Source organism: Dipodomys spectabilis, unplaced genomic scaffold (assembly GCF_019054845.1).
Source record: "Dipodomys spectabilis isolate Male_0828 unplaced genomic scaffold, ASM1905484v1 ptg000611l, whole genome shotgun sequence".
NCBI lineage: Eukaryota > Metazoa > Chordata > Mammalia > Rodentia > Heteromyidae > Dipodomys > Dipodomys spectabilis.
In genome coordinates this window covers 1501602-1572086 of record NW_024871288.1, presented here as the reverse complement: position 1 = coordinate 1572086, position 70485 = coordinate 1501602, and the positions used below count along the sequence as shown (strand labels likewise).

The 70485-nt window shown below is 50.6% G+C and overlaps 1 protein-coding gene across 1 annotated transcript; it reads left to right on the top strand.

The window, feature by feature from the left end:
- Positions 1-33126: 33126 nt before the first annotated feature.
- Tgfbi (transforming growth factor beta induced) lies at positions 33127-64973 on the top strand. Its single transcript, XM_042671321.1, has 17 exons — positions 33127-33337; positions 39447-39545; positions 47142-47206; positions 48837-48997; positions 49142-49306; positions 49820-49966; positions 51771-51912; positions 54754-54966; positions 55656-55793; positions 56355-56500; positions 57461-57597; positions 58371-58501; positions 60929-61053; positions 62228-62330; positions 63238-63317; positions 63747-63771; positions 64268-64973. Exons 1-17 carry the CDS (start codon positions 33201-33203, stop codon positions 64306-64308), a joined length of 2055 nt encoding a protein of 684 aa, XP_042527255.1. The 5' UTR covers positions 33127-33200; the 3' UTR covers positions 64309-64973.
- The last annotated feature ends 5512 nt before the right edge of the window (positions 64974-70485 follow it).

The following is a 70485-nucleotide window of genomic DNA, read 5'->3' as shown; positions in this document are numbered from 1 at the left end:
CGCAACTTCCTTTTAAGCTCACAGTGGCCACAGTTTGTTTTTTGTTTGCTTGTTTTTGTTTTTTTTAGCAAGGGTCTTACTGATACGGAATTTTCCACTGTGGCTCATAGGTGTGGGCACAACCCACACCTCCTCGGATTCTTGTCTCAAAAATTCGACAAGTGAAGTCCAGGACCACAGGAGGGTGAGCATAAAGAACTTTATTCGGAAAGAAGTGTCTTGTTTAACATCCCTGCTGCCTCTGCTTTGTCAGTCCTCTGGCCTTCCCGCAGAGGTTTCTGTCTCAGAGGCTCTGCGGCTAGGGGGTTCTTATATTCTGAGCTCTCCTCTGATTGCTTGCCTTCATGGTCATTTGGTGTTTTGGAAAGGAACACTTGATTGGTCAGGTCCCGCAATATTCTGATTGGTGGTTAGTTCCTAATGCCATCTCTTCTGCACACGCTCTCCCTAGTGTCAGGGGAAGGTTGCTGTAACTAGAAAGGGGTACGGAGGAGCCGAGCCATGATGTTTTGAATTCATATCTCTTGAGTATCTGGTTTGGGATGGCTAGCTCAGGAGGCTGCCCCCGGGGGGGCCCTGGGTGCTAACTAACTTAACTCTCTCATTACCAGGCTGGAATCAAGGTTTCCCCTGGGGCCATGTTATCGCGTGAAGTTGAGTCTTCTCCCGGCCCTCACTCTGATAGTTTCCCAAGTTGCTGGGCCATACAGTAGCCTAGTGCCGTAGCCCCCCTCCACAGGGAAGTTCACAGTAGGGTAATGCCCAGCACGAAGAGGGCTCAGCAAAATCTCCTTTGCCTTACAAAAAAAAATGGTAATGGGGTCATAGAGGGCTCTCCTCACACACTGACCAGCACCACATACACTCAACAGAAGGGCATTGGACAGGTTACAGAATCTCTGGGCCTTCTTAGAATTCTACCCACCACACGTGGTTTTTCCCTTCAATGCCGTGTCTCCATCTGGAAAGAGAAGGGGGCTCAGGACCAGCTGCTTTTGGAGATTTATCTCTACATTTCTGCCCTGAGTCTCTGCTCTCCTTCCCGCGGTATGATTATGGAGTCCAGGTAGAAGCATTACGATCAAGCACCTCAGCTCAAAATGTGCCTTGAGGGTTGTGATGGGCAGAAAGGACCGAGAGTCGTGGAGGGGAGGGATGCTTGTAATGGTTGGTGGTGCTGGTTAGGCCACTCATGCGTGTTCAGTTTCTTCTCCTGAGCAGCACACTGTACCGCTGCACCGCCCTGTTGTCTCTGCAGTTCAGCCTGTTCATTGGTCTTACTTTGGCCAGTGAAATGTGAGCGGGTACGATATTTACTATTCTGAGCCAATGTATTTTTGTCTTACTCTCTGGTCCTCCGCCACCATAATTAAGATAACTCTGAGACACAGGCTGCTCTCAGTCTCGATCCCTCAGTGAGTCTGGCAAAAAGGAAAAGTTCCAGGCAGCCCACCGTGGATGGTGTGGCATACGTGGGAAGTCAGTTTTCCTTGTGTGGATTCCCCGAGGCTGGGGATGTTTGATACGGAAGCTTGGCTTCCCTTGTCCTGGCCGATACAGAGCAAAATAAGGCTCACCTCTTTTTTCTCTGAGAACTCTCCTCTGGGTTAGGTCCTTGGTCTAGTAGCTTCTGGGAGACAGAGAGAGATGAGACCTAGTCTTGGTGAGAAGAAGTAACTGCACTGCTGCTGGATAGCCACGTGCTACTTGTCAAGTATTACCTCCTCCTGCTCCCTGAGAGAAATGCTCATAAGCTTGTTGTTTGTTTGTTTGTTTGAGATCAAAACAGTGTAATTAGCACATTCAAGGGAATCTGTCAGCTCAGCACATCCTCACCTGACTTGGACATGTCATCGCTTTCTGGAAAATCTCATTACTATTCTTTTCTTCTATAACTTTTTTTTTTTTTGGCATTCATGTAGGCATTTTAATGAGCCTTGGTCTCCCCAGTTTCCATGATAATGATGGCTTTCTCTTGGGGGTCTTTTCTGTCAGCACATCCAAAAGGCTGCTGAACCTTTTGAGTGTCTGTGCCTTCTTTGATGTCAGTTCGCCGTACCCTTTATAGGTCACCTGCTTCCTGGTCACTCTCCTTTTCTCCAGGAATCATCAGCCTTCCTTTGCAGCTGTACCTCTGCCCTGGGCTCGCTTCTCCTCCTCTCCCTCGTCTTAGGGCTCCAAGTGACACTTCTCTACTGGGGCCGCTGGCGAGCCATTCTTTGGTGACTTAGGAGATCATTGCCCGGCTACGCAATTTCTGGTGGGTTGAACTGTCTCACAATCAGATAACCACATACAAATCTTCGCTCATGGAGGTGGTGAGTGACTGCCGGTGGAACCCCAGCAAAGACCACCTTCTCCCCAAGTAGAGACTGCGGCCCGCCTTGGGGCTTGGAGAAGAAAAGCCACTCAAAGGTCCTCCACGATGTTAAAGTATGCAGAGGAGAGGAAGAGAATCTGGTCTTCTTTGTGAGCCTTTCCTGCACAGTGAGCATTGTGAGACTCTCCTGTGATCCTCCCATTTCCTGCGCTAGCCCCAGCCTGGTGCCCACCCGCCTGATGAGGACGCTGGGGCTCCGAGGGTTTAGGTGGTTTAACACAGAAAGGAAGTGGAGAGCTGGGATAGCATCTAGGCGAGACGGCTCCAAGGCCCATAATCTCATGCATTGCACTGGCAACTCCTATTTGCCAATATTTGCAATATTTCCCCACCCCTTGTGTGAGGAGACCCCCTTATCCCCCCCCCACTCCTGCACATGCACAGGCCTATACGCACGCGTGTGCATGCATACACACACACACACACACACACACACACACACACACACACACACACACACACACACCCCTGCAGAGGGACTTCCTTATACTGTGAAGGCCGTGGGATTCCTCCACACACTGCTTTTGCATTTGGACGCTTTCCCCCCACGGCCTGCGGTCCAGCCCACAGCTTCCGGCAAGGGCTCGCTGGAAGGCAGAGGTAGCCCGAGGTGAGCTCGGGTTTATAGCTCCTGCTGCAGGCATCCTGCTGGGGCTGGACCGCCTCGCCTTTCAGAACAGGGGGTGGGGGCTGACTTCTTCCCTCAACTCCCCGGACACCCTGAAAACCATGGCCCACCGCAGTCCCTCCTCCGTGGCTTTCCGCTGCTGTCCGCGTAATGAAAAGCAGATTGCCTCCGGGGGCCCCGGGCGGCTCCAAGGTGTGCGGAGCAGGAGCGGTTCTCACCATCTGGTTCTCATTGACCTCAGCGGGATGTGTTGCTCAGACAATGGGGCAGTGTGCAGCTGCCTGTGCAGGCGTACCGTGACCCTGAAGCCTGCTGCTGGCAGCAGCCTGGGGAGTGGCCCTTCCTCCTCCTCTTCCTCCTCCTCCAGGCAGGCCAGCCCAGGGGCTGGGGCGCTTGTGTTTCCTAGAGCGTGGGGGTGGCTCCCCCACTCGCGGTCATCTCTTCTTCCTTCTCTTCCTAGAAAGATGGATTTCAGCTGGTTTTTCCAAGACTCTCGGGAACCTCCTCACAGCCGGGATAGTTTGTGTTTCGTGTGCATGTCTTCATATGATTAGTGCAAGGAATATTCCCTGTAGAAAGTAAAAGGGTAAAGGGACAAGGCCTGCTACCAAGAGCTTCACCATGTGTTCTCTGTGCATTTTCAGCCTTTTTTTTTTTTTTTTAATGAGTCTTGAACTCGGGCCTGGGCGCTGTCCCTCAGCTCTTCAGCTCAAGGCGAGCGCTCTACCACTTGAGCCACAGCACCACTTCTGGTTTTCTGATGGTTCATTGGAAATAAGTCTCACGGACTTTCCTGCCCAGGCTGGCTTTGAACCACAATCCTCAGATCTCAGCCTCCTGAGTAGCTGGGATGACAGGCGTGAGCCACCGGCACCAGCTTTAGCCTTATTTTTAAAACGCAGTTCAGGGGCTGGGAAGGTGGCTCAGTGGTAGAGCGCTTGCTTCGCATGCATGAGACCCTGGGTTCGATTCCTCAGCCCCACATACACAGAAAAAGGCCGGAAGTGGTGCTGTGGCTCAAGTGGTAGAGCTCTAGCCTTGAGGTAAAGAGCCAAGGGACAGCACCTAGGCTCAGAGTTCAAGACCCACGGCCGACCAACAATAAATAAAATGTAGTTGTAACCCAGTGTGCATTCCTGTTTTAGAGAGGGTAGTGTCCTTTGTGTGGGTGACATAACCCCTCAACAGAAATGCTTGTAGCTACATTGTTTTAAAACAGGAGTTTTAAGCCCCAGACTCAAACTCCCAAGAGTTTCACATCTCAGGACCAGCTCTCTACCTGGTAAAGAGACGTAGTGAAAGGCAGAAAAATGGAGATTTGTTACACCCTTTAGGCAGAGGTGAAATGAATACTGTAGCCCCATCTTCAGCTACCTTCCTGGTACAGATCTGAACAGAAAACTAGGGAGAGCAGTATACCTAATTATTAAGCATTCCTCAGGCAAAGTATAGCCTGGTTGATCATTAGCCCAGTCCTTATTTGGGAAAGGTTTCCAGAGAAGTTGTTTTTCCTGTCATCACTGGTCAGGACAAACAAGTCATAGTGGCCTGAGGGGTGGTCTGTCCTGAGCAGGCCAGGTTGTTCTTTAAGGGTAGTCTGGAATCCTTCACATGAAGAACTTCTTGATCCATAATATCCTTCCTGGATTTCAAGGTGACTGCAGAGAGGAATGGCTTTAGAGCAAAGACTTTTTACAACATGGCAGCAGGGATGTCAAGCTTTTCTCCTGCTTCTAGTTAATGCATGGGCCTAGTTTTTAAAGCACATTTCAGTTTTTCACCAGTGAAGACACTGTAGTTCAGGGGACGGGGAGCAAATCTACCCAAGATTCTCCAGACAGGGCGGGGACAGGATAGGGTGCAGACTAGGCAACCTCTGTCTCAGTGCTCACCCACAGCATCCCCTGTGCATGGAGCACTGCTAGCTTATGTCCAGGTTTTTATCACCGAGTAGATCAGGGCTGTGTTCCCATTTACCCAGCAGTCCTGAACATGATTCTGACAGCATCGTCCACCTGTTTAAATTTACCTGATCCTATTCAGCAAGGGAGCATTACAAGTTATCCATTATACTCCTGAGATGACCAACTCAATCCTCAAGGCAAAGCCTACAACATGCCTGGAGAAGCATTTCTGAACTAGTTGGTATCCATACCCCCAAAGACTTAGAAAAGGGGAGGCAGAATGCCTTGAAGAAGAGTTGTGCTCCTTGTAACTCTGGGTATGGTAATGAATTCGAAAGGTTTTATTCCTCACCCCCCCCCCCCCCGTGTGTGTGCGTGCGTGTGCGTGTGTGTGTGTGTGTGTGTGTGTGTGTGTGTGTGCTGGACCTAGGGCTTGAATTCAGGGCCTGGACACTGTCTCTGAGCTTTCGTGCTCAAGGCTAGTGCTCTACCACTTGACTACCTGTAGAAGTAGAGATAGAGTTTAAAGACTTTCCCGCCCAGGCTGGCTTTGAACCAATATCCTCAGATTCTCAGGCTCCTGAGTAGCTAGGATTACAGATGGGATCCAGTAATGACCAGCTATAATTTCTTTGTAAAGTGTATTAATTACAAAGCACATAGAGACCCAAATCAAATGTTATGATTTACATGCTCCTAAAAATACAACGGCACCTAGTACACATTCCCACTTTCAAGGTCAGGAATAGGACAATAACAAAGAAGGATCAGGCCAAAACAAGATCAAAACCCGATGTGACAAACACTGAATCTGAGAGCTCCATGTCCAGCATCTGGGGCACACTGTGGTGTTATGATATCAGCTCTAAAGGGCTTGAGCAGCCCACCCTATGGCCTGTTGCTGTAGCCTACATGGCCTCTCTCCTGGGCTGGCTCCACTCATTGCCTCTGGCTTTTCGTTAACCTGGCCTTCCAGACCTTCCTTTGAAATCTGGATGGAAGCCTTCATTACCCTATAGCTTTTGCATTCTGTATGCCTGTAGACCCAGCATCATTTGGATGACAGGGTCTACTGCCAGCTCGAGCAGGCCCACTTGTAGTGTCTGGGTATCTGGACGTGGTAAAGTGAATCGCAGGACAAACTCTTCCTAGATTGTCTTTTGCCAACTGTTGAGTCCCAGAGGGGCTTTTGTCTCAACGGACATGTTTCAAATAAGTTTACTCTTCCATATCCTTGAGCCGGCAACTTGTGGGGTTGGGCCAGTTCCTGAGATGTCTTGGAGTCATCTTTCCCAAGAAGAAAGAGTTGGATTCTTTTTACTTTCTTCAGAAAACATGCTCCCTTAAGTCACCACTTTGTACTGACCTTTCTGATCGAGCTGCAAGATTTCCAAATCTCCCTGCTCTGTTTTCTCGCTCCTAGTTCACGCTGCAGTTAACCCCTGTCCAAATGCAGCCAGCAGTATCCATGCCCACAGCTTGAATGCTGGCCTGCTTTGACATTTTCTCTTCCAGATTAATTAGTCGGTTTGTCACCTTTGAGTCAGCTTCCTCCAAAGCCGCAGGGTACAGACAAAATGTAGACTGTTCTCCTAACAGGAATAGCCTCTAGCTGGATTCCCAGTGCAGATCTTGTTCCCATCCAAAACCTGGTGAGTCTGATCTCTTCTCCATTCCTGATGGTGTGCTGGTCTTTGAAACAAACACCAGAATTGCTCATTAAGCATACAGCATCCTAGGGCTTCTCCAGCCTGCACCTCTAAGCCTTTTCAAATTCCTCGTATAAGCCCATTCTAATGGCTTGAATACTACCTGGTCAGGTTTAGTCACAACAATTGACTAAACCCTCCTGCTCTGGTCCTAAGATGCTATATTCATTTTATCATGGCTGTGACCAAATACCTGACAGAAACAACTTCAGTGTGTGTGTGTGAGAGAGAGAGAGAGAGAGAGAGAAAGAGAGAAAGACAGAGACAAAGAGACAGAGACAGAGAAAGAGAGAGTTTCTGAGGGTTCAGTCCATGGTTGCTTGGCCCAGACACTTGGCCAAAGCATCACGGAAGCAGAAGCATGGGGCAGGGGAACTTTTTACCTCATAACAGACAGGAAGTGACTGGGACCCAGGTGTAACCTTCAAAAGCACCCACTGTGGGACCAAAAGTTTCCACCGTCTCCCAAAACCATGTCACCAGCTGGGAATCGAGTGTTTAACACACAAAGCTGTAGGGGACATTTTATATTCAAACCAGAACAAAGTTTTTTTTTCCTTAATTTTTTATTATCATAAACGTGATGAACAGAGGGATTGCAGTTACATAAGTCAGGTAAAGAGTGTATTTCTCCCAGACACCAGTAGCTTACACCTGTCATCCTAGCTACTCAGGAGGCTGAGATCTGAGGATCAAGGTTGAAAGCCAGCCCAGGCAGGTAAGTCTAGTGAGACTCTTATCTCCAATTAACCACTCAGAAAACCAGAAGTAGCGCTGTGGCTTAAGTGGTAGAGTGCTCGCCTTGAGCTGAAGAGCTCATGGACAGCAGGCCCAGAATTTAAAAAACCAAAAAAAAAAGTATATTTCTTTTTAGACAATGTTTTAAACAGTATCACCTTTTCCCTCACTCTCTCTTCCCAGTTTTTCCCTCCAATCCCCACCCACAAGTTGTATAGTTCATTTTCAACCTAATGTCTGGTGAATAATACCACGGCTGCGTTTTCCCGAGACAAAATAGTTGGATTCTTTTTACTTTCTTCAAAAAACATGCTTCCTTAAATCACACTTTGTCTCTCCATTTCTGTGTCCCCCCCTTACCCTCCCAAAGGCAGATAAATGAATAAACAAGATGAAAAGAAAACAAAACCAGCAACAAAGAAAGAACCTGTTCATAACAAAGTTTATCTGTGGTAGGGTCAGCCATATGCGTTGCTAAGGATAGCAGCCCCAAGCCTGTCCAAGTAACTTTCCTAGACAACCTCCTTTACTTAAGATACAATTCCACATGCATACTAGATACAATATTCTGTAAATATGTCTTCTTTAAAAATGTGCTGGTATCTGCGCTTGAACTCAGCTTGAACCTTGCTCTCTTGCTTATTAGCTTTTTCCACTCAAGGCTGGTGCTCTACCATTTGAGCCACACCTCCACTTTCAGCTTTTTGTTGGATAATTGGAGATAAAGTCTCGTGGATTTTTCGGCCTGGGCAGACCCCAGTGGTTGGTTTCACGCCTCTTGAATAGCTAGGGCTACAGGCACAAGCCCCGCCTGGCTTCTAGAATGATTTCTTCTATTATTGCTTTTGTTTCCATTGTGTGAGTTTCTCTCTGGTTTGGGATATGCTACATCTTGAGGACCCATCATCCCTCTCTTCTTTGCCATGTCCGTCACGTTGCTTTCCTCCTCTGCTTCTCTTCGTGTCTTATGTTTGTCTGCATTACCCATCTACTTTTCTGTAGTGCCAGCTTGGCTGCTTGTTGAACTACTGGAACTTTTTAGTTTCCCTAGGATTCTGTGTTTTTAATTGCAAACCCAGGCAGGTCCATGATTATTTTCTTCTTGTCTCCTTAATGTCACTCATCCTCAAGCTCTACCAGGACTCATGAATTTCCAGTAGAGAGATTATAGGGATTTATGTGTATTACTGCCTTTGGCATCTTGAGTGTCTGTCAGGGCGCTATTGAATTAAATGATTTGAGTAGCGGCGTGTGGCTGTGACTTCTATCAGTGGTATCCGTGGGTTTCTGCTGAAACTGAAATCCATCTTCTTACATCTCATCATGTAGTTCTCTGACATGCTAAAGAAATAGAATCTCTAGAAAGAACAGTGCTCTGTCAGGCCTACCCATAGGGCCTGCCATCTGTAGTCTGAGGCTGCAGTACCACCCTTATTCTGACTGCTGTGGGATGCCCAGCTCCTCCACAGACGCCTCCCTCCCCCCAGAATATGGAGCCCCGTGGAGCTTGAACGCACCCTTGGGGTTCCCACTCCCCAGGCTTTGACTGGCTCCCGCCTGTCTTCTTGGTATTAAGAGCAAACTCCCTGTGGCATAACATATGGGTAGTTCCGGATCTCTCCGCCCAGTGTGTTGCAGTTAGTTGAATATGGTTTGTGACTCACAGAACTACCTTTGGGCATTCTTTGACGTGTTAGGAATCTTTTTCTTTTAATCCTTCTAAAATTGTGATGATAAAGGTGATGTACAGAAGAGTCACAGGTACGTATGTCAGGTAAAGAGTACATTAATTTTTGGACAGTGTCATCCCTCTGCGCCTCCCCCCCTCCTCTCTCTCTCCCCCTCCCTCTCTCAGTTTTTCTCTCCCCTCACCCACAAGTTGTATAGTTCGTTTTTGGTTCACCCTTTGTCCCTCCATTTCTGTGCCTTAGGAAGTTTTAGGAGACACCAGTAGCAGCTTGGTGGGGGGTGTGGAGGGGCACTTAAACAAGCATTGTTTTATTTGTTTTTTGGGGTTTTTTTGTTGTTGTTGGTCGTGGGGCTTGAACTCTGGGCCTGGGCGCTGTCCCCGCGCTCTTCAGCTCAAGGCGAGCGCTCTACCACTTGAGCTACAGCGCCACTTTCGGTTTTCTAGTGGTTTATTGGAGATAGGAGTCTCACAGTATTTCCTGCCCGGGCTGGCTTTGAACCGTGATCCTCAGATCTCAGCCTTCTGAGTAGCTAGGATGACAGGCATGAGCCACCGGCACCTGGCCCAAGCATTGTTTTAAAAACTCTAGTCCCAAGAAACCTTCTGATGAAGGCATGCTGGGATCACAACTTTAAAAGCACTGCAAGGAATCCAGGGAGAGTCTCCCTGGGGAGCAAGGACCGAGGCATGAAACAAAACAGCACCACATGCACACCCACCGGACCGAGGTGGGCTGTCCTTCCCGGTCCTGGCTCTCGTGAGGACCTCCTGCCTCAGATCGCAAGGCAGGGTTCCCTCTGGAGCGCTCTGGCTTTGTTTACAAACCAGGGGATTGGTCTACAAAGTTTCCAGTGGGCCTCTCACTCCCACATGTATCATCGCTCTTGAATGCTGTGATTCAGTGGGGTACTGCAGAAAATAGGGATCGGCTGACCCTGGTCCGACCTATGGGTTCTGGCACAGATGGAATACAGCCTCCCAGGCCCAGCCTCAGCGCCAGGCTGAGCAGTCTGCTGTGCCCAAGTCCTACTTCTCTGGCTTGGCTCTTAATCTGTGACCTCCCCTTCGAACACGGCGGCCTGTGCACACGGTGGGCTGAGTTTCTAGTTTGGGTCCGATTATCTTCCTAGGGAGTTATCTAAGGCAATAGAAAACAGATTTTAAGTTTCCTGTGAAAAGAAATGTGTTCTTTATCCTACAGCTGATTCACGGCTGAGCCAGAGGCGGTTGGACATTGCCTCATTCTGGCAAAGAGACATGCTCCTTCTGGTAGGCCAAGTTTAGACAAAGACTCCAAAGGCACAAGTGAGTAACTTCTGACACATCGGGGCATACAAAGACTCTCCTGGCTTCCAAGATGGGAGAGGGGGGCGGCAGGGAGGTGGGGGGACCTGGCCCTGGAACCTTTCGTTCCCTCCAGGTGGATTATTTTTCTTGTATTCTGAATTCCAGACCTATTGCTTGGCAGGCAGAAATGAGTCAGTGCCCCTGGAAAGATCAGGGGGTTGGGGGAAGGCCCCCTGCTGTCTGATGGGGCTGGACTTAGGTATGTGCGCTTTGCGTGCGCTTTGCGTGCGCTTTGCGGGGAAATGGGATAAAGACTTGGGCGCTCAAAGTGCTCCTGATCTCTGTCCTCCCCAGCCTCCCACAGACAGGAAGAGGTCCGCCCTACTCTATTTTGGGATATCTCCTAAACCCCTACCAGGACAAAAGAGCTAGTTAGATCATTGAGCAGATTAGAAAACAAGGCCCAAACCAGACATCCAGGTTCATGCCAGATCCACTCCGTAGGTGTAGATAACCGAATTGGCCGCTGACAGTACACTGAATGGACAGCACCAAGCTCTCCCACACACTGGGTGTATTCCAGCTCCCCATCCTCTCAAGACAAATTGGTCATGGTCCCTGTCGCCCGTAGAGCCATTCTTTTGAGAAACACAGAACGGGGAAGATGATACTTTGAGAATTAGTATCAGTGACGTTGCAAGAGGGGAAACGATGCATGTTCCAGAAGGATCTTTCTCTGTGGCATCCTCTAGCTTCATCTCCTGAGTCTCTTGTGCCCGTCACGTGATCCGGGCCTGCTTTCTTCTCTGTCTTCTGTACCCGTGTGTCCGATGATCAAAACAGTTCCGACCTTGCCTCGTGCTTGCCTGTGAGTCTGTCTTTGCCTCGGTCTGAGTGCCAGGAAATCAAGATGCCTATGGTTATTACCAGAAAACCAGATGATCTTGTAAGCCAGAAGAATAAATTTGCTAAAGGTCTAAGAGGATGACACCTGAGAAGGCGGCCATTTTGTCAGCAAAAAACAGCCCCGTGTTCTTGTTTTCTGTAAATGGTAAATATTTATTGAGCATCTACTATGTACTGGGCATTCTCCTGTATGCTAGGGATAAAAAAACAAGACAGAAGGTTCTTACCCATGTGGAGTTTACATGGGTTGGGGAGACGTCCCGTAAAGAAGCAGCAAATCAAATCGGAGCAGCTGTTAAGGCAATTAAAATAGTAGGACAAGAGATCTGAATGACAAAAAGTCAAGATGAGAAAGAACATTCCAGAGAGAGAAGAGTAGTGCAAAGGCCCCAAGGTAGAACTAAACTTGATATGTTCAAGAAGCCAGGTGGCCGTGGCTCACGCCTGTCATCCTAGCTACTCAGGAGGCTGCTGAGATCTGAGGATCGCAGTTCAATGACAGCCTGGGCAGGAGAGTCCATGAGACTCTTCTCTCCAATGAACCACCAGAAAACCAGAAGTGGCACTGTGGCTCAAGTGGTAGAGCGCTCGCCTTGAGCTGAAGAGCTGAGGGACAGCGCCCAGGCCCAGAGTTCAGGCCCCACAACTGACCAAAAAAAGAAAAGAAAAGAAAACAGGAAGAAGTCTAGAATGGCTAGAGGGCCCACGGAGGGCCTGGGTAAGAGGATGGCATGGAATTGAAGCTCAGGCGGGGGCGAGATCCCATAGGTCACTCTAAACGCATTGGGAAGCCACTGAGGTAGGAAGGCGTGGCCACGACCCTGCACATCCATCCGTGCGCTTGTTTCCCAGGGAGGGAAGGGACCTTCGCTCCTGGCTTGCTCTGATCCCTCTAGCACAGGTTCAGGCTGTCCTTGGCCATGGGGCTGGAGGGGGGGGAGGGCATCAGGCACAGAATGGCCCCTTTGAGCCAAGAAGTCACAAATTCAGTCTTGATGCCTTTGAAACAACTCTGCCCTTGGCCCAGACTTTACCATGGAGAGTGACCGAGCTGCAACACACTGTAGCTAACGTCAGAAGGAGGATTTGTTGGCCTTGCACAAACTGACCATTGCCGGGGTAGACCTAACCCCGCACCCCCACCCCGGGACTGTGCGTCAACGGGACTGTGTGTCACATGATCTCCGTCGCTCGACTGCGCTCTTTGTATTGATTTTATTCTCATGTATACTAGGAGGCCTTCCCATATGTCCCCAGTTTCAGGAAGACGGCCTGGTGCAGAGACCTCTCCCGGGGACAATGCATCTCCCATCAGATCTCCTGAACAAGGCCTTCAGAACGCTGCTGTTGTGCAGGTTCAGGGTGTTTTGAATGGGCTCCAGGCTACACCAATCCCCAGGCTCCAGCTGTACGTGAAAAGCCAGGTACCATCCTCTCCTGATTGGGTCCTGATGGCGGTGTACACTGCTGTATGCATTTAGTTCTGGGCCGCGGGCTTCTCCCAAGGTTCCAGGTTCCTGTTTCGTAAGGCCATTCGAAGTGATGTTCTCTCTTGCTTATGATTAATGTGTTGGCTTCCTTCCCTCCTGGAGGGTGGTGATCTATTCCAGATGAGCTCTGGCCTCTGTCCATCTTTCTCACGTTGACAGGGTCCATGAGTATCAGCATTTCTACCTTCTCACCTCATTCATCTCCTCAAAGTGAGGACTGAACACAGGCAAGTGCTCTAGCGCAGAGCTACATTCTGAGCTCCCAATCAAGTATTTCCTTTTTTTGTTTTTGGTTGTGGGGCTTGAACTCTGGGCCTGGGTGCTGTCCCTCAGATCTTCAGCTCAAGGCAAGCGCTCTACACTTTAGTCACAGCGCCACTTCCAGTTTTCTGGTGGTTCATTGGAGATAGGAGTCTCATGGACTTTGCTGCCCAGGCTGGCTTCGAACTGCGATCCTCAGATCTCAGCCTCCTGAGTCACTAAGATGACAGTCGTGAGCCACTGGCGCCCAGCCCAATCAAGTATTTCTAACCCTACATTTTCATTTAGCTCTCCTCCATCCATGAGTGGAATATGGGACCCTTAAACAGGACTGAGTGGTCCATTTTCAGAGAGGTACTATTTGAAGAAATAGTCCCTTCACCCAAACACATTTCAAAATCACTCAAACCTTTTGTTTTAACTCCTTGGAAATTACAAAGGGGTGTCTAAGGACAGGGTCCACAGCAGTTCTATACATGTACCTACCTGATCATTCACTGCTGCCAGCATGATTTTTGTCACAATTCTTACCTTTTCCAGAATCCTTCCCTAAACCTACAGCCGCATGGCTTGTCTTCTTCATTTCGGCTCCTCCTCCAATAACTTATTGTCTGTATCTGTGCGGTAGCTACTAGAAAGGAGAATAATAAACATTTGAAAGGTGACTTTTTTTGTCAGGAGCTGAACTCAGAGCCTGGGCATTATCCCTGAGCAATTTGTGTGCAAGGCTAGCATGCTATCACTTTGAGCCATGGCGCTACTTCCACTTTTCTGGTGGTTAATTGGAGGTAGGAGTTGCATGGATTTTCTTGCCTGGCCTGGTTTTGAACCACAATCCTCAGATCTCAGCCTCCTGAGTAGCTGGGATTATAGATGTGAGCCACCAGTGCCCGTCAAAAGGTGACTTCTTAACCTCCAGATATTTAGACTGAGGCAAAGACAGACACATACACAAAGAGGAAACAATATGGGAACTGTTTTTTTTTTTTTTTTCTTTTTGCTTATGTGGTGCTGAGGAATCGAACCCAGGGCCTCATGCATGCAAGACAAGCGCTCTACCACTGAGCCACCTTCCCAGCCCCCCACTTTTTTTTTTTTAAACTTTTACTGCTTATGTGGTGCTGAGGAATCGAACCCAGGGCCTCATGCATGCAAGGCAAGCGCTCTACCACTGAGCCACCTTCCCAGCCCCTATGGGAACTGTTTTGATCAGCTTAATGTTTCTTTAAAAAAAAAAAAAAAATACTGTAGAATGTCTAATAGCTTTTACTATTGAAGCGACCGTGGTTTTTTTTAAAAAAATGTACTGAGTTTGATCACACATACATTGAAGACAATTTCACCTGTTTCTTGTTTATTTTTGTTATATGGCTACTAGAAAATGTAACATGAAAGGGCTGGACGTGTAGCTCAGTGGTAGAGCACACACCTAGCATGTGTGAGGGTCTGGGCCCCATCTCTGGCCTCACAGAAACAAAACAAAACAGTAATAACAAAAAAGAAGAGAGAATTTTGAATTCCATGTGTAGTTCACATTCTATTTTTAGGGACCAGGGTTGTGTGAGCTCAACAAAAAGACTCCTTAGAAGTTCCCGTCTTTTCCTCCCTCATGTGTTATTATTTCTTCTGTGCTCCATTCCAAAATATAGAAGCTCCCATCAGCGGTCTTGGAGAAATAAAACTCCTCAAATAGGCAGGACAATGGACAGGGGCCAGAGGCCTGGTGTATTTCATTAGTGAGAGAGCTCTGTCACTTCCCGTACTGCTTAATTGACAGACGTAAGACAATTACCTCCTCTTATTTAATACTGACAAGCAGTGTTTTCCTATTTTGTTTTCTTCACTTGGATAAGTGTCTAGCTGCCAACCCATCGTCACCAGCAACTTAAGATTTTATCACTTTTTCTCCCCTCCAAGAAGTCTGTCTTGAACCACAAAAGAGCCTGCCCAGACTCACGCTTCCCAGAAATTCTCTGGGTGTTGGAATACACAGCCCCAAGCACTTGATGGAACCTGGCAATCAGAGATCGAAAGTAGGTGGGAATATAATCAGAGGATTTGTTCTAAACTTTGAATGATTCTTATCTTATAATCTTTTAAATCTGGTGTGTGTTTGTGAGAGAGAGAGAGAGAGAGATTGGAAAGCAGTGCCCATTGACAGCTAACAGGAGACCTATTCCAATGTCTGAGTGTTCACATATGTGAAAAAAAATAATGTGGGCAGGATGCGTGCATTTGAAAGAAATCAGGGCTAATAAATGAAAGAGGAGCTTATACTCGGTAATTATCCTCCCTGGGTTAATAAGGGAGAAATTTATTCCGGCTGGGTACAGTCAGAGACTTAAAAGCTAACTGCTTATTGTTATCAGCCTGTGGTTTTGAAAATCAGAAATGAACTTGAAAAGTGGTTTCCTTGACTAAGAAAATTAGACAGAGGGGGAATATTTACTCAGCTGTACACTATTTCCTTCCTTCCTTCCTTCCCTCCTTCCTTCCTTCCCTTCCTTCCCTCCTTCCTTTCTTCCTTCCTTCCTTCCCTCCTTCCTTCCTTCCTCCTTCTCCCCTTCCTCTTTTCCTCTCTCCTTCTTTCTCTCTTTTCTTTTCTCTTTCTTTCTCTCTCTGTTTTTAGATGTACTCATACTTGAGTTTGAACACAAAGCTTGCTTTTTTCTAAGGTCTGTACCTAGACCCTCAGTCCTCCTATTTTATACTTCCTATTGTAGCTGGGATGACACTGTGCCCAGCTATTGGTTGAGAAGGGGGTCTCATGAACATTTTACTCTGGCTGGCCTCAAACTGCCTTCCTCCCAATCTTAGCCTCCCAAGTAGTACAAAAGGTGTGAACCTCTGCATCGCATTCCTGTCCATGTGCTTTTCTTTGCACATGTGCAACACACACACACACACACACACACACACACACACGCACAATTCCAGGATCTATTTGTTAGTATTTGTGATAGTTTTATGTAGTTAATAGTTCAGACAGTTGCTTGTTCATATTTATTGAAGAAGAGGAAGTTGAGGGTTGTGTAATTAAACAGAATCTCAAAAATTACACTGAAAAAAAAATTACGCTGATATTTGGTAAGTCATTTCCTCTTCTTACCGTAAGCGTCTAATTCAAACTGCAGCTCTCATCAGAAATTTTGAATTCAGCAGATGCATGCTTAAGTTCTTGACTTTAGGGATCGTGTTCTGAAATATTTTCTTTCAGACAAGGGCCACTTCAGGATTGAGATGTTTCACGATGGCTTGTCTCCTAAGAGATGAATGTACAATCATGTCCTAACAAGTTTCTCAGGGCTTCGCCCAGAAAGCTCTCTCTTTATTTTTCTCCTCTAAGCTGAAGTTCCTATTTAAGAGTATAGCCTGAGTCAAAATGTAGAGAGGAACCATGAGGATGCCTAGCTCTGGCCCTGGCCCCGAGGCCAGTTGTACACAGCACAAAACAATCCAGAGCTAGCCACAGCCTTTGCGGGCTTCCCAGCCCCCACCCTGAGGTGCTCAACCTCAGCCAGGTGAACACATGCCTGCACGTCTTTTGAAGATGTCCTGGGGACATCTCCCAGCAACCTCTGCAGCTCACTCCCAGAGTGATGCTCAAGTCCGGGGCCCTGTGGAGTGCTGGCTAACTACCACACACCTCAGTCAGACACAGAGAAACAGGCCCACTTGTGCCTCTCTTACATACCTGCTTTCTTAGCTTACGTGTGCGGAAAGCAGTGCTTTCAAGTATTTCTCTTGAGACTGATGGCTTGGAACCAAGATGATAATACTGGGGTGCGGAGGGGAATTATCTGGCTCTTGAATGCATCCTGCCATATACCTACAACTCTGATCTGTGAGAAGAATTAAGTGCCATGCATATGGCCAGGCACAGTGCTTCACGCCTGTAATCCCTGCACTTGGAAGGAGGATCTCAATTTCAAAACCAAACCTGAGCTACAAGGCAAGTTCAAGACCAGTCAGGGCTATTTTGAGAGACTCTCACACAAACAAAAGACTTGACTGTGACCTAATTCCTGGTATTTAACAGGACCCTGTCCAAAACTCAGGCTGGGCAGAGCCATATTAGGACCGGGTACTTGGCATGGGCAAGAGGTAAAAGGAAGGAGTGGGGGCCTGGATTCCAGCACCGGAGCAGACGTGACCTCAAGGAGGTCCCCCGTCCCTGCCGGCTGCTTCTTGACATTCAGTGTCTACACTGCTGCCTGCAGTTTGCAACAGCGAATGACTAGATGATTTCTGTAGCGTGAAAGGAAAATAGAGGCAGAGGCCCAGCCCAGACTAAAAAGAATATTTATCCGGGACTCGAGTTGAAGCCAGGATCAGGCTGCCAGAGTGAGGAGTGAGCAGTGATTGGAGAATGTATCCTTTGATGTTTGTTGGTCACTCTGCCTGCTGTGCTAATGAGCCCATCTTGTCTCACTGAAGAGTCAGGCTATTATTTAGAAGGGAGGGGACCCCCCCCCTTGCATTTGAAGTTCTGCATTGACATTGCTCCCAATGACAGAACACATTTGGCTTTTAGAAAGGCCATGTTTAGGTTGCAAGGATCAATGCAATTTGTCTCAATGCTGGGTTTGCCCATTCTCCCTCAGAGCTGCCTACAAGATAACGTCTCTGGAGACGAGAAAACCTTGGACATCTGGGATCCGAGCCGGCTGCGAGGGCTTACCTTGATTGCTGACACCACTGCTGCCCTTCAAAGACAAATCGAACTTTCAGTTAGAGGACACCTACCTCCGGGACTACAGGAAGTTCTTTCCAGCATGGCGAAGGCTACAGGATAAAATCAGGAAATAGTGAAGGTGCTGTCTAAGCCAAAAGTATCCAGTGGGACCGACTCAGTTGTCCCTCCTAGAATTAGAATGTAAGAGAAGTGGTTGTCTAGAAGGCCTCTGGTAGCTGACTGAACAATGCTACTGTGCTGTTCTTACCGGGGTTGAGTTTGCCTTGGCCAGTGTTGACATTGAGACTTGGCTTTGCAGTAAGATCACAAAGGCATTGTGCCCGCTTATCCAGCTGGTACTGACCCGGCCTAGTGCTAAGCACTTTACAGGTGCTAGCTTATTTAATGCTAAGTCTTATTATATTATGATGCCCTACTTACACACAATACCCACACGTACAAGATTGAGCAATTTACCCAACACAGGTAAAGCAGAGAGGTGAAATACAATAGCAGAGAATTTTTTTATACATTGCATAACTAAATATACATTTCCAAATTTATGACCAAAAAGAAAAAAGAAATATTACCTAAATCCACACTCAATCCAATACCCTGGTATCTTTTGCATTTATTTAAATATACAATTTTTTAAAAAAAAATTATATGTAAAATTTTAAATGTACTGGAGGGCCGATTGTTTGAGGAGATTTGTGAACATATTTGAAGATGACTGATTTTGAGCCAAATAGCCTTGGCTGAGACTCTCGGCTCAGTCTCTACAGGGTATTGGCCAAATCCCACCCTTTTTTTTTCTTTTTTTTTGAGGCTCAGCCCCTCGTCTGTAAAAATGAGGACAAACATCTCTTCTTAGCAGGCTTGTTGAAAAAAAGAGATTAGACAGCCCAAGAAATGACTGAGCCTACAGCCCACTCTGGGTGAATGGTAAGCATTATTAGCAGGTTGGTATCCTGGCCTGTGGTAAGGAGCTCCTTGAAAGTGAGTGCTTATCCCCCTTAGTAATAGTTCCCATGGAAACCCATGGGAGGTGGGGGGGAGGGGGAGAGGGGACAAGGAGCCGGGCACATGATGCAGCCAGGTACCACGGCTCTGCGACCTTCTCCTTTCAAACCTCCTCAGAGAAATCTCTAAGAGCAGCTCTTCCTCCAGGAAGCCTCCCCCTGCCAACACAGATTCACAGTGACCTTTGTCTTTTACCATTTGACTGGCTTCTGCTGCGTATGCCATAAATAAGGGGTTCATGAATGGGTCCGGCAATCCCTGTGCTCTAGCAGTCTAGTAGAGAGGATGGCCATGCCACTGATGAGCACTGTGATGGGGAACGAACTGGGCTGCCTAGAGAAGGGGCTTCTACCAAGCGAAGAACACGTGGAAGAGCCTGGAGGAAGCTGTCTGAACAAAAACCTCACAGGCCAATGGAAGCTAGAAAGCAGGCGGGAGCGTTCCAAAGATCTGGAAGTGAGGCTCGAATTTATGCTGGGTCCCGAGACCTGGTAAGATTTTGTAAGCTTGGCCACGGATACGTATGTTGTCAAACTTGATTTCTTGTCCTTCCTAGACAATGATGTGTTTCTGGACAACAAAAAACTCCTCTATCTCTTGTGTTTACCGCTATAGTTGCTTGACTGTGTAATACCAACGGCCAACATGTAAACGACTCACTAGTTGTTGAACTTACTAGAAAAGGAGTCTTTTCAGGGACTTGAGTTCATGTCACGTGCTCCCCGGACCAGGGCAGGTGTGTGTGGAACACAGTGTGGCCGACATGGTCTAGCAGAAGCCCACCACCCTAGGATATGAACCTCCAGAAAGTAATGTCTTCAAATAACTTTTTGTTCACTGTTACAAAAAAACCAGTTATATAGGACCCTTTCCCCTGCAAAGGAGGTGCACACCCAGTAACTCTGGGGCTGAGGCTCTGAGTCTGTGGATGGGAAATGGTAATGGTGCGACTTGTCTCAGCCTGCATCCCTTCTCCCAGACTCGGGGAAGAGCAGGCTCAGCAGCAGGAATGAGCGAGCAGGACTGTTGGTTCAGACTCTGGCTTGGCTGTGGGCAGGGCAGATCTAGTCACCAGTGGGAAGACTCAGCTTTTCTTGATGCTCCTTTTTGGCAATATACACTCTCCTTGTCTACTGAATTCACACCCTTTGGGGGGGTTCTGGTCAAGTCTACAAAATGAACTCCTGCAAATGACTCAGGGAAACCAAACTGTGTTCACCGACAAGTCAAACCCACTGGGACTGGATATTCCTTTTAAGTCCTACTTGTGGGGTACTCCTGAAAACCAAAGTCAATGGCGTTCTAGGAAGCAGTTGAAAACTCCCTCACTCTTATACCAGCTGAATGCCACAGTTGGTTCCAAGGCGCTCAGTGATGCATGCCGCCCCTATCTGTCAGACAACTTAATCTGTTTCCAGTTTCAAATTTTCAAGAGTTGCTTTGCCCCTGTGGACAACGCAAGCAGGTCGGCCAGTGAAAACATGGAGCAGAAAGAGACTTGTCCAAAGCCAGGGAAGAAAAAAAACAGGGCCCAGCTGGCCTGGGCCTCAAGACCTTAGGCCACATGCAGGCCAGCAGGGTACACTGCCCAGGGTCTGGACTCAAGGGCAAAGTCGATCACACGGAGAGGCTAGCCTCTTTGAATTGTTACTTTCTAAGAGCCTCTCCTTTCTCTACTGAAAGCATGTCTGATTGCCCCTCTCAGTTGTCTATTGATCAGGATGCCTTTCCTGAAAAATGCCTTGAAGAACTGACCCTCCATTCCAGAGAGGAACGGAGAGACAAACCCAGAGAGGAAGCAAGTGTTCATCAAGGGCAGGGACAAGAGCCAATGACATCACGTGTGCCATTTTCCCCTGTGCTGGGATGTGTGCACCCCAAATCCAACTCCCATCTGATTTATTGTCTCCAAACTGACTTCCAGAGGCAAAGAGCTTCCCACAACTGGGTTTATGGGAGGAGGTGTCTTGTTCTCATCTATTCGGTAGCCTATGCCAGGTAAACATGAGCAAGGGCCTGTGTTCCCAGACAAGTGAGCCCCCTGAAAAGAAAACGCAAACAAGCTGTACTTGGGGGAGATGGGGGGGATCAGTAGTCACCTGCTGTTAGCTGGGGAGCGGGGATGTGGGGGGCGGGGGCGGACGGTTGGGGAGGAGGACTTCCATTAGTTATTGTCCTGGAGTTAATATCACGCCAAGCTCCCACATCTGGAAACAGTTATGCAGAAAGAAGAGGCATGAAAACCCGAGTCTCATGACCCTGAAGTCTTCTTTCTGCTGCCTCTATTTATTAATTCCCTGGCTCCAAGTGATCAACTCAGGTCTCCCCCCCGCCCCCCGCCTCCCTCCCGCCCCTGAGTACATAATATGGGGGACTAGTGTAAAACGTAGGCCAGAACAGTTGCGCCGTGAGGAAAAACGCGCCAAGGTCTTATTTCTGGGGAAGGGGGTGGGGTGGGCTTGGGTGGGTTTGGTATCTAAATAAACATGTGTTTGAAGTCGCCTGTTGGGTTGGACTTTAATCATCAAGCCAAGACTTTGTGAGTCCTGCCTTGAGATCTGGGTCTCTCCCCAACTTGGCAGGCTTAGCCGACTCCATCTCAAGGGCTGGATAGAATTTATACTTACTGGATTTGGTCATCCAGGGTCTGGTATTTGCACATCATACAGACACACACACTTGTCTTTTTCTTCTTTTTCAACCATCAGCAACTGGGAGGTTCCTAAGGAGCCTGGGCTTCCTATAGCGTTCAGCATCAAGGTCCCACTGGTTGCTGGTTGCTTGAAGATGTAAATAGGATGTAAATCGGATGTGCTATGGGCCTGCTCCAGGGAGTTTTGGTTTCAGAGTCTGAAAAATGGGTCTGTTTTGGAGAAGGACCACATCTTCGGACATTTCATAGATAAAGGGATAAAAGGATAATGTTTAATAAGAAAAAAAAAAAACAGGATGGCATTTTTCTTGGCCAGTCAGAATGCCCAGAAAGGCAACTCTTAGAGCTTCCCGCGTGTTGTCTAGGGAATCATAAAGTGCTAGCAAGAACCAGGAAGGCAGGCCAGCGATCCGTCTCTAGTGCTCACGCAGTCTCGGGTCTCTGCTTGACAAGTTGCAGTCTACCTTGCTGACTTGGCTTCCTTCTGAACCAGATGATGAATCACCTCTTCTGGGAAGAATCTGGGTCTCTTCTGGCTCCCCCCCTCCCCCCCCCCACCCCCCCCCACCCCCCCACCCCCCCCCCCCCCCCCCCCCCCGTCTACACTGCTGTGGTTGGTTACTTCCCTTTGGAGATCCTTCTGCATATAGCTGGGCATTAGGCACTGGTTTATCGTATGTGTGCGCCTGGCTCCCTGCGGACCAAGGGCCTCCTGCCAGACCATGACTCACTCCTGTCTGGAAGCCGTGTGCAGCCCACTGCCGGCTCGTGACGTGAGCCCCGGCAAGTGTCGTGAAGGGGTTGTCTGCGTACTGTAGTATTTTTATAATGGTTGAGTAATGGGACAGACGCGGCCTCCGATTTGACCGTTACTTCAGAAAGGTGCAAACTAGCATGCATATACTCTTCCTGTGGAGGTTCACTTTCATTCTTTTGTCGTCCTGGGATATATATATATATATATATATATATTTTTTTTTTTTATTTTGTATACTACACATTAATGAATATAACCACGCCGTTAGTTTGACTAATTCTCAGGCTGATAAATGAGAGCGGATAATTAAGGTACTACAGAAAAGGGTTCTTTATTTTTTCGCCTTGTGGGGTTGTGCCAAGCATTCCCCCCCACACATGCACACATACTTTCCACTCTTATTTTATACATTTCTGTGGCACTTTAAAGAAACCGTGACTGCTTAGTATATATGAGTCCATCCCCGATGTGAAATACATTAGGAGAGAAAACCATCTGCTTTGCCAACCCGAGAGTCAGACAGAGGTCACTACTTCATGTGCAGCAGGCTAGAGAGGGGTCTAGACAGCCCAGTCTGCAAGCTTGCTGGCTCCTGCTTCTGTATATTCAAAGAATCCCACATGAGCTGAGGCTGTAACTTAGCACCTGGGGCCTGGAAGGGGGGAGAGAGGGTTAACAGTGGTGGTGGTGGTGATGACGATGATGATGATGATGATGATGATGATGATGAATGAGATGGAGCTGGTGATGTTCATTCTGGGCAGTTGCAGACCACAGGGAGCCCCGTATCAGTCCTGCAAACCCCTTTTCTGTGTTCACCCAGACTCCCAGAAAAACCCAAGGAAGAAAACTTGCCATAGACTCAAAAAAGGAAATCTCCTTTTAAGTTAAGAGTGTAGAGGCTCCCCCCCCCCCAGGAAGGTCCCCGAAACAGAATGGTTTAGTAGGGAGATGAAAATCATGGCTGTAAGAGCATCAGTAGCCCTTGATGGCTAGCTCATTCCCTCACCCAGCCCAGAAAGCCTGGCTACCTGAGGTGTCCCAATCTACACACACACACAAGCACCCTCCACATGAGCTGGCGTTGGTGGCGCGTAAGATTGTTGAGGGTTGCTGGTTCATGCAAGAGGATCCACTCAAATGACCTCTACCTTTGTGGAGAATCAAAACGGTGCTCTAACAACTCAGGCTCCCCTGCAGGTGGCTCTGCAGAAGGGAGCAAGTAGTAGGCATGCCATGTGCAAAGTTGGAGGGTTTTCAAAATGTGTGCGACTGCCCTATGCGGAGAGAGGGCGTGGCAGGTCCCAGGATTGGGTAAGACCAGTACAGGGGTCCCAGTCTGCTCCCTTTAAATGCTTTGTCACCACGCTAGCTAGTTCCTTTTGCCTCTGCAGCGTTTCCTACAGTAAAGAGAAGAACACTCGACCCTGAAGATTATTCAAGGATGGGGAGTGTTTAGACTCGCTCTTGGTGCTGGCAAGCTATAGTTCGTCATGAATAAATGGCTTGGGTGCCGTTTGTGTACACACCTGCACAGATCTACTTTCCTCTTCCGACTGCTTCCGTACCTCGTTCTCCAACTCCCCAGTCTCTCCTCAGCACACTCGGGTCCAGAGGAACCTTTAACTGCCTTCTCCTTCACAATGCTTTTGTTCTGCATTGTGGGGCCCTAGGTGGTTTGGGTTTGTGCAGAGAACAGCGTTCCCCCTATTTCTATCCTGGTGAGATGTCAGGAGTTCTGTGGATGGAAGGTTAAGAAAGAAAATGCTGGAGAAGGAAGGGAAAGGGGCTTGGTACAGGTAGCTGATGCTAACAAACCTGCCCTTGGGCCCTGTCTTCTCGGCTGGGTTCAGAAAGGGGAGTGGAGGGTACAGAGCAGTCTGAAGTGGGCATCCAAAGGCACTCTATGAGATTTAATTGTATCCTTTTGTTCTTTGGGGGGGGGTGGCGGGAAGCAGTTTGGATCCAGATAATGTGTTGATCCAAAGACGTTAAGACATGCAGGTAAAATGTTGTGACCTTTGTCTCTTGAGCTTTCCAGCCTGCCCCAGTTGACTTCTCTAGCAGATTCAAAGATCCAGGGCATCCTCCAGTGCTGTGGATGGTGTCAGAATAGGAGGGCATTTCTGGGAATTTTTGGACTCAAGTTGTCAGAAAAGTGGCTTTAGAACCAGCCATCAACCAACTGCTTCCAGCCTGTCTTCCAGGTACTGGTCTCTGAATTTGGCACCGCACTGCCTAGGAAATGAAGAGCTTTGTTCAACCTGGGCCGGCTGTTGGAACCAGGCTGTGATGTTGGAAGCACCAGCTTGGAGGATTTCACTGTTCATTCACAGTGGCCTTGGACACCCACCCCCCCAGGCCGCCATGAAGCTCAGGGAGAAGCCAGATTCATTCATGCCTTTTGAGTCTCTGCCACACCTAACAGTTTTGTCCCAGGCCTGTGGGACAGTGGTTACTTAAAGCGTCGTCCACCAAGATCCCCATCCAATCTGGACCTCTCTATAAGGAAGGGTCTACGTCCCACTAGAAACTGGAGTCAGGGAAGGCCTTTGCAAACCCAGCTGGGCAGGCCCATCCGCAGATCTGTAAATGTGAACTGGGCTCCATGCTGACCAAATCAGAAACTGTACCAGAACCACAGGAGCAAATACACAAGCTAAGGATGAACAAGACATACCATCAACTCCGAAAAGGAAAGAGAGAGGCCACCTCAATGGGAAAGCCACACAGAAAGGTCAGTGGAGGAAACGGCAGCTCTGACAGGTGCAGGAAGTTGCTTCTACAACATGCTAAATGTCTTGCTAATGCAGCCGGTGGGGGGGGGGTGGGGGGGGGGAAGCATCTCACAGGACACAGAGGCCAGGAGGATCATGGGGAAGCAGAAGTAAGACATGGTGCCTTGGAGGGAAGAGTTGAAGCAAGGAGATCAGGTCTGGCCCCCGCTATATTGGCCACATGGTGGATGGTAGGGTCTGCCATCTTGTCTTCATGCTGGGGGAGGAAATGCCCTGCCTATCACCTGCCTCCCAGGTGATGGGTGTGCCGGGATCCCTGGGGACAAGGGCAGGCCCTTGGCTGATAGGTTACTGAATCTGTCAGTCCAGTGCCTGGAACGGGGAATTTCCTGTGGACCTGCCCCCTACTCAGATCCTATTTAGGCCCGAATTAGCCCAGACATCATTACACCACGTGTGTCTCTGTGATCATGTCCTGAGTCCTGTCTCTTGACTCGTCTCCAGTCATCATGGTGTCCCAATTCATCTCTCCACTGGAACTGAATTGGTTTATGGGTATTGTTTTGGTTCTTTCTTTCTTCTCCGGCCTGTCTCCTAATGGGGTTATGTGTATTTGGGGAGCTGCAGGGTGACCTGCAGACTGCTAATGTTGTAATAAAGTCTCTACTATTCCATCTTCCAAAATGTGGCTGCTGGGATAATTCACCTTACAACAAGGAGCCAAGCCAGCAGGAACACACCCGGACACGCAGGTGACAGGGACCACAAAGAAGGATTTTGGGGGTGTCTTCGGAGTCAGGTGCAGTAGAAGAGAGGCAATATATCAGAAGTGCTTTTGATGTACGGATGATAAGAAGGATTTTGGGGGTGTCTTCGGAGTCAGGTGCAGTAGAAGAGAGGCAATATATCAGAAGTGCTTTTGATGTACGGATGATAGGTAGATAATCTTTTTTTTTTTCTTTTTAAGAGAGAGTGGGGCTGAAGGAACAAGATATTTATTAAAACAAATAATCAGAGAGCCAAGCTTTTTGCTCTTAAATAGTAGAAGCCATCCGAGTGTCCCAGGAGAGCAGTGCGTCGGTAGATGTGTTTTAGGATGATATGACAGACAAATGCCTCAGATTGGAAGAAAAACTTGGGAGGAGTAATTTGGGAAGAACATCTGTAAAATTTTTGGTGGTGGCGGCGGTGGTGGTCCAGGAGCGTGAACTCAAGGCCCAGGCACTGTCCCTGAGCTCTTCTTGCTCAAGGTTAACGATCTGTCACTTTGAGCCACAGCTCCACTTGAGTGGTTCATTGGAGATGACACCCTCACGGGGACTTTCCTGTCCAGGCTAGCTTCGAACCACCACGATTCTCAGCTCTCCGCCTCTCGAGTAGCTAGGATTACACGTGTGAGCCACATCAGAAAGAGTCGAAAGAAGCAAAACTGAAACTCACAGTCTCCAGCCTTGAGTGGTACCATTGACAAGAATGAAGACGCAGAGAAGAGGAGCCAGGGTGATTTGCAAACTCCCATATGTCTTGGCACTGGGTGGTATCAACTTCGATGAGGCTGTTGGCTGCCTCATAAGAAAACTCCAAGGGAAAAACAGCATGAGGAAGCGTGGCTCCACAAACCAACAATTGTCTGTGGGCATTGCTCCACCAAAATATTTGAGGTCAGGCAATTAAAGCATCCCCCTCCCCCACCCACCCAAAGAGCCTCTGGAATCTTCTAAGATATGTTAGCAGAGCCCAGTCAATGCAACTCTTTTATGAAGAGTCAGTTTCCCTGGAAAACAAATTTGGCTTCTAACCAGCAAGTAACATTTGGCAAAGCTTTCATTCTAAATAAAAAAAAAAAAAGCCAGCCAGGCTCTGACAGCTGCTCTGTTTCCATCAATCGGGAGGCCTGAAGTTAAGTTGGTTCTGTCACAACCTATAATCCGTGCTAGTCCACCTCCCTCGGCAGCCTTTGAGAGGGGAGAAGAATGGAAGATAAATCAGACAGAATCCAGTTCTCAGACTCACTTTGCTGTGTGTCAAACACAGGGACAGGGAGACCAGGGGAAAAAGTCACTTGCCAGTCCCATCTTGATATTTATCCACACAGAAGCAGGCCTTCGCATGAGCTGAGAGCTCCGTAGGAGTGTTCAGGTGTATTTCTTTTTCCTTTTCCTTCTCTCTTCCTTTCCTTTTTTCTTTCTGTCTGTCTTTTTCTTTTTGTGTTGGTACTGGGACTTGAACTCAGGGCTTATTCACCGTCTTTAGCTTTTTTTCTCTCCAGGCTGGCATTCTACCACTTGAGCCACAGCTCCACTTCTGGCTCTTTAGGTGGTTAGATAAGAGGCTTATAGACTTTCCTGCCCAGGCTGGCTTTGAACCTGGCAATCCTCTGATCTCAGCTTCCTGAGTCGCTGGGATCTCTGCCATCAGTGCCTGGCTCATTGTATTTCTTTTGGTCAATGTAGATATACGGAGAATGTTACTCCCATGATCCTACAAGACTGGACTGCTCAAACTTCGATGTGAGTCCACATGATGGATGGAGGGAACTTTGTAAAAAATGCACAATCAGGAGCAGAGGCTTTGGTCTGCCTAAGATTCCGCACTTCTAGCAAATTCGGGGGTGATGTAAACACTGCTGGTTTCAGACATTTTGAGTGGGAAGGTTGTGAAAGATAATTGAAAAAGACCAAATCTTCCAAGACAGCACTATAATCATCCCTTAATTTTAGTAACCTGGGATGTTTCTGTCTTGAAATAATTGCTCCATGTGGAATACTTGTCTAAGTGCTGGGTGTTAACCAAGAAATGGAATCCCTCTAAATTTGATTCATATACTCTTTTAATTTGGAGAGCTCATGCCAACACTCACATTCTTTCTCCCTATAAAGTCCTGAATTTTTAATACTGTCTAGGTAGTGGTATAAAGCAGATTGGAAAGGCTAAGTGTCCTTTGGAAATGGTGTGTGTGTGTGTGTGTGTGTGTGTGTGTGTGTGCGCGCGCGCGCGCGCGTGCTGGTATCAAGGGTTGAACTCAGGACCTTGAGCTCTTCTCGTTCAACTTTCTTGCTCACAGCTAGCACTCTACCACGTGAGCCACCACGCCATTGGGTAGCATTTTGCTGGTTCATTGGAGATGGAATCGTGCAGCTTTTTTTCTGCCTTGGCTGGCTTTGAACATTGATCCTCCAGGTTCTTGGCCTTCTGAGCAGCTAGGATTAGAGGCCAGGCGTGAGCCACAGCTGTCCATCATGGAATGATTTTGAGGGTCATCTAATTCTTCTGTTGCCCACATAGTTATCCAAGGAGGGAGTCCGGGGAGGTTGATTTTCATACAAATGCCACCAGCACTCCCAGAAATAGCTTTTCTTAGGTTCCCTAGGGGGGAATCTTTTCGGAACCACTAATTCATCTTGATGTTTAAGGACTATTGCTATGCACTACCAGGTTATTTTCAAAAACTAAACATTTTTGGTGGTTACAGGGTCAAACTCAGGGCCCTGGGCTTGAAGGCATCCTAGACACACACACACACACACACACACACACACACACACACGGCCTTTATGTTGCTGTTCCTTTTCAAATCGTTTTTTTTCCCTTTTAATCAAAGCTGGCTTGTTCTTCCCTATCCCCTTCCCCTCTTCTCCCCTCTCCCCCCCCCCTCCCCCCCAGCCATGGCTCGTCCTCAAACCTCCACCTCCCACATCGCTGGTTTATAAGCAGAGGCCACCACACCTGGCCTACAAACTAAACTGTTGCTGGTGACCTGGTAAATGCCACGGGATGGGAAAGTACTCATTTTTGCAAAGTACCTGAAGAAAAAAAAAAAGTCTAGTAATTATTGCTCCAAACCAGCCTCATTTTCTCCTGCTTAGATTTTCTAAAGTGGAAAGAAAAATTTAGGGGAAAAAAAATGGCTCCCCAAGGAAGGGCCTGATTTATGCCTGCCCCGGTGTTCCTGGGGCACCTGGGCCGACGGGCCCTGCTCCCCTTTCTCCTCTATCACCACATCTCCAAAAGCAGCTGCCCGGTGGGACAAAATGTTTATATTCACGGCTTCTGCATTTATGCTTCCTGAGAGGGAGTGGATGAGGCCGCCTGAGGTGGATTTTTAATATCTAAACAGTAACTGAAGTAGTACTGTAATCTCTTCAGTGAGCTCATGGAAAAACTTGAGTCATCAAAGGTTAGTTTCATAGACACGGGGAACAGGATCCGGTGAGATCACGTGACTTAGCCCAGCACTCCAACATCTAGGACTGAGCCTGTATTTGAATGCTTTTCAGTATCCAAACTGAAGTCCAAAGGAAGTGTTTGTAGCCTGGCACCGGTGGCTCACAACTGTCATCCTAGCTACGCAGGAGGCTGAGATCTGAGGATCGTGGTTCAAAGCCAGCCCCGGCAAGAATAGTCTGTCTGTGAGACTCATCTCTCCAAGGAACCACCAGAAAGCCAAAAGTGGTGCTGTGGTTCAAAGTGATAGAGCGCTAGCCTGGAGCTGAAGAGCTGAGGGGCAGTGCCCAGGCCCAGAGTTCAAGCCCCATGACCAACAACAACAGCATTTTTGCTTTCAGTCAATTCAGTGAACATAACCCTGTATCTTCACTGACTTGGACTACATAGACCAACTATTGGAGAATGGTGGGAATAATAGGAACTCACAAAGATTGGCCGTTTTGCTGGAATTAAATCGTGTAATCAACTCTAGCGCCCCGTGAGGTGGGGTTTGTCATTATCTTCGAGGCCCAATTCACTTTCTCTATGGCCATGCAACTAGAAGGGAGCAGAGCTGGCCTTAGAACGCAGGTCCCCTGTCTCTACACCAATCCCATTGTTCATTGGTAGACTCTGGCCCTGGGATCCAGGTTCTCAAGTCGAAGCCTTGGAACCAAGTTGCTGAAAGTGACTTGCTCCCTTTGGAGGGTATACTCTTCAGGACCCCCGTAACTCTTCAGAGGGTTCCTTTTAACAGCAGTTCCTACTTGATTTCAACTCATGGGGCAGCAGTGCTTTAGACCTTCCACCATCCACCTCAGTGCATATGAGTTGCTCTTCCCTCAGACGTATTTTGGAGAGAAATCCTCTTATTCCAGACCGAAATATATTCGCTAGTCCTCACCAGAGAGCAGTGTGAACCCCACCTAGACAGAGACCGGGCACAGAGAATCTCCCTCCCTTGTGACAGCAGGTCCTAGCCCTGGAACTGGCCCCCAGGTGTAGCTACAGGAGTAAATGATCCATCTCAGCCATCTGGAGCTATGGGGGTAAGTAGGAAAGGAGACAACAGAAAGGGTCTTTGGCGTAAAAGATGATAGCCTTGGGTGGAAAATAAAGAAATGTTCTAGGAAACTTTCTCTAGTCTTACCATCTCCCATTTCTTGAGTGCCAATAAGACCACAGAAATCGCTCAACAAACCTCATCCCTCCTGGCGGTGACAGTGGCTCTCTGGAATTCTCTCTAGTGGCTTCTGGGTGTCTCTAGATCCTTCTGTCCCTTCAGTGGTCCCTTTCTGCCTGTCTCGTACCTCTTTACCTTCTCCAGGTGGATTTTCTTCTGAGATAGTGCGTGTATATGTTCTGTGTGTTTGGGCTGGAACTCGGGGCCTGGGCACTGTCTCTTAGCTTTTGTGCTCAAGACCGGCGCTCTACTACGTGAGCTACTCCCACTATTTTTTTTGTTTTGTTTTTTGCAGGTTAATTGGAGATAAGAGTCTCATGGACTTCCCTGCCCAGGCCGGCTTTGAACTGTGATCTTAGAACTCAGTCTCCTAAGTCGCTAGGATGACAGATGTCATCCTACACTGGCAGGTACGCAGCCCTGTCGTCTTGTTCTTACTCTCTCTTGAGTTCCACCACCGCTAGTAGTGGGGTTGCAGGCTGCACCTCCAGTCCTCACACCTTTCCTGCGGTGCAGACCACCGGTGAATTCGGCTCCCTGCTGTCCACTTGGAAACGCAGCTGGATGGTTTGCCATGGGAACACAGCTGGAGTCCTGACTCACTTCATCTCCCAGCTCCTGCCTGCTCCTCTCTACTCACTCCAGAGGGCCTCTAGAGTTTTCTGCCCCTCCAGCCTAAATCAAAGCTCCCCATCCTCTTGGGGCTCCTTGCCCCTCCGGCCCATTGTCCCCCCACACCCCCTCTTTGGCTTTTAGGGCTCCTTCCCACCTCCTCTCCCTCAGATCTAGCCTCCCTCTCCGAGCCTCTCTCGACCTTGTTTCTGATACAGTGAACACCATTCCGTTTGTCTCAAAGGTAGCGTTGCTCTCTGTCAACAGCTTCCTCCTCCACGCTCACCTTCCCACCCCCTCTCCTGTCCAGGCTGCCCTCTGCCCCAGCCTCTCCTCCGTCATGTCATCGCCGGCTTCTTGCTTCGCAAGCTCACACCTGGATTTCCTTCCTCGTTCCTTACTCTCCTCCTACATACAGCAACCAAGTTCTCCCGAGTCTCTTCTCTCCTCGATCTCCACCTCCATCCATCTTCCCCTCTCCTACCATAGTTCAAGCCCCCGCATGCTCCTCTCCTGGCCTCCTCATCTTCCCACCTCCCATTGGCTCACCTTATTTTACGCGGTCCTTCAAAGCCTGCTCATGACACTGATCATGTCACCTGCTTGCTTTCTCATCACCTGGAGCACTCAGCTTGGGTCTGGGCCCCACGAAGCCCCCATGCCCTCCTCCTTACTCTTTTTTTTTTGGTCAGTTGTGGGGCTTGAACTCTGGGCCTGGGCGCTGTCCCTCAGCTCTTCAGCTCAAGGCGAGTGCTCTACCACTTGAGCCACAGCGCCACTTCAGTTTTCTGAGTGGTTTATTGGAGATGAGTCTCATGGACTTTCCTGCCTGGGCTGGCTTTAAACCACGATTCTCAGATCTCAGCCTCCTGAGTAGCTAAGATGACAGTGTGAGCCACCAGCACCCGGCCCTTCTTCCCTCCTTCTCTCTCCATCCCTTCATCCAGATGGGCCACTGGAGTTTCCTACAGGCATCTTCTCTCTACTCACCTGGCTACATCCTTTCCGTCTTTCACATGGAATGGCAGGTATGGCCTGTCTAGGCCTGGTGCTTCCTCCGATTCCCCAAGCCCCAGCCACCCCTCTGGGGACATGGTTGGTTTGGCCCATGGACTACGGCACCAAGCCAAGACTGGCAGTGCCAAGTAGCTGGTGGGTGACTAATAGGTGCTGAGGTGAGACTTCACCGTGTGACGGTTCCCTGGCTTGCTCCGCGCTCTCCAGGGTGGCCTTGCTTCTACCTTTCCAGAGTCTTCCTGGCACCTCTTTGGCAGGTGGGGCTGCAGAGATGTTTGTGAGCACCAAGGTGAAGTCTCCACCCTTCTCCCACAGCAGCCTAGCAGCCTCGGGCCAAACAGATCCTGTCCTACATTTGGGGTGGGGGGGACAGGGAAGAGGGGGCAGGAGGAGGTGGGGCTTCTGTCCACCAGATAAGCTCTTCATCTATGCTTCTGTTAGCATGACCCACCGGTGGTGCGTGGAACAACCCAGAACCCCCAGCCTTCAGCTGTGGGAAGGCACTACACACTGGACGGTGAGTGTGTGTGTCGGGGGGGGGGGGGGGGGAGGGGGGGACAGCGGGTGAGGGGAGGGAGGATGGAAAGGGAGGGGAGGGAGCCAGGTGGGAAGAGTTTGATCAGTGATCTTGGCTGGGGAGGGAGGGAAAACATGAAGGGGAGAGGGAGGGAGGGAGGACATGAAGGGGAGAGGGAGGGAGGACATGAAGGGGGAAGGGAGGGAGGGAGGACATGAGGGGAGGGAGGGAGGGAGGGAGGACATGGAGGGGGGAGGGAGGGAGGGCATGGAGGGGGGAGGGAGGGAGGGAGGACATGGAGGGGGGAGGGAGGGAGGACATGGAGGGGGAGAGGGAGGGAGGGCATGGAGGGGGGAGGGAGGGAGGGCATGGAGGAGGGAGGGAGGGAGGGCATGGAGGAGGGAGGGAGGGAGGGCATGGAGGGGGGAGGGAGGGAGGGAGGGCATGGAGGGGGAGGGAGGGAGGGAGGGCATGGAGGAGGGAGGGAGGGAGGGCATGGAGGGGGGAGGGAGGGAGGGAGGGCATGGAGGGGGGAGGGAGGGAGGGAGGGCATGGAGGGGAGGAGGGAGGGAGGGCATGGAGGGGGGAGGGAGGGAGGGAGGGCATGGAGGGGGAGGGATCCAGGCGGGAGTTCGGTCTGGGCCGGGCTGGGCGGAGCCAGGCCCGCCCTCCCCGCCCTCCCTCCCGCCCCTCGCCGCGTACTTAACCCCGGCGCGGGCCGTCCCCGCCGCGTCGCCCGCAGCTCCGCGCTCCGTCCGGCCCCTGGCTGGCTTGCTCGCGGGCGCGTCCGTCCGTCCGTCTGTCCGTCCGCCCGTCGGTCCTCTCCATGGCGCTCCTCCGGGTGCAGCTGCTAGCCGGCGCCCTGGCGCTGGCCCTGGGCCCCGCCGCCACCCCGGCCGGTCCCCCCAAGTCGCCTTACCAGCTGGTCCTGCAGCACAGCCGGCTGCGGGGCCGCCAGCACGGGTAAGCCGGGGGCGGGGGGGGGGGGGCGCTGGGGGGGACAGGGGAGTGCTGGAGGGACAGGGGGGCGCTGGGGGACAGGGGGGTGCTGGGGGGCAGGGGGGTGCTGGGGGGCGGGGGTGCTGGGGGGCGGGGGGCGCTGGGGGGCAGGGGGCGCTGGGGGGCGGGAGGGGTGCTGGGGGGCGGGGGGTGCTGGGGGGCGGGGGCGCTGGAGGGACAGGGGGGTGCTGGGGGACGGGGGCGCTGGAGGGACAGGGGGGTGCTGGGGGACGGGGGGGGGTGCTGGGGGGCAGGGGGCGCTGGGGGACAGGGGGGTGCTGGGGGACAGGGGGGTGCTGGGGGACAGGGGGGTGCTGGGGGTCAGGGGGTGCTGGGGGGCGGGAGGGGTGCTGGGGGGCGGGGGGGCGCTGGGGGACGGGGGGGCGCTGGGGGACGGGGGGGGCGCTGGGGGACAGGGGGGTGCTGGGGGACAGGGGGGTGCTGGGGGACAGGGGGGCGCTGGGGGACAGGGGGTGCTGGGGGGCAGGAGGGGTGCTGGGGGCGGGGGGTGCTGGGGGGCGGGGGGCGCTGGAGGGACAGGGGGGTGCTGGGGGCGGGGGGATGCTGGGGGGCAGGAGGGCACTGGAGGGACAGGGGGGTGCTGGGGGGCAGGAGGGGTGCTGGGGGACAGGGGGGTGCTGGGGGACAGGGGGTGCTGGGGGCTGGGGGGTGCTGGGGGGCAGGGGCTGCTGGGGGCTGGGGATGCTGGGGAGCAGGGGGTGCTGGGGGCGGGGGTTGCTGGGGGACAGGGGGGTTGCTGGGGGACAGGGTGGCGCTGGGGGGCAGGGGGTGCTGGGGGGCGGGGGGGTGCTGGGGGGCAGGGGGTGCTGGAGGGCAGGGGGTGCTGGGGGGCAGGAGGTGCTGGGGGCAGGGGGTGTGCTGGGGGGCAGGGAGTGCTGGGGGGCAGGGGGGTGCTGAGGGGCACCCACACCCGGCCACACCTGCTAACAGCATCCCCCATGCACCTGGGCATGCCCTGCACGCACCCAGGGTACAGCCTGGTCCCCTCTCCCCCTGGGGAGGGGGAGGGAGAATGCATAGGCCTTGTACAGATGAGAGAAACTGAGTCCCCAGAGGACACAGGACTCTCCCACCCTCCCGTGGTAGGCCCTGGATGCCAGGCTTGGAGCGTGTTTCCAAGCACAGCTAGTTTGGGGTGAGGCGGGTCTCTAAGTTGCCCTGGGCTTCCATAGTGGGGACAGACCAGAGCCCAGAGGTGGATACTCACTGTTCCTCCAGGCAAAGGATCCATCTGTCTGTCCGTCTGTCTACCCCTCCCAGCCAGGCTGTGCTGCAGCCTCCAGCTTGGCCAGCCTCTCGGTAGAGCTGCAAGTGGTAGCGTCTGGTAGGGTTTCCTCCCAGCACGGTGGGACCCTGTCAGAGGCCTGGCATTCACCATCCACGCAGAGTGCCCACCCCCAAGGCTGGGCAGGTGTGTCCTGAGGCCCAAACACAGTGTTGAGGGTCACAGAGCTGATGTCCCACACCAGGGCATGGGAACAGGCTCTCCTTTTTTTTAGGGGGCCCGGGGGAGCTGTTTATTACCTTGCTTTTCTACTGCTGGTGACTTTTCAGTCTCCTTTGGCCTTGTAGGTGTTCAGGGCATTGCCTGAGCTGCTGGGTGCCAGGCTGGCTACCCTGCAGAATGAAATCAAGTCAGGCCATGCTGCTGCCACCCGCTCCGCCTTCTTCTGGAAGGAGGAACTCCCTAGGGGTGTCCCGGGGTCAGGGGGGCCCCCCGGCTTTAGGAAGTAAGGGAATCATCTTCGACTTGCCTGTTGTGCACAGAGGGCAGAGGGACTATGCAGGGGATAGGAGATCTCAGAGTCAAAAGGTGACACCAGCTCCCTCTCCATCCCTCAGCTCACTTGCACACTGTGTAGGCGTGCCTGAGAGGTTTCTGTTCCTCTTGCCTCCGAACCTCTTAAGTCAGGAGTGGGTATGCCTGCCTGCAGCCCTGTCACAAGAATGGAATCTGTGCATTGCCAACGGTGAAGGGTAATCAAAGTAGTGAGGGGTGGCGCCAAGATCGGGGTCTCAGGCAGACCTGGCCACCTCAGAGCCCAGAGACACACTGACCAGCTGGAAAAAAATAGAGCTTTTATTTTAAGAGCCTTTACACACAAAAATACGAGCGTCAGATATTAGATCCACTGCTCCTCATATTCCTGCTGGCTGATCCTCTTGATAAACTTCTTGCAGAGCAGCTGGTTAAAAAAAAAAAAAGGGGGGAAGAAAGAACCAAAACTGTAGTAAGCTGTGATAAACAGAATGATTAAGAAGTTTCAGAGCCAGGCATGGTGCCTCACGCTTGTAATCCCAGTACTTTGGAAGCTGAGGCAGAGGCTAACAAGTTCAAAGCCAGTCTGGGCAAGACCCTGTCTCAAAAAGGCGTGGGCACGTCGCTCAATGGTAAGATTTTTTGTTTTTTTTCTTAGCGGGCCTTGAACCACATGGCAAATGAAAAGCATTGGGAAGGGGTGTTCGCAGGCATGCACTCGAGCCTTGCCAAAACAGTTACAGGCCCAGTTGCATTTACTCTGATCTAACTGTCCCTCCAAATGCCACGAGGCAGGCTGGCCTTGCACACATGGGCGTGGTACACCATGCAGATGCACAACCTTGTTGGAGCTCCAGCTCTTTATTCATAGTGAGAGCTGAAGTGTCAATGCTAGTTTAAGCCCTGACATTCCCTCTAAATGGGTGAGGGAGAAAAATGATGGCTGGGCCTTGCTCGCCAGCAGCCCTGGACCCCCCCCCCCCCACTCCCACCACAACTGTGTTCCCTCCACCCCCAGCACAGGGAGATCTGTTCTGTTCCCGTTGTATAAAGGGTGAACCTGCGGCTTAGTGGCTGTGCACAAGTAGGAAGCTGGTGGGAAGTTAGAACTGCCATGCGGCCTCTTGGCTCCCAGCTGTATTTCTGTGCCTATAGGGAAGGGGAAAAAAAAAATTAGAACTGAAAGAGAAGTAAAAATGCAACCACACCATGGAATACCAACAACCAAACACCGGACCGAACTTCTGCAAGCACTCGGTTTTCTGGTCCAAGACGAACAGTAAGGCCATTATGCGTGAAGTGGAAGGCTCACTTTGATTACCCTTCGGCATAGACTTCCTGTGTGCACAGGTTACCACCCACACCCCTGATGGGTGAGGGAGGGGATCCTGACTGCCCCCTACCCCAGCCCCCCAGCCTCTGCTCCTGTCACGGAGGATAGGAGCGATGGAAACGGCACTGGGATGTTGCAGATCCACTCAAGAGCACCACACAGAAATGGCAGGGAATTCACGGGCAGGAATTCTGTCCTGCCTGGTCAGAGAGAAGCTCTTTCCTGGGTTGTACATGCGTAGGACTCAGGGCTGGAGTATGGCTGACAGGAATTCTTCAGGGGTTGTTTAGGAACTCACTGGCAAATTCCTAGGCAGCAAATAGAGAATTCCCGTGTTTAGCAATCTGCTGGGATCTGCTGGTGTGTGTGTGTGTGTGTGTGTGTGTGTGTGTGTGTGTGTGTGTGTGTGTGTGTGTGTGTGTGTGTGTGTGTGTGTGTGTGTGTGTGTGTGTGTGTGTGTGTGTGTGTGCGCATGCACACACCAGTCTGGGACTTGAACTCAGGGCCTGGGCGCTGTCCCTGAGCTACTTTTGCTCAAGGCCAACACTCTACCACTTGAGTCACAGCTTCACGTCTGACTTTTTCAGAGTAGTTTATTGGAGAGACGTCTCACCGACTTTCCTGCCCCAGCTGGTTTCGAACCACGATCCTCAGATCTCAACCTCCTGAGTAACTAGGATGACAGGCGTGAGCCACTAGCGTCGGGCCACCCTCGGGTTTTTCTGTCCATTCCCAAACATGCCTGTACCTCTCAGCCCACGCACCTTTCCTGTTGTATAAAAAGTTGGACCAGAGGCAATGTTCATATAATAGAAGAGATAGGGCAGAGAAGTAAAGGGCCAGAATGAACAACTCCCCAGGAACCTGATTGAAGTGTTGGGAACTGACCAGTGTACCCACAAGATGGGGGTAGGAGAAGGACATTGGGTATAGGCATCACTAAAAAATCAGTGTCTACCTGGAAAAGCCTATGGCATCCAAGGTTATCCGTAGATTGCTTTTTAAAAGGAACCAAGGCATTGATAATGAAGAAATAGTCCGTCTTTTGAATGCTACCTGGAGTTCTCTGAGCACAAGGGGTCTTGCAAAAGCCATTACTTGCTATTTTATTTTTTTTTATTTTTTATTTTTTTTTGTCAGTCATGGGGCTTGAACTCTGGGCCTGGCCGCTGTCCCTCAGCCCTTCAGCTCAAGGCGAGCGCTCTGCCACTTGAGCTACAGCGCCACTTCTGGTTTTCTGGTGGTTTATTGGAGATAGGAGTCTCACGGTCTTTCCTGCCCGGGCTGGCTTTGAACCGTGATCCTCAGATCTCAGCCTCCTGAGTAGCTAGGATTACAGGCGTGAGCCACCAGCGCCCGGCTTTATTTTGTTTTTGCTTTTTGTTCCACCCCCTACAGTGTTGGAAATTGAACCCAGGCCCTGGAATACGTTAAGCAAGCCCTCTACCACTTGATCCACGCCCCCGGTATTTTGTTCATATTTTATTTTTGAATTAGGCTCTCACTCACTTTGCCCAGGCTGGCTTCAACCTTGAGATCCTCCTGCCTCTGCCTACTAAAAGTAGCAAGATGACAGATAGGGTACCACCACATCCTGCTCGGTTGGTGGGATTTGTTTTTGTTTTTGCCTTCTCTGACTTAACGATTCCTGTCAGATGACCGGAAATCCCCTCACAGCTCCAGGAGCTCCTGATAAAGGTCCTGCCATGATCTGACCTGAACACCATTCTGGAGGGGAGAGGGTACAACTGAATAAAACACGCTACATGAAATCCTGAGGCTCCAAAGGCTTCTCGCCAGACGCTGAGAACATTCGCCCTTTCCTTTTCTGCCATCACTGAGGGTCTTTTTGAGTCAGGTAGTCATGGAGCAGTATTTTCCACAAGTTCATTCCAAGCCCCTACACCTTCTAGGATGCCAGACTCCCCCCTGCCCCCCCCCCCACAACCACAGAATGTCAACCCCCAGCATAAGCACAACTCTGCCCTCTGAGTTCTTTGGGGGATAGTCAGAGAAAAGGAGACAGCCACCTCTTTGGGGTACCCAGCATCAAACCCACGCTGCATCCCAGGCCACAGGATGCAAACAGGAGTATTCCTCAGAGAATGGAGTTGAAGCTGGGGGAGTCTAAGGATAACCAACAGTTAAATGGGAAGGCACCGGTGTTAGGGCCCTGACAGTTGCTGGCTGTGCGCCCTGGAGCGGAGGGTGGACACTCATGATGGCTGGCTTGGGGATCCGGGCAGCAGCTGGTCTAGGCATGCAGAGCGCGTCTGGGCGTGGAGCTGCGAGGGAGGAGCTGCGGCCTCCTCTCCTCTAGGACAGGCCCTGAGACGCACACTGGGGTGCCACGTTTGGGCTGCTGAGACTGGAGTACAGATGGCAGGGAGGAGGCCAGGTCTAGGTCATCTCTCAAAGCTTCTTTGCTTCACAAACCAACCACTTGGATTTTGCTAAATTTTCCCAGTCCGGGATGTGCAATCTAGAATTTCTTTAAGATGCCTAGGGCTGGGAAGGTGGCCTGGCGGTAGAGGGTTTGTCTAGCGTGCATGAAGCCCTGGGTTTGATTCCTCAGTACCACGTAACACAGAAAAAGCCGGAAGTGGCGCTGTGGCTCAAGGTGGTAGAGCCTTGAGCAAAAGAAGCTCAGGGACAGCACCCAGGCCCAGAGTTCAAGCCAAAAAAAACAAAACAAACCACTTACACATAACTACAACCTATATGCCTAAGAAGGATACTTACATGAAATTATATCAATATGTAAGACAAACTTGAGTGATTTCGTATTTGAGGGGGAGCTCTGATGGAGACTAAGTAGATGGCACCCCACACTCTACCCTCTGGAGCTGAAGTTGAAATGCTGCCTCTCCTCCTCTCCAGACAGTTCTGATGACCTGGAAAAGTCAGACATCAAGGTGGGTGACACGCGACCCGCCTAACACCATTGCTTTCGTTTGCAGACCCAATGTGTGCGCTGTGCAGAAACTCATTGGCACCAACAAGAAGTACTTCACTAACTGCAAACAGTGGTACCAGAGGAAAATCTGCGGGAAATCAACGTGAGTATCTGGAACCATCCAAGACCAACCAGCCTACCAAGGTGGGGCAGGAGGGGCGGGGGGGCGGGGGGAAATGATTTGATTTTGCATCTTTTAAAAAGGTTTCAAATTGGGCTGGGAAGGTAGCTTAGTGGTAGAGTGCCTGCCTAGCATTTGTGAAGCCCAGGGTTCAATTCCTCAGTACCACATACACGGAAAAAGTCGGAAGGAGCGCTGTGGCTCAAGTGGTAGAGAGCTAGCTTTCAGCCAAAGAAGCTAAGGGTCAGCGCCCAGGCTCGGGGTTCAAGCCCCAGGACTGGCAAGCAAACAAAAATCAGATTGCAAATATGATTTACATTCCCAGAAGCATAAAGCTCTGTGTGTGTGTGTGTGTTTCTCTCGAGTTTGACTATTTAAAGGACAAACCACAGACACATCTCTGGGAAAGAAAGCTTGTTGGTAAATTTACCTTAAAGAGATAACTACTCCCATTACAAATCCAAGATAATAAACACCTGTAAAAAAAAATAAAAAAGACAGCAGAGCATTTCAGGACATTGCCTCAGACCTATAACCTGGCTTTGCCACTTACAGAGGAAGGTTTTATCTTTTAAAATCCCTAGTTACTTCCGTTTGTAAAATTGGAGACACAGCAGGACCAGTCTTGGTGTGTCACTGAAATAATTTAGTACATGAGAGAATAAATACGAGACCCGGCACATAGTCCCTGCTCAGTAAATGCTAGCGGCTACTGTTACCCTGGAATGGGACCACACAAATAGAAGATGTGAACCAGGGTGGCTCTTGTGGGACTTATGGGGGCTTTTTAAAAAGGGAGCTGGACTTCACCCAGCCTGTACCCCAGTGGCAACAGTACTCTGGCAACAGGACCACTTCAGGGAGAGCCCCCAGCTCTGGGAGCTAGAACATACCTTCTGGGATTTAGCAAAAAAAAAAAAAACTAAACCAGAGGCTCAGCAATAATTTTTGCTCTTTTGAATAGGATTATGCAGATTCCATACCATGCATCTTTTCCATGACGCCCAGGTTAAAAAATAATTACACGTTCAGTAATTACCCATCGCTTCCTTTATGTACGTGCATTATCTCCTCAAACAATTAATTACTTCATTAAACACAAAGCGGGATTCACATAATTGCTTCCTGGAAGGCCACCAAAGGGCTACTGCCAAGTGAACAGCTCATCAGGATCTCAGAACCCAGATTTCAAAGAACACCTCCTTTTTTTTTTGGTCAGGTCAGGCTTCTCTAAAAATAGGCCCCACCCACCTGTAATGGTCAGCTGGCTTCAGGGCACACCTGCCATGCTGTGTCTTGCTTTGGGACACTGGCCCCAAGAGTGAACAGGAGCTTGGTGACATTTCTCTGTAGTCCCAGCTGTCTCTGTGGCTGGTTTATGAGTCACACGGCTCCGTGGTTCTCGCTGCTGGTTTCTTGCTCCATGTGTGCCAAGACAAGCAAAACCACAGAGCACCCTGGTGATCAAGGCCTCTCCTCTGGTGTGGGTTTGGCTTTGAGAACAGGGAGGGCCAGCACCTTCATCCAGCACCAGGCAAAGGAAGACAGGGATGCACATGTTGTTAGGGAGTGAGACGTAAGAGTTGAGTGAGACAAGACCTATTCATAACCCAGTCCCAGGGAAGGGGTGGCATTGTCCAAAAAAGAAATATACTCTGGCTGGGCGCCGGTGGCTCACGCCTGTCATCCTAGCTACTCAGAAGGCTGAGATCTGAGGATCACGGTTCACAGCCCGCCCCAGCAAGGAAAGTCCATGAGACTCTTATCTCTAAGGAACCACCAGAAAACTGGAAGTGGCACCGTGGCTCAAGTGGTAGAGCGCTCACTTTGAGCTGAAGAGTTCAGAACCCCACAACCACACCCACCCCCCCACACACAGAGAAATCTGCTCTTTATCTGTAACCCCTCTGTCCATCTCCCTGTATCATAGCAATTTTAAAAATTAAAATAATAACAGTAACCCAGTCCAGCCTATCTACCTGGTCTCACAAAGCCAAAAGAAAAAAAAAAGATATTCATATCCAACTGTTTGGGGCAGCTTCAAAAAAAAAAAAGAGGAAATGAGGATAGGAAAACATGAGTTGATTTAAAAAACAAACAAACATTCAGGACAAGAGAGGCCCTTCCTGGAACATCTTGTGCTACTTCAGGAAGGTGGTACTGATGTGGGAAAGAACTCCGGAGAAGATAAGGGGAGAACTCAGCTTGGTTATTCCCCAAGCGCTAACGATAGCTTTGTGTGGTTCTGGTACAGGGGGACCTGATCCCTGAGAGCCTGTACTGGGGTTACCCTGTAGCCAGAATGAGGTGTGTGACGGGTACGGGTGATGTAATCCAGGGAAGAGTGACTTTCTGGTACAGATTAAGAAATGCAAGCACAGTGGTAGTGGTGGTGGTGGAGCCAGCCAGCATGGACAGAGGGCTTTTTTTTTTTTTGCCAGTCCTGGGGCTTGAACTCAGGGCCTGAGCACTGTCCCTGAGCTTCTTTTGCTCAAGGCTAGCTCTCTACCTCTTGAGCCACAGTGCCACTTCTGGCTTTTTCTGTGTATGTGCTACTGAGGAATCAAACCCGGGGCTTCGTGCATGCTAGGCAGGCATTCTACCACTGAGCCACCTTCCCAGCCCTGTGATTCAGCTCTGTCCTCAGCTCTTCTGCATTTCTGTAGAGATCTGAGAACGGAGTGCTTGGGACCAAAGCACCAAAGCGCAGCATGTGAATGGAATCACCACCGGTGGACCCCTGTTTAGTGACTGAGTGAATTTTTATTCTCGGTTGATTTTTTTTTTTAAATCATTCGTTAACTTTTATTTCAGATGCTAAAGAGCACCCAGAGTCACACAATCACAGAAGGTTCATGGGGGGCAGAGAGCATTCCTCTGGTGATTTTTGGGGCCTGGCTCGGTTGGTAGCCATCATTTTTTGTTTGTTTGTTTTTTGTTTTTGACATGTGGGGACTGGTGAGGAGGTGCAGGAAACTGTGGTCAGGAAGTCTGGCTGCTTTTCCACGGTCCTCTTTTGGATGAGCCTGAGGGAATGACAAGCCAGACCGGGGTGACATCATGGAGATGTCACAGTCATGCTAGGCCCTCAGACATCGTTCAAGCGTCAGAGAGTGCCAGCAGGTCAGGGGTGCGGGAATCCTTCCCCATGCCTTGAAATGATGTCACGAGCCGTAGAATTTCACAAGTACAGAAGCTGTTCCCTGGAGCCAAGAGCAGCTGGCTGGCAGGAAGGACACATTCTTTGTTTGGTTTTTTTCTAGTAGCAAGTGTGGCTTTGCCCAGGGGCGAAAGAGTGACACTTCCTGAGCACTAGGTTCATAGTCAGAGACTGAACTTCAGCTGAAACCAGCCCGGCGATGGTGGAGCTTTTCCATCAGTCTGCAGATCTGTTTTCCCAGAAGTCATTCTGGTCAGGACATTCAGAGAGATCTGATAGGAAGCTAAAGAGGTGTCATCCTCTTCCTCCCTTTTCTACATCCCATAATCTTGGTTCCAGGAAGAAAAAGAAGATGGTGAGAAACCATCTAAGCCATCCCTAGACCTGCGCTAGCCCCTTTTCTGTTTCTTTTATTAGTCTTTTTGGTGGGTCGTGGGGCTTGAACTCTGGGCCTGGGCGCCGTCCCTCAGCTTTTCAGCTCAAGGCGAGCACTCTACCATTTGAGCCACAGCGCCACTTCCGGTTTTCTCTTTCTGAGTGGTTTATTGGAGATAAGAGTCTCACGTATAAGAGTCTCCATGCTGGCTTTGAACCGCGATCCTCAGCTCTCAGCCTCCTGAGGAGCTAGGATGACAGGCGTGAGCCACTGGTGCCTGGTTCCTTTTGTGTTTCATATTGTCTGTGCAACCACCTAGGACCCCCCCTCCCATTAGCTCAGAATAACCAGTTCAAAGGTAACAGAGATTAGGTATACACTCAACCTCCCTGAGAAGTCGTGAAGGTTCTAGACTGTTCTGTAAATGAAAAGGGTGTTTAGCTAACATGGAATTTTGTTCTGTTGAGGATGTACCCGAATGCTCTGACTAAAGCAAAGCGTTCCCCATAGCTGTCCACATTTCCAATCTCCAAGCCCGTAAATGTTCCCTTACGTGGTGGAAACGGGGACTTTGTGATTACAAATCTTGAGAGCAGATTATCCCGGATTATTTGGTGAGGCCCGTGTAACCGTGAGAATCCTTGTAGGTTGGAGGCCGCATGGGAAAAGTCGGACCAGTTATGCTAGTAAAGGTGGATGTGACTACAAGCCAAAGAATGCAGTGGCCTCTGGAAGTTGGAAAAAAGCAAGAAGTGGTTTGCTCCTGCAATAAATTATTTCTAGGAGGAACACAACCTCAGAAGATTTTAGCCTAGGGAGACCAACTTCTGACATAATACATTTGTGTTGGGTCCAGGCAGCCAACCTGAGGTGTGAATATGGCCCCCAGCCCACCTCTTCCGAGTGTATAAGTATGTGATAGGGCATTCAATCAGTGGTCTCAGGTTAGCACGTTGGTTTCAGTGAAGTGATTCACTTGGCCTCCGTTTTAAAGTTTCCACCTGCAGCGTTTTGGCTTTGTTTGAGAAGGAGCTGGACAGCCGAGCACTGAGCAGCTGACAAGTGCTTCGCCTTTGTAAGCTTCTCCAGTCCTCACGATCGTTTCTGTGGGTTTAATACAAGGCAGTCATTGGCCTGTTTGCATATAGGAAGGCAGAGGCCCTGGGAACCTGGACATCCTGCTTAAACTCGTCATGCACTGGTCTGTGGCCACCGCAATTGTGCACAGGGCGATATGCATAGGAACTGGGGAGACCTAGTCCACATCCACAAGTCCCCCAAACACCCACCCACTCCATATGGCAATTGCCATGGAAACACTCAACCACTCTTTCTCAGTCTCCATCCTCAGCCCTATCTGAGCTGATGGATAGATACCACAGTGGCAAGAAGTCTTTGCTGATGAACAGTCTTCTAGAGACTGATTCCCACCTGCCCCCCGTCTGGGGCCTCAAAGACCAGCTCAGCTGTGTTGGGAAAGGTGCAGTGGAGAAATGAACCCCTCTGGGCCACGAAGTCTTCTGGCCGTGCCCGTGTCTAGACGCGATTTGCTCTGCCTTTGCTCTGTGGCAGCTCTCAGAAAGCGGGGCACACTGACACATTTGCCTTCTGTCACGGGAGACTGGCTTCTCGGCTCCTTGCCTCATCATCTTCTGCAGTCTAGTTAATCCCCAAGCACTTAAAACAGCCAGAACGGGGGCCAAACCTGCACAGCAAACTCTGGAAGACAAGCGATTGCTTTAGCTTTGCATTAACTTCACAGAAAATAGGTGGGAAGTGAGGTGGGAGGAAAGCTAATATCCCTACACGGGGACTTGGGGCTGCCGCCAGATTTCTGCCCCCTTTCTTTTCTGGTGCCCTTTGAAATCAGGCACCTTCTCCTTGCTTTTCTCCCTTGAGCTGTTCTTCGGCCCCCAAGAAGCTGGAACAGTAGCTCATTGTCTTTGAGAGTGTATTTATTTCTGACTTGGTGTTTTTGCTTGCTAGCAAAGGAGAAGCTGGGGAGGGGGCTTTAATCAGAGAAACTTTGCCTGATGAGATGATGTCTAGCTGCCAGTACAGTGGTCCTTCCTGCGCAGGGATATCTAGGAACCGCAGGGGATTGTAGTTACCTCGTGCTTTTCATCCTGTTCTGCATCTATCCCAGAGACAGATGGCATGAAATCCAGCCCCTGGGCTGACAGGGGTTCATGAGTCTTGTTCTTTCTCTTCAGGACCAGAGAGAGCACTGAGCGAGGCACAGTAGACACTGAGTAGGTGGGCCAGACTTCCATCTAGACAGCCCATGTAGGACATTCTGATCAAGGTTCTCCCTAATATTATAGTTTCTGCTTCTCTGGGTTCTTAGAAATTACAGAGATGTCTGGCCGGGCAGTGGGAAGGCAGGGGAAGGAGATGCTGACAGAGCGTGAAGATTAGGAGAAAGCTTCCTGGCACAAGGCTAGCCAGGATAGAGCCCTGGGATGGAGGAGGCTGTGTGCAGCCTCGAAGGCTGAGTCTCCTCTGTGAGGAGAAGGCTGTGGGTGCCATCCACCTACCTGCATGCACAAGTCTGGCGCCACAGAAAGCCACAATGCAAGCCTGAGTTCTCCGGTCCCAGAGGACGTATCTGTGCCTACCCTAGTGACTCACGCCTGTAATCCTAGCTACTTAGGAGACTGAGATCTGGAAGATTGTGGTTTGAAGCCACAGACAGAAAAGCATGAGAATCCATCTCAGATTAACCAGGAAAAAAAAAAGGCAGGGAAGGGGAGAAGGGAGGGAGGGAGGGGGAAAAGAGGAGGGAGGGAAGGAAGGGAAAGGAAGATAGGCATGTTTTGCATTTGGCGCTAGACCTTAGCAGGTCTAGACTGCGCTCATGCTGCAGAATGTGAAGATTTGACGTTAAGTCGATATTAGAGGGAGATTTTTTTCAGAGCTCCCCCTTTCTCGCAGTGAAATTCTCTGACTTTGGGACGCCTACAATTGTGTAGAGTTTGCAGAAGCTATGCCTTTGGACCTCCAGATAGATAGTGGCCGTGCCCCCCTAGGTGGGCTTATCTGAGCAAGGGGAAGGGAAAGCCTTAAGCTTTCCCCACAGATGACTTCAAAGATTTAAACTGTGCCCTGCTGGTTATCCAAGTGTGGAGAACGTTGCCAACTGGTTGCTTTCTGGAAAGATAGTGGGATGGTGGAAGGAGATGGGTGGTTGGGGAACTTAATGTGAAACCATAAGAAACCAAAATCTCTGCTTCTTTGCTTGGCTGGTGCTCTACCACCTGAGCCATGCTGACTCTTTTGTTGTTTATCTTGGAGATGGAGTCTCTTGTACTTTTCTACCCAGGCTGGCTTGAAATCATAATCCTCCAGACCTTAGCCTCCTAAGTAGCTAGAATTACAGAGATGAGCCACCAGTGTCCATCCGTTAAAAAAAGTGTTTTGACTGATTAAAAAAAAAAACATTTTAATTAAATAAGTAGAAAAGTACCTTCAGGACACGGTCTTTGTTTTATTCTAATTTTAAAGCTTGGTTGTGAAGACTGAGGAAAATTCAGTCTGTATCCTGCCCTTTGGGTTGTTAAATCAGAATTAGAAGAGCACAAGAGATTTAACCACATGACTCTAACACACACACACACACACACACACACACACACACACACCTACACCTTACTGTTGAAGACACTGAGACTCATTGGCTGGGGATGTGTCAGGCTCAGAGCTAGAACTTCACCTCTCCCTTTCTAGAATGCCAATATCAGAGTTCCCTGGCATTGCACTGAAGGTCCATTTCTAGATGAGTTATGTTTTCTGATCGCATCACTGAGTGTATCGCTGGAGTCTGGCTTCCCAATTGGCTTTCCGCATGCGGCCAGCTATCAGGAACCGTCTACCAGGCCGAGGAAGAGCAACAAGCTCTTTGTGAAGGAGAGGCACCGTCATGATCTCTACCAACTGAGGTCCCGAGAGGAGAACATTGCACCGGAGGATTCTGCCTGGAGAGGGCCCACGGACACGAGGAAGAGTGAAGGACTCCCTGACAGGTGTGTGTTTCTGATTACAGAGTCATCAGCTACGAGTGCTGTCCTGGATATGAAAAAGTCCCAGGAGAGAAAGGCTGTCCAGCAGGTGAGTGAACTGGGCTTTGCCTGTGGGCAGACCGGAGGGGCGAGGCACAGGAGAGGGCTAAACACTGAGAAGACAGCCGGATCTGAATGGGGGTCCACAGAATGAGGAGCGAGTGGGCCTCTAGGTCCACGAGGGCATGGAGGAAACCTTATGTCTCCTGAGCAGACCCCTCAAAAAGCCGATGGGACCGAATCCCCCCATGCCCCCCAAATGCCTCCTCCTCCCACTGCATCTGAGGCTGGCCCATCAGAATGTGGCAGAAGGAGAGGCAAAGAAGGAACCTGCAAATGGCCTTGAGCTCAGCCTTGCTCTAGGCTGAAGACAGCGTCACACTTACAAAGTCACAAGGAGGGTACCGTAGTTGTGGGTGCCATGGGTGGGGTCCTGATATTAATGACTCGAGTTAGAAGGTAAACAGGGGACTCAGAGACTGGCCTGTAGAGGAATTCGAGCTCTGGGAGCCTGGTTTCAGATCCTCTTTAGTTTTTATCATAAAGTGGTTGTACAAAGAGGTTACAATTCCGTAAGCCACGTAACCAGGACAGTGTGTCATGGTCAGTATCACCCCCTCCCATCATTCTTCTCTTTCCCCCTCCCCCATCCCTCCCTTCAAGTCACACAGTTCAATTTTTTTGTTGTTGTTGTTTGGTCGTGGGGCCTGAACTCTGGGCCTGGGCGCTGTCCCTCAGCTCTTCAACTCAAGGCGAGCGCTCTACCACTTGAGCCTCAGCACCACTTCCGGTTTTCTGGTGGCTCGTGGGAGATCAGAGTCTCATGGACTTTCCTGCCCAGGCTAGCTTTGAACCTCAATCCTCAGATCTCAGCCTCCTGAGTAGCTAGGATGATAGATGTGAGCCATCAGCGCCCAGCACATAGTTCAATTTTTACATGTTGTGCACTGAGTAGAAATGAACGCTAGACTCACCGTCTGAGAAGGCCTCTCTCAACTTGAGGACACCTTGTAAAAAAGAAACATTTTGTGATCTACAAATGCATGATGTACCTCACAAATACATAGCTCCATTGTGTGTAAGCTATGAAGGCATTAGTTGTTTGTTGCAACTAGTAAGACTAGTTGGTGATGAAGATGTCTGTTCCTGGTGTACATTCTCACCTGTATTATCTCAACAAAAGCTTTGCTCTGCTGCGATAGAGTGATTAGAAATGATCAATTAGCTGGATCCACATGGGGCAGCATTTGACTTACTGAGTCAATTTCTTTTTTTGGTCTGTCCTGGGTCTTGAACTCAGGGCCTGGGCACTGTCCCTCAGCTCTTCAGCTCAAGGCGAGTGCTCTACCACTTGAGCCACAGCACCACTTCTGGTTTTCTGGTGGTTCATGGGAGATCAGAGTCTCATGGACTTTCCTGCCTGGGCTGGCTTTGAACCTCGATCCTCAGATCTGAACCTCCTGAGTAGCTGGGATGACAGGCGTGAGCCGCTGGCGCCCGGCCTACTGAGTCAATTTCTAAGACGCTTGGCAGCCACAGTGTCAGGCACCCCAGCTTCGGGACTCACTGCCTGGTTCTTCTTCACCTAAAGAGAGAGAGCAGGTGTGTCTGAGTAGCATGGGACTCCCACACCCTCCCCCAACCCAGGCCAATTCTTTCCCTTGCCTCTGCTTACATAGCCCTTCCACTCTCCAACCTTTACGAGACCCTGGGAGTTGTGGGCTCCACCACCACGCAGCTGTACACAGACCGCACGGAAAAGCTGAGGCCTGAGATCGAGGGGCCGGGCAGCTTCACCATCTTCGCTCCTAGTAATGAAGCCTGGGCTTCCCTGCCTGCGGTAAGATGACCCTCCCTCCCTCCGCCCTGCCCTCCCATGAAAGGGCGAGAAGAGTTGTAGGCACCCTCCCCCGCCTTGGGGGCTTAGGGACCCATCCCCTCCCCCTCCCCCCCCCAGCCATTGTCACACTGTCCTTCCTTCTAGGAAGTGCTGGACTCCCTGGTGAGCAACGTCAACATCGAGCTGCTCAATGCCCTCCGCTACCACATGGTGGACAGGCGGGTGCTGACCGATGAGCTGAAGCACGGCATGTCGCTCACCTCCATGTACCAGAACTCCAACATCCAGATCCACCACTACCCCAATGGAGTAAGAAAAACCCCCTCCATCCCACAGCCCTGGCCTCTGTCCCCACTCCCGGCCCGTTAGGCTGGGGATGCTTTCTGGGATCTGTCCTACAGTGTGACAAGCCGTGGACCATGCCTGGTCTCCCGGGCTGCCTTCTCCCGGGATCTTCTGTCCCATAGCAGGTGGAGCCTACATTCTGGTAGTGACTATGAGAGCATTGTTTTCTCCTCCGGGGCACAGGGAAGCTTCCAGACTCTCTTGTGTGAACCGCGCATTCTGGGGCTTGGACTCAGGGCCTGGGTACCTGCCTCCCTGCGCTTTTTCACTCAAGGTTGGCCTTCTGTCCCATTTGAGCCACACCTCTATTTCTGGCTCTTTTTTTTTTTTTGGTGGTGGTGGTTCATTGGAGATAAGAGTCTCAAAGACACTCCTTCCCTGGCTGGCTTTGGACCATGATCCTCAGACCTCAGCCTCCTGAGTCACTAGGACACCAGCGCTCAGATAACTGTTCTCTCCTGCTTCTCTTCTGGGCAGATTGTGACAGTCAACTGTGCCCGGCTGCTGAAGGCCGACCACCACGCCACCAACGGTGTGGTGCACCTCATCGACAAGGTCATCTCCACCGTCACCAACAACATCCAGCAGATCATCGAGATCGAGGACACCTTTGAGACCCTGCGGGTGAGGCCCGGGCCGGAGACGCACAGCTTCCGCAGAGGGGCCTGGCTAGATTGCTTCTGTAGGAGAAGTTTCCCTTCCTGCAGGGAAACACTCATCAGTGCTCGCTTCCACCTGTCCTGAGAAACGCCTGTCTGTCCTCTCTTCCATAAAGCTTTCCTTTCTTTGGCTCCACTGGGAAAAATGCAGGACCCTGGGTCCTGCAGCAGGTCCTCTGAGCCCTGCAGCAGGACCGGGTCTCTGAGCCCTGGGCCTGCACTGTGAGGTTGAGGGAAAGCCTCTCTCTTCCAGATCTGTTTCCCAGGTGGAGTTGCACACCCTTGTTCCTCTAAAGTCCTTGGTTCCCCAACCAAGCAGAGAGGTGCAGTGTGAACTTGGGAGTCTGGGGATCTGACTCCTGGACTGGCTTCCTGGACTGGCATAAGAATACTTACTGTTCCTTCACCCCCTGCCCAGCCCAGGCCTCTGCCTTACAACCCGGAGGGGTGAGTGGGGCGTTGCTCTTGGCAGCCGATGCATGGGAGGAGGAAGTGAATGCAGGCTGCCCTGTCAGGGGTTTTGCCCTGATTCGAGGAACATGTCCTAACCACAAAGGACACAAGTGGGAAAGGGGCGACCCCTCCCTGGAGATCTCCAACACAGAGTCAAACACACGGAGGCCGGCTGGTATCCATGGGCCTCAGCAAGTGGGGGAATAGCTCTTAACAGACTCTAGAGGACCCCAAAGGATCTCTAAGCTCTTCTCCTCTGTCTTCACTTTGGAGGTCACTCAGAGGACGGGGGGGGGTGGTCTGCAAAGGGGATAATGTGACCTCGGAGTCAGTGGCACATATTTTGATTAACCACAGCTGGTCCTATTGAGTAACCTCCCCGTACTATTTAGGTTTTTCCTTCCCTCTAACCCTTTGCCACTTCCTAATGCCCATCTTTGCTGCTTCTAACACATGCTTAGGAAGCACCTGCTCCTTCCTGGAGATTGTTTTCTGTGCGAGAGTACTGTGTGAGCAAGCAAGACACACTTTTTCCTTGTAGTTATCCCTGGGGAGACAAATAAGATACAGACATAAACCCAAGAGCCACGGGTGGTGATAAAAGTATTGTGCAGTCAGCAATGTCAACGGTGAGCAAAAGTTGCAGGAGAGAGATGGATGGCCAGGAAAGACATGCCGAAGGATGAGAACAGACCTGTTCCACACAGCACTGGGGCAGGGCCGTAGCCAGGCAGGAAGGGCCGGAGGAGAGATCAGAGACGGGTGCAGTAAGGAGGAGGTCTGTGGACCACAGGGAAGAGCGCAAGGCAGGCAGAAGAGAGTGGCCTGGCCGCGTCCTTCAAGGCCTGCCTGATGTGCAGAGGAGTTCCTGTCCATCCTGAGAGTAGACGCAGCTGTTAGAGGATCATCCTGGCTGCTCTGCAGGGAGTGAGGTCAAGTGACCTCTCTACCTGGAGTTCCCTTAGGTAATTGAGATTGCAGTTACCAGAAGGACAGCTAAAGCATCGATACCAGGCAGACTGGGGCCCATAGGCCAGAGAGGAGATGCCTAGTTGTCTCCCAGAGGAATAGAAGTGAAAGAGGGGAAGGCAGAGGGAATGGTAGGGGCGAAGACGTGGAGGTAGAGAGGAAGACAGCATGCTTATCAAATGCCCGAGAGAGATGGCCATCGTGGCTGGAGTGCAGAGCAAGATCAGGCCGCGGCAAGCGGGGAACTGCAACCCACTTTCTCTCTCCCTCTCGGAGGGAGGACTGGCCAGGGTCTTGGAGAAGCCAGACCCTTTGGGAAGCCCTTCATCCTCTCCTCATCCTCCTAGGCTGCTGTGGCTGCGTCGGGGCTCAACACCGTGCTGGAGGGCGAAGGTCAGTTCACGCTCTTGGCCCCCACCAACGAGGCCTTTGAGAAGATCCCTGCCGAGACGCTCAACCGGATCCTGGGCGACCCAGAGGCCCTGAGAGGTGAGCGCCCAACGCCTCCCGCGTCCACCCTTGAAGTCTGGACAGGAGCTTCATGGGTAGGCCAGCGTTATAGTTAAAAAAAATAAATAAATAAACCCGTTGCCAGTTCCCCTTTAAGCGAGGGGATGGAAGGATGGGAGGACCAAGCGTAGAAGGGAGTGAAGATGGGGAGAGGGCCAGGCCACTTTCATCTCCATGACCTCCAAAGGACCTTGAGCAGTAAGTTGTCTTGACAAGGCCGGAGACCCCTGGAGAGGAGAGGAGGCCCCAAGTTCCCTGTGTACCCCCAGTCACACTCTTCCCTCACTACCAAATACAATCCAGGGATGTCTTCATTTCTCTTGAATCTATTTAAACCCGCCCTGGCATGGACTACGTCAGATGCCTAATGCCTTTCAGACACCCTATAAATTTAAAACATTCTAGCCAGACAGGGATGGGAAAGGGCCTATTTCTGAAAGCACAGATGGTATCTGTTCTGCGGCCAAGTGACTCTGGTGCCTGTCTGTTCCATGCCAGGAACTGGTATTGGATCCAGTTCCATCTGTGCCTTCTAGGAATGAAAGCCTGGAGGGTAGCAAACTGGAGCAGGTTGTTGGGATGTAATCTAGTGAGTATAAGATACTCAGGCAGTAGGAGTGAGGGCTGGGGTGGGTGGATGGGGGAGTGGGGGGTTGGGGTGGAGCTCCAGCCTGGGGTTGGGGGTGGAGCTCCAGGCTTCCTAGAGGAGGTAAGCTGTAAATGCATCTATCTTAACACACTTGGAGTCTTTTTTTTTTTTTTTAAGAGCCATGTTCCCATTGCATTAGTCAGCTTTCTGTTACTGTATCCAATAACCAGGAAGGTCAGCTTATAAAGCCAAAAGGTTTGCTTTGCTTTGGTTCAGTTTTGGAAGTTTCAGTCTATGGTCACTTGGCCCTTTTGCTTTAGGACTGTTCACCCAAAGTTATCCCAAAGCTAGCAGCGGGGGCAGGGGGGGGGGGTAGGGGGGGGAGGAAGAGGGGAGGAGTGTCTGAGGGGAGGAAGAGACACCTGGATCCCAAGTCCTCTTAAAGGGCACCCCTACTTTTTAAGGTTTTCACAATCTCCCCATAGAGCAGCCAGGCTCTGGGGGACATTCCAAGTCTGAACTATAAGCACCCATTAAAAAAACCATCTTCTGTACACAGCACATGTGGAGATATCAGATCTTCTTATTCTAAAGTAGAAGGAGAAAAAACAACCCCTAATTTAGGTCTCTTTTTTTTTTTTTTTGGGTCCGGTCGTGGGGCCTGAACTCTGGGCCTGGGCGCTGTCCCTCAGCTCTTCAGCTCAAGGCTAGCGCTCTACCACTTGAGCCACAGCACCACTTCCGGCTTTTTTCTTTTTGCTTATGTGGTGCTGAGGAATCGAAGCCAGGGCCCCAGGCATGCAAGGCAAGCGCTCTACCACTGAGCCACCTTCCCAGCCCCTAATTTAGGTCTTTTGCATATTAGTTTTATCCTCCTCGATAACTGGTAATGCTCAAAGCGAGGTCCTTTTGCGGGGTGCTGTAGCTTCGTGCTAGAAGAAAGAGGGGTGTGGATCCACTGTTGTCAGTCTCCTGTTATTTCTAGGCCGACAGGCAGGCAGGTAGCAGCTGGGGCCTGGTATGTGTTTCCTTGGAAGTGTGGCTTCTGGTCCCAGCTCTACCCACAGATCACCTGCACCGGATCTCACCCCACGGCTTTGGTTTCCTTCTCTGAGAATCAGAACTTCCCCAAAACGTCATTCCCTTAGGGCTGGGTTTGGTTTTGTTTCATGGTACTAGAGCTTGAACCCAGGGCCTCTTGCTAGAAAGGCAAATCCAGTACCGGTTGAGCAATACTCCCAGCCCCACCCATAGACTCCTGCCGTTCTGTCTTTCTGTCTGGCTGGATCAGGTAAGCACTGACTTCCAAAGCCAGTTTCAAGCAGCCCAGTGCGGGCCTCCGCTTCCTCCTGCCCGTGACAGCGCAGTTTTGGTTCCTACACTTTAGGGACAGATGAAAACTCGCCTCTGTGGTGAGCATATAAGACAGAGGGGCCTTGGAAACCCTGCCCAGCCTGGGGTGGGGGTGGGGGGCATGCCTTCCTCTCCCCTCCTTGGGGCTTCTTCTGTGCATAAGCCTGTAAGAGCCTTTTCAGGGAACCCCCTCCCCAGCCTCTCCCCCAAATATAACATCTGGACATGTAGCCATGCAGCTGTATTTATTATTTACAGGTACAGTGGATAGGATTGGAAAAAAAAAAAAAGCCATGCATCTTATTTCCCTTCACTCCCGGTCTCTAAACGCGTGGCAGCAGCTAGTAGATCCTTGGGTAAAAATGAACAAAACCTGGCCAAATTAAACAAATATTTCATAACTATCCTTCAGTACAGTTTTCACCTTCTCCTGCCTCATTTTACCTGTTTTAACAAGGTCAGTTGAGTTAGAGGAGTAAGCTCACTTGAGTTTTTTCTTTTCTCCCTGAAGTCCTGAATAAGAGAATTCGGCGTACAGTCCAGAGCTCACAGCCAATGGCTGACATAGCTTTGGCCATTTACTCTTTGGTCAGGCTACGTGCAGAGTGCTTCACACATCAGGTCTAGAAGACAAACGCTGCTGTCATCTACTCTAATGAAGAAGATGAGGCTCAAGGAAGCTGGGTGGTTGGCCTGGTAGCCATGGCATTCGAACTCAGGCAGGCTGACGGCAGAGCCCCAGCTCTGGTTTTAGAGCGTAGCAAGCTGGAGAAGAAAAGGATCTGGGCATCATCCAGCCTCATTTGGAGATTGATCCGAATGATCAGGCCTGACTGGGCTCTCACTTGACCTGTGTCCTGCTCTACCCCTCCCCTCAGACCTCCTGAACAACCATATTCTGAAGTCCGCCATGTGTGCCGAAGCCATTGTAGCAGGGCTGTCCATGGAGACCCTGGAGGGCACCACCCTGGAAGTGGGCTGCAGCGGAGACAGGCTGACCATCAACGGGAAGGACATCATCTCCAACAAAGACATCCTGGCCACCAATGGCGTGATCCACTTCATCGATGAGCTGCTCATCCCAGATTCAGGTAAAGCCAGGCCTTAAGGCCCGGCCTCCCATCCCTTCTGCCATCCTTTGGTGACCAGACTGTAGGGGGGATAGAGGGTGGGGGGACTCACGGATTCGTTCAGGGGACTTCCCTGCCTGGACCCACTTTACAGCCCCCAGCCAGAAAACTTCTGGAGGGCATATGGCAGATTGAGGAGATACTTGAGGCAGCCCCGGGAGTCACTGAAGGGCCCCAGAGCCCTTTTGGATCTGCCTTTGGTAGCTGAGCACAAGGCTTGTTTCCTGACCCCAGAGCATTCCTTCCCGCCATAGTGTCCAAACCATCCCAGGCACTGACCCAGAGAGGTCGACTGGTTGGACTTTGACTCAGCTTCCATATGACCCAGGAGAGAAGGGATCTCACAGGGAAAAGCAACACTCTTCGGGTGGGAGCTATCACTGGCCTTGAAGGCTTCTCAGTCACCCCACAGGCAATGCGGCCTTGCCTGGAGCCACCCCGGCCCCTTCTGGGATGGCTCTGCCCACAGCCAGCCCTGCGCTCCCCTCATTTCTCCAGTGGCTAGGCTGACACAAACCCCGCTGGGTCCCTGCAGTGGTTAGAGGGTTTGTTGACTCACAAGATGTTGCTCCTGCTGCCGAGTTCCATGCCATGGGGTGCACAGATGATGAGCGCAAACAACACTGTTCGCTTTTGAACTCCTTCGGCAGCCAAGACCCTGTTTGAGTTGGCAGCAGAATCGGACGTGTCCACAACCGTTGACCTTCTCAGGCAAGCTGGCCTGAGCACGCATCTCTCTGGAAATGAGCGGTTGACCCTTCTGGCCCCGTTGAACTCTGTATTCAAAGGTAACGTGGGGAAAGCACCCTCCACCCCCCATCAGCCACCTCTGTGAAACTCTTCTGCTCTGCCACAGCCCTTGGATGGCAGGCTTTTCAACTAACTCAGCTAGATGTGACCCCGGCAGAAACTTCAGACTTAATCTTTGTTTGGTTTTGCAAGAGCCAAGAATGCATTGGAGGAATCTCTGCCTAGGAATGCAAGGCTTTGCATCTGCCAGGAGAGCCGAGCATCCTTTGCTCTTTCTGTTTGCAAGGTCAAGTCTCAATATGCAGTCTGGGAAGACCCGCTAGGCCGCAGCTACGGGCAAGGAAGGGAAGGAGCCAAATTGTGTGCATGCCTTTCCTCTTACGGTGAAACTCCAAGGGCCCTACACCTATGCTGTTTTGTTTTGTTTTGTTTTCTGCAGAAGATGTGAGATGTTCAGAAATATTAGCAGTCCCAGCTCACTTTCTCAGTCTCCATTTCCAAACTCAAGGAAGGACAGCTTTTCACCTTCTTTGTCTCTCATCATTCTCTCTACCCGGGGAGCCAATCTCTCTGGCCCTTAACTACCTCTTGTCTTACAGATGGAGCCCCTAGCATTGATGCCCACATGAAGAATTTGCTTCTTAACCACATAGTAAAAGACCAACTGGCCTCCAAATACTTATACCACGGACAGACTCTGGACACATTGGGTGGCAAGAAATTGAGAGTGTTTGTTTATCGTAATGTGAGTGCTGCATCTTCAGTCGTGCTTTCTTTGGTTCAACTCTTAAGAAGTAGACGTTGGCTTTTTGTTGTTTTGTTTTGCTTTGCTTTGGTCGGCCATGGGGCTTGAACTCAGGGCCTGGGTGCTATCTCTGAGTGCACTTTACCACTTTGAGCCACAGTGCCACTTCCGGCTTTCTGGTGGTTCATTGGAGATAAGAATCTCACTGGCTTTCCTGCCCAGGATGGCTTTGAATGGTGATCCTCAGATTTCAGCCTTCTCAGTAGCTAGGATGACAGGCATGAGCCACTGGTGCCTAGCTGTAGAAGTTTTATTAATAAAAAAATGTTTTAAATAATATAATAAAAAAATAAAACATTTAAAAGTCCTTCTTAATCAAGGACTTACATAATCTAATGAAGAAGTAATTTCTTACTAAATGAGATTTTGCAGAAGGGTTAGGGAATATCCTTTTGTGGGTATCCTTAGTATAAACCCCACTCATCTGCATAGTTAGGAAGTAAGGCCGGAGGAGGGATGGAGGTTTTCTGTCCTTCCAGCCCCCTGACAGAATTACAGCCCCCTCCTTATTCCAAAAAGATTACCTTTCCTTTTCTCCTGTGTCTTTTCTATCTTCAAATCCCAATCTACCTTGGAATATCTACCAGGAAGCTCAACGCAACCTTGTTCAGGCCTGGGATCAACCAACTCCATTTAGTTTTTCATCTATTCTGCCGAAAAAAAAAAAAATAAATCAATGGCTTCGGTCATTGATCGTTATCAATAGACTTCCTCAATATGGGTCTTAATTGGATTCTCCTTTCCTTGAGGAAAGGTTTAAAATGGTTTTCTGTCCTGAGAATAATACATCATGGTGGCCCGGGCTTCATGATGGACTGTAATACACACACTCACCAGTCTTGGGAGCGATGCCATCAACACAGCCCTGAACCAACCTCTCTTTGTCTCTCTTCCGTGCAGAGCCTGTGCATCGAGAACAGCTGCATTGCCGCCCACGACAAGAGGGGGCGCTATGGGACCTTGTTCACCATAGACCGGATGCTGACCCCTCCCATGGGGACCGTCATGGACGTCCTGAAGGGGGACAATCGCTTTAGGTAACCAATCTCTCCCAGGGTGGGGCTTCTGCCAAATAGAGAAGTCTGTGGACTGTGTGTCAAGATTCCTGCCTGATTTGGAAGATCAAGGCCAGCCTAGACTACAGAATTAACCCCTGTGCTGAGGGTTTTCCTAATGCTAGTGATGTTTCCAGGCTTGGGACAGGGAGAAAATGAAGGTCACCTTGAAACCTTGGGCTGGGAAGCAGGGTTCCTCCTGGGAGTGTCACCTTCCTGTAATGGGACGCAAAGGGAGAGAGAATTAAGAGGGAGAGGGCATTTTTATTATGATGGCCCAAGAAAACATTACTCTTTCGCTGGAAAATCCCCAATTTGCTGGGAGCAGATGGCTTTGAAACTGGGGTGAGTCTCCCAGTCTCTGTGCAGAATCTACTCCTACGGAACTGTGGCTCCGGTGTTAGTTCGCATTCCCATCCTGTTCTTTCTGTTCCCAACTCCCTTGCTCACCTCCCGTGGATGCTGTCATGTGGAGTGACTTCAGCCACCTGCCGGCATGTCCTCCCCAGAACTCAATCCCGGAGCCAGCCAGTCTCTGAGTTGGCCGTGGCTCTGACATTCTTCCTCCCGCTACCTCTGGGCTCTGACTTCTGGTCACTCATCTTGAGTGTGATGTGTATATAACCTGGGTAGGGAGGAGAAGACAGGTAGACTGATTCCCTCTTTTGCTGGGAGGGAGATGAAGAAGAAGGGGGGGAAAAAAAAAAGTGTGCCTCCTCCCAGCAGGTGACACTTCTTCTCCTGTGTGTTCACAGCATGTTGGTGGCTGCCATTCAATCTGCAGGCCTGACCGAGACCCTCAACCGGGAAGGGGTCTACACAGTCTTTGCTCCTACCAACGAAGCCTTCCAAGCCATGCCGCCGGAGGACCTGAACAAACTCTTGGGTAAAAAAAAAAAAAAATGCTTTAAGTAACGCATTCCTATTTTATTCCTTTTTTCCAAAGTCATCTACCCAGCGGGGCCCTAGCAGGGAAGAGCTGGCACCGGGCAAAGGGGTTAACTGGAGGAATTTAATGATGAGATCATTTGTAGAAGGGTGGGAGGACTTAAGGGACTGGCAGAGAGCTAAGAAGACATCCTCGGGGCTGACAACAATGGAAAGAAGGGGCGGCAGGAGTGAGGGCAGGAACCAGGCAGGACTTGGACAAAGGGCTCAGAAAGCTACCAGAGCCTTTTATATCCTGTGAGGGCTGCTGCTGAGCACCTCAGCAATCAGCCAATGGGAAGCCCAGCCTCCCTTAGGCCAGTGCCTGAGCCTGGGCTTGGGTCTCCTCCCATTGGCCGATTCCAGGAGGGCAGAGAGACCTAGATGTTGCAATTCGTAGAGGTCAGGGTCCCAAGTAGATGAAAAACAACCAGCCTGGTCACTGAGGCCTGCCTTCCCCCTTGGGGAGCAGGAAAAATGCTTACCTGCATGAAATGTCCCTCAGGAGCAAATCCAAGTTCCCAAAAACTTTTAGTCATGGGCCTGGGAAAATGTGTGCTCACATGCTTGGGTACCTGCTTTCCCTGGAAGTAGTTCGAACCCTGGCTCTGGCATTGACAAGGTGAGTGAGCCCTGGCAAATGGCTGAACCTTCCAGGAACTCCGATAGCTCCTCCCTTGCACCTCAGGAGACTGAGATCTAAGGATCTCGGTTTCAAAGCCAGCCTAGGGAAGAAAGCCCATGAGAGTCTTACGTCCAGTTAACCACCAAAAGAAGCCAGAAGTGGAGGGTGTGACTCAAGTGGTAGAGCACTAGCCTGGAGTGAAAAGCTGAGGGACGGCGCCCAGGCCCAGGGTTCAAGCCCCACGACCCACAAAATAATAATAATAATAATTATTATTATATATATATATATATAATGGCATTGAGATGGGCTGGGGGCTGAGGGCAGTGGGGGGCAGAGACTCATTTCCACAAGAGACACTTCCCCTCTCCTGGCAAAAGATGAGTCTGAGGAAGGTAAAGAGGACCAAGAAAGGACCTTAGCCAAACCTGGGGATACATATTGTTTATACCTCCCTTCTTTTAGGAGAATATAAGGCTCAGGTTGCTGTCAGTTCTGAGCTGAATTTGTGTCCTGTTTAAATTTGCTTTATTATTCATTGAATGCCGGTGTCTGTGACGCTGACGTCTTTTTCCGGAGAAGAGGGGGAGAAATTCACTCTGAAAACAAACTTTCCATCCCCTCTTGGCCCTGCAGGAATGAACTATTCTTCCCCAGGTGGCCCGAGCCTGCTCAGATTCCCCTCGTTTTCGGTTGTGTGGGAGTGGAAGAGGGGGAGGGAGAAAGCGTCTCAAACATGCGCCCCCCCCCTTCATCCCCAGGCCTCACCCCAAGTCAGACTTCTAAAAAGAAGGATGCCCCCCACCTCCCCAGCCAGCATCCCCGGGGCTGCCTTGTCTTCTCCATATCCAGGCAGTACTTTTGTGTGTGGGAGGGGAACCTCGCCATTTGTGGATGTTTGGAAATCACTTGGTACCCCTGACTCCGTCCCCTGGCACTGGAATGAGTTCATCAGTAATCAAGTGAACTCCGGAGAAAGTTTTCAGACATCCAGGAAGGAGCCCTGGGGAAATGAACCACCACCGTTGGCTAGGAGACGGGCCGATCAGGGAGGATCAGAGAGGGGCAGTTGGCAGCATTAGGCCCCGCTTCCCACACCAAACTCGGGAAAGGCCTGTGTGTACCTTTATGAGCAATCGGATGCTTTCCCCAGCCGTAGGGGGGAAACTGATGTGAGCTGGAAGGAATGCCGTGAAGTCCAGCGCTGAGCAGAGGTACCAGGGAGGGAATTCCCCACCCCCCCACCTCGGCCCTGACCTCATCGGCTCCTTGGCTCCTCTGGAGCACAGCTGTTGCCTCTTCCAAATCCCCCTTCAGGAAATGGCCCTCTCCGGTGGAAGATGCATCGGAGGGCAGAATGTGTAAATATTTCACGACTGTGTTATGGCCGACAGGACCCAGCCACGCTGATGATGAAGCATCCCAGATGGCGTGGCTGGAAAGGTCCCTGGCGTTTCCGTGGCAAATATTTAGCTCATGGAAACACAAGTCCTGCTCACAGAGGAATATGGATTAACTCCTCAGCCGCCGAGAAACTCTGCTTAACTCAGCCACGCAGGGCCAGTCCTGGGCCGACCTGTGGGCAGATGGTGGTTGGCTCAGGGCTGAGTACACAGTAGGTGCTCACTGAATGCTTGGACTTAAGCGCACGGACTTTTCCACCTTTGAGTCAGCCACTTTGTACTTTCTCCTCTGGGCCCTCCGCCTTGCCAGTGAGCCATCTCGAGATTCAGTCTGCCTCTCCTTCCCCCAACCCTGCAGGAAACGCTAAGGAACTTGCCAACCTCCTGAAATACCACGTCGGCGATGAAATCCTGGTGAGCGGGGGCATCGGGGCCCTGGTGAGGCTGAAGTCTCTCCAAGGAGACAAGCTGGAAGTCAGCTCGGTGAGTGTGCCGGCAGAGCCAAACGTCTGGTTACGGACCACCACGGGGCCTGGCGTGGGACACACCACCTTTGAGATACATCCTGGACTCCAGGAGGGCAGCTTGTCCACAGAAAGAAGGGAAAGAAAAAGAAATGGGGGGGGAGCTCTTCAGGGAAATCAAGCCAGATTGCAACTAGATGCAAGAACTTCCAGAGTTGCAAGGGCATAAAGCATCAGACTTGGCATGTGGGAGAGGCCCGTTAGGAGAGGGCAGGCAGTGAATGGCGTATGTGTCTCCCTCTTGAGCGATCAGCCCCCCAAGCCAATCTCTGCTCAGTCCCCCACATGCAGGGGCTCAATGAGGTGCTGCCTTGAGCCAGACCATCCTCAGAGGTGCCCTGGGCTCTCATTCCCGCTCTGCGAGCTTACCTTGCTCTGCAAGTGGCTGATGCCATTCTACCTTGGCGCTGTGCCCAGCACATCCCCACCTCAAAAGAGAGAGCCAGAGAGAGAGAGAGAGAGAGAGAACCAGCCCAGTTCTGAGAAGCTCCCTCAGAGGAGGCCACTGGTCTCCCTGGGGATGGACACTCGAGGATATAGCTGGTTGGAGATCCTTGCTCCTCTCTCCTGATTTCGAGCCTCCCTGGCTCCCTCATTTTTTTTTTCCTTGGGAGCCTGGGTAAAATCTGTTGAGATGGATGGAGGGAGGCTTGGGGAGAGATTTATCTTCTGATGATCTCCTCACACCTCGTTTCAGATGTTGGGGTCCTACCTGTCTCAGACACACAAATAGTTTAGCAAGGCCTGCGTTTGATTCTCCTAGGTAGACCTCCCCTCAAGGACTCCTAAGCCAGGCATCTTGGAAAAGTAGAAAGAGCCTTTTGTGCAGATCTGAAAGCCCAGCTTCTAGTCCCAGCTTAAAGGGGGGACACACTGTGCCCCTCAGATCTCTGTCTCCACTTCTGATCAGAGACAATACTCACCCTCCTTTGCTCTATACTCCCATGGGGATCAGCACCTTGTAAGTTGCACTGTGCTGTGTCTACGAGGGAAGGAAGGTCTTCAGAGGACAGAGACTATGTCTCTCCCCAGACCATAATCCCCAGGTCCTGGGCCTGGGTCTGTCCTCAGCAGTTACATGGATAAAATAAGTCTGTTGTGCATTTCCTAACCATCATCTCTGTTTCTCCCAGAGGAACAATGTCGTGCATGTCAATAAGGAGCCAGTTGCTGAAATCGACATCATGGCCACAAATGGCGTGGTCTATGCCATCAACAGCATTCTGCAACCTCCAGGTGAGACCCCCCCCACACACACAAAGTATATCATCCCCGAGACTTGGAATCTGGGCCTTCTCTTCATGTGGTAGCCTGTGCTTAGTAGAAAAACTGTCCTACACAAAGATCAGGATAAGGTGAAACCATGACCATCACACAGTGCAGCTGATGGAAATGTGAATTGGTGTCTTCAAAGAGTACACCCTAGGTGTTGGTGGCTCACACCTGTCATCCTAGCTACTCAGGAGGAGGCTGAGATCTGAGGATTATGGTTCAAAACCAGCCCGGACAGGAAGGTCTGTGAGACTTTATCTCCAATGAACGGCCAAAAAGTCAGAAGTAAAGCTGTGGCTTAAGTAATCCAGCCTTGAGCACCAAAGCTCAGGGACAGCACCCAGGCCTTGAGTTCAAGCTCTAGGCCTGGCATGAAAGGAAGGAAGGGAGGGAAGGAGGCAGAGAAGAGGGAGAGAGGGAGGGTAGGAGAGAGAGAGAAGAGAGAAAAAGGGAGAGAGGAAGGAAGGAAGGAAGGAAGAAAGAAAGGAAGAAGGCAGGTAGGCGTGGCTGTCTTGTTGAATGGTCCAAATGGTCCACTGTCCCCGCCCCACCCCACCGGGCCCAGCGGGGTGCTTGTGCTTGGTCTCAGTTCCTATGCATACAGATGTTGGCCCCAGAGCTCCCAGCTCTTCTCTTCTGGTCTCTCTTTACCCCTTGGGGGGGGGGAGGGAACAGTTGACCCTCAGTGCCACCTCTCCTCACTTGCCCATTCACCCCTCTCCGAGCCAAATCCCTCCATGAGTAACGATGTTATACAGGGGAAAGAAAGGCTTCACTGGGAAATGTGAGCCAGGAATCCCAGACGTGCCCAGTAGGAATGGCACGCTGAAGGTTCCGCTTTCACCGAAGTGGCCTTTTCCATCCTCTCCAGCCAACCGGCCTCAGGAGCGAGGGGACGAGCTGGCCGACTCTGCCCTCGAAATCTTCAAGCAGGCATCAGCGTTCTCCAGGGTAAGCTGCCTGCTAGGGTTGAGGCCAGATGGAGCCAGCCTTGGGGCTTCTGCTTGGGCCCCAGCATTGGTTTATTTGAATGTATTCTTAGCAAGCATGAGAGTGCGCAAATCCACTCCAGAAACCTGGAATGAGTTTTCACTAGAAAACCTGACCTGCCGGGCGCTGGTAGGTCACGCCTGTAATACTAGCTACTCAGGAGGCTGAGATCTGAGGATCGCGGTTCAAAGCCAGCCCGGGCAGGAACATCCGTGAGACTCTTATCTCCAATAAACCACTAGAAAACCGGAAGTGGGGTTGTGGCTCAAGCGGTAGAGCGCTCGCCTTGAGCTGAAGAGCGCAGGGACAGCACCCAGGCCCAGAGTTCAAGCCCCAATACTGACCAAAAAACAAAGAAAAGAAAACCTGACCCCTTATGTTTTATTCCAGGCTGCCCAGAGGTCTGTGCGGCTAGGTGAGTCTCATCAGCATTTTGAATTTCTGTAGTAGTCCCTTCGGGGCCCTATCCCTGGCAGACCCAACAACTGTATATAGATAGATAAGAGCATCATGATCTGGCAGAACAAGCCTGGCTTTTAGGCATCAGGCCAGCAAGGGGAGGGAGGGTGAATTGGGGTCAGATGCAGAAAAATAGCTTCTTTCTCAGTCAGGGGAAGATAATAAAAAAACACGGCCTTTTCAGGGGTTGATGTGAGTTTTGGCTTGGGGAACTGTGGGAATATTGCACAGTACTTGGCAGGAGCCCACAATAGAGATGTGGTTCCAAGCTGATAGATGTAGAAAATACACCTGATCCTCAGACAAGTTAAACGAGGAAGTTCCACGAGCCACACCGTACCTGGTGAGCACAGGAGGACCTGGCGGAAGCCACTAGGCTCTTGTGCTCGGGATGACATCTCCACATCAGGTGGCATGGGTACGCTTTCACTCGGGCTCCTCCCTCTTTTCAGCCCCCGTCTATCAGAGATTACTGGCGAGGATGAAGCATTAGCACAAAGAAGGATCACAGGAGGAAGGCCCGAAGCCGCTTCCTACCACTTCTCTCAGTTTGCCAAAGAGACCATGTGAATGTTCTGGAAACCAAAGATCACACTTCAACAGACATGGGCCGCACCACAATCAGATCTGAGCCTTGGATGGGGAAGAGGGAAACGAGAAAGATGTTCCCCCATCTCTTTTTATATCGTTTATTTTTCCATTCCTCCCCCCACTCCCCACCGCCCCTGTCCCAGACATGGTTGTTAATGCCCACTTGCATGAAAAGATCTGGGATACCATGACCCAACACTCACTTGTAGAAAAGAACCCATGTGTGGAATTTCCTGCCCATGTCGAGTGCCTGGAAAAAAAAAAAAAAATAGAAGGGAAGTTAATGGCATGGTGCATCTCATAAAATGCAAGTCAAGCAATCCAGCATTCTGGGAAGCCCTGGCCTGCTCTGTAGAGCTCTGGCACAGCTGGAGAAATGGCATTATTATAAGCTATGAATCGAACTGTTTTCTGTCCAATGTGTCTTCCATCCCCACACGTGGCTTGGGCGCTTCTAGGTGGCCCTGTCCAGGTAGAAAAGAAAGAAAAAGAATCCTGGAGCCCCCAGACTTCCTGAGTGTGACGGAGCCATGGTGTGTTTGTGATAATAAAAATGAAAGAAATGGATGCCTGTGTGGACAGCTGTGTGCCAGCCTGGGGATCAGAGGTAGAGCCTGCTCTGTGGGTGGGGAGAGGGGAAGGAGGGCTGCCAGTCTACCTTTTAGCCCTCAAGCCCCCCCCCCCCCCGCAGGAGCACCTCTGAGGTAACGGAGGACCCTCAGATGCTCACTCAGCTAGTGGGGATCTCCATCTGTCTTTGATGAACATTTTGTCATCTGAGCCTCTTATCAGCCCTGGAGTCCTGAGTCCTCCCTGTTCACGTGGCCCTGTGACCCCCTCATCACACTCGAAATCATCTTCCTTCCAGTGTTTTGACCCCTCTGTCTTTGTGGTGCATAGCACCTGTGCAGTGGGATTTTTAAAATAACAGAGCCCCATCACACAGATGGGGAGATTGAGGTCCGGGAAAGGGAGAACTGGGAACAGAGAAAAAAAAAAAAAAAGCTGGGCTTCAGGCTCCAATCCAAGTCTCCTGACTCCTAAAAGATGACCATTTGCCAGGAGAAAAGATGACCATTTGCCAGGAGACAAGTCTAGGCTTTGCGGGTTCTGTGCCAACCTATGTTCACGTTCCTTTCCCAGCATCCTGAATCTCTGTTGTCTAGACAGTATCCCCATCATCCTGAAAGGGGGTGCTGTATATCTGGGGGTGGGGGAGGGGCTGCTCTTTGCTCTCTCCCTGTGTGGTCTTTGGTAGCCATTCCACCCCTGAGGCCTTCTCTATAACGGGGAGATGACTGTCGACCTCCGCTTCCTCGATCCGTCATGAAGATGATGTGGGATAGTCTACACGGAGTTCTGGGCACAGCACTGGGTTTATTGGCTACGCAGGACCTTTGTAGCCATATCTTCATGTGTGTCCTTTACCGGAAGGCAGCCCGTGTTCCTGAACCATAGAATAGTCTGGCTTAGGCAGGTAGAGTCTGCACTCTGGGCCCAGTGAGCTTTTCCCTCCTAGCCAAAGAGGATCCCTTTTTAGATCTTGTATAGCCCATTGGTCCCCCCCCCCCCACACACACACTCCATTTCTCCGGGAACCCAGGCTAAACAGATGCCACCTCCAGGACCAAATGGGGGTGACTGGAAGACAATTGCTTGCCGCCCTGTACCCCATCAAGGCCACAGGGCATCCCAAAAAGAGAAGGAGGTTGCCAGGCCTCTCCTGAGTCTTGCTGCGGAGACTGGATCAAGGGAGAGGAAGGAGAGGATAGAGGTCTCCTTCCCCTGAGCACCCCGCTTTGCTGTTCCTGGGCCTATGGGCTTCCTGGGATGTAGAGAAGCCCGCAGACCTGATCTGCATTGAGGTTCAGAGGTGTTCCTCTCAACCTAGACTCACCTAGACCTGGAGGGTCAGAGAGGGCCCACCGCATTGGACTGTTTTACATCTAGCTGTGTGGGCCCTGCTAGTCCTCCGTTGGGATGCCACGTATGAGCTAGGGAGATGCCAGGCGAATTTCCATTTTCACTGCCGCAGAATTGGAAGCTGTGAGGGTTGAGGGCGGCTGCCATGCTGCACATCAGGAAGAATGGAAACACAGCTCCAGCCCACGTGACTCTAGAGTCTGAATTGGGAAGCAATCTCCTCCCTCTCTACTGAGGATCCACTGAAAAACCTTGGGCGAGCAGATCCTGGAGATCTGGGTGGCCAGAGCCTTCCCTCTCCTTCCCTCCCCTCCTCATGAGAGACCTCAGCAGGCCTGATCTTTACCTGCTAGCACCCTAGTCCCTTCTTGCTACCATGTCTGACAGGGATGGAGATGGAGATGCAACCGTAGCACCACACAGAAATGCCATGAAGGAGAGAGGGGAAACACCGCTATGCTGGGAAACCATCGTCCAACATGATGCTTTTGAGATGCTGCCTGGAATATTGTGCTCAGAGCTGTTTCTGAGCCAGGAAATGAGGGCTGGGCCTCAGGCCCTGTCTAGAGAAGTCAAATACGGCCACTTCTGACCATCTCTGCTTGACGAGGAAAAAAACACCAGAGAGCCAATCAGAGATTAATTACATCAGGAGGCTACGGGAACCTACATATGCAGGCTCACGCATTCTTGCCACCCGCTGTGACCCTAAGGGATTCAACACAGAGCCTCAGACAGAGACAACTCATACTCCACACACTCTCCTGGGGCCCAGGGAGGGAAGAAGCCACTGGGGTACATAGGCACCATGGAACTTTCCAGTTCTGGCCTCAGGCTGGCTAGAGGGACGCTCCCAGAACCATCCACACCCTAGTTCAGCCTGAAATCCCAGCCATTTTTTCTTTTAACCTCTCTTGCTCAGATGCGAGCTGCTCAGGGGGCCAATCACAGAGCACCAAGTACATCACCCAGGGACAGCAAACCAATGAGCTCTCTTGGCTCAGGCTCCTCTTGCTCCTTAAAAAAGAAAAGAAGGTCAGGCACCGGTGGCTCATGCCTGTCATCCTAACTACTCAGAAGGCTGAGATCTGAGGATCACAGTTCAAGGCCCACCTGGGCAGGAAAGTTGGTGAGACTCTTCATCTCCAATGAACCACCAGAAAACCGGAAGTGGGGCTGTGGCTCGAGTGGTAGGGCGCTGGCCTTGAGCTGAAGAGCTGAGGGATAGCGCCCAGGCCCAGAGTTCAAGCCCCACTACCAAAGGAAACCTAGACCCTTGGGGTTCCCCTTTAGAAGGAGGGGAATATCGGGGTACTGGAGACAATCTAAAGACTGCTTGGCCACATGGCAAAAAGGATAGCACTTTCTCTCCAACAGCTGACTCCACTTGCCAGCTCTTTAAGGGATGAATCTTTATGCTGAGAGTTTTGGTGGTGGTGTCTATTTTTTCCCCTCCTTTGTTCCTAGGATCCTCTTCTCCTTGATTCTATTAGAAGGGTGTGAGGTTTCGGAATACTGAAGACAGAGGGGAAAGACTACTGATGAAATGTCCTCACTCGGGCAGAAATGAGTTTTGGAGAGAACAGATGGAAAACTGTACTCTCCTCCCCTGTCGATGGGGCCTGTGGGTCCTCGTGGTTTCTGATGAGCAGACCAATAAGTCAAGTTCAAGGAAGCCGTGTGCCACGGGGATTTTTTTTTTCTTGATGACAGCTCTTATCCTGGTTCCTGGGATTGGAGGGTGAGGATCAAAGCCTGCCTTGGAGGAAAAGGGGAGGGAGGGTCTGTATCCAGACTAAGTCACTCCCCTGGGTGGTAAAGGGAGCAAGAAGAGGATGAGGATCAGTTCCCTTGGGTACTCAGTTGCTCCTCCGGATATGCCAGGGAGACAAAGAAGAACCACCGTGATGTTAGCCTTGAACCCCAGGCCTACTCTGAAAGGAAGCAGCTGCGTTCCTTTCAAACTGTATTCAGATACCACATGTCTAACCTGGAGCTGCTGTGAACATACCCCTCCCGCGCTGAGTCCCTTGTCTAAATGCATTTGTGTGTGTGTGCTCATAGAGGTCAGTCCTGGGCTTGAACTCAGGGCCTGGGCGCTGCCCCTGAGCTTTTCCACTCAAGTCCGGCACTCTGCCATTTTGAGCCACACCTCCACTTCCCAGCGTGTGGGTGCGAAGAGTCGCAGAGGTGTTCCTGTCCTTGCTGGCTTTGAACTGCTATCCCCAGAGCTCAGACTTCTGAGCAGCTAGGATTACAGGTGTGAGCCATGGGCACCCAACTAAAATGCATTTTGTATTGACTTGAATTCTGCTTCCCTGGCGCAGGCAGCAAATCCTTTGGGCTTAGACCCACTCCCCTTTTTTTTGCCTTCAGATGGGGATATAGAGGCTGATCCTCAATGGTATAGTGGCAGCAGGGACCAGCAAGAGAGGAGGGACAGGTGTGAGGTGGAAAGGTCCTCAGATGGAGCTCAGGATGTATCCAGCTCCATTAGGCGAGACTGCAAGGAACCCCACATAATCAGCCCCACGGGAGACCTAGAGATCACAACATAGGCCTTCATTCACTGTGCAGAACTGCCGAACCCTGTGGTCCCCCGAAAAGGCAGGGGAGCGGGGGAGAACCTAACCACCCACAAGAAAAGCTCTGGGCACTTACGAAGCCAGGGATGATTCGGTTTGTGGATTAGCATCCCTACTGGAGAGAAGTCAGCCAGTAGGAAATACTTCTCAATGAACTGTACCAAGAACCTCCTTTTGGTGAACATCATATATGGAGCTTGTACCAGTGAACCACGAAGGATAAAAGCCCTTACAGGGTCACCAGTGGCTCAGGCCTATCATCCTAGCTACTCAGGAGGCTGAGATCTGAGGATCATGGTTCAAAGCCAGTCAGGACAGGAAAGTCTGTGAGACTCTGATCTCCAATAAACCACCAAAAAGCTGAAATTGGAGCTGTTGCTCAAGTGTAAGCCTTGAGTAAAAAAAAAAGAAAAGCTCAGGGACAGTGCCCAGGCCCTGAGTTCAAGCCTCACAACGGGCACAAATAAATACATACATAAACAAATTCCCCTTTTTGTACCTTTCTAAATAAATTTTTACAATTTGAATTCCGTTTCCTAATTTGCCTAGCCTTTGTTTTGGAACTTTTTATTCTCATGTGAATTCCATTTACATGAAGAAGGGAACTCAGAGTCCAAATAGGTTAATTTCACCTCCAAATTGTTATTCTATCATCTGAGATTCACCAATTACTTCCTATCCTCCGCCACATTCTGTTTTCCTAGTCATATCCTCTTGTCTCCGGGCCGCATTTTCTGTCTTTTTTGATCTAGGTAGCCGTGCTTTTTATCTGTAGCACACCTCTTAAATTGGTGTTAATTTAGTATCTTCTAATATCGACAGATGTTAGCTCTTTTCACCTTTTGAAGATAACCATTTTCCTTTTATAAATTTATGCTTTCTCCTTGTAAAAGTTTCAGAAGGTATAGAGCAGCAAAAAGAAACTATTTTACATATATATAAAATAGTTCTACCAGTAACCACCATTGTCAAGTTATGTTAACAAATCCTTCCAGATTTTATTTTTGAGAAAAAGGAAAGCCTCATGTATACAAGACAAATGCTCTGTGATGTAGTAATATCTCAGTCCATAATCTTCCTTTGTTATACCCAAAGAAATTGTGTTTCAAATTTTTTTTAAAAAAGGCCAGATGCTAGTGGCTCCCACCTGTCATCCTAGCTACTCAGGAGGCTGAGATCTGAGGATTGAGGTTCAAATCCAGCCTAGGCAGGAAAGTCTATGAGACTCTTTTCTCCAATTAATCACAGAAAAAGTTGAATGTGGTGCTGTGGCTCAAGTGGTAGAGCACTAGCCTTAGGCAAAAGGAAAGAGTGCCCAGGCCCAGAGTTCAAGCCCCAGGACTGGAAGAAGAAGAAGAAGAAGAGGAAGAAGAGGAAGAAGAAAAGCAGGTATTGTCCTAGGCAGAATTTTTTTTTTTCAAAATTACCATTTTATTACTTTTAGTTTCAATAAACATGAAATTACATGTTAATATCTAGGTGGAATTTTTTTTTTCTGGTCCTGGGGCTTGAACTCAGGGCCTGGGCTCTGTCCCTGGGCCTCTCTCTGCTCAAGGCGAGCATTCTACCAC

Excerpts from the sequence above, each read along its gene's own strand:
- Tgfbi (XM_042671321.1), top strand. The coding sequence starts at position 33,201 with ATGGCGCTCCTCCGGGTGCAGCTGCTAGCCGGCGCCCTGGCGCTGGCC. Across the intron at positions 48,998-49,141 it reads CCTGGGCTTCCCTGCCTGCG|GAAGTGCTGGACTCCCTGGT; the intron begins GTAAGATGACCC and ends CCTTCCTTCTAG. Across the intron at positions 63,772-64,267 it reads CCAGAGGTCTGTGCGGCTAG|CCCCCGTCTATCAGAGATTA; the intron begins GTGAGTCTCATC and ends CCCTCTTTTCAG.